General features: G+C 45.1%; 17 protein-coding genes and 1 pseudogene across 17 annotated transcripts, besides 59 other annotated features; 16 read left to right on the forward strand and 2 right to left on the reverse strand.

Annotated features, from left to right (window-relative positions):
* Nucleotides 1–55387: part of a sequence feature (sequence corresponds to BAC RPCI93-27H14) that runs on past the window's edge.
* Nucleotides 3381–7126: a mobile genetic element.
* On the reverse strand, nucleotides 9531–10355 carry Tb927.2.1560 (cyclophilin type peptidyl-prolyl cis-trans isomerase precursor, putative; the record flags this gene model as incomplete). The annotated part of the gene is made up of 1 exon (XM_946410.1): nucleotides 9531–10355. One exon carries the CDS (start codon nucleotides 10353–10355, stop codon nucleotides 9531–9533), a length of 825 nt encoding a protein of 274 aa, XP_951503.1.
* Nucleotides 11532–12464, reverse strand: Tb927.2.1600 (hypothetical protein; the record flags this gene model as incomplete). Its single annotated transcript, XM_946411.1, has 1 exon — nucleotides 11532–12464. The coding sequence occupies one exon, from the start codon at nucleotides 12462–12464 to the stop codon at nucleotides 11532–11534; it is 933 nt and encodes a 310-aa protein (XP_951504.1).
* Nucleotides 20550–21140, forward strand: Tb927.2.1680 (cyclophilin-type peptidyl-prolyl cis-trans isomerase, putative; the record flags this gene model as incomplete). Its single annotated transcript, XM_946412.1, has 1 exon — nucleotides 20550–21140. The coding sequence occupies one exon, from the start codon at nucleotides 20550–20552 to the stop codon at nucleotides 21138–21140; it is 591 nt and encodes a 196-aa protein (XP_951505.1).
* On the forward strand, nucleotides 22086–24374 carry Tb927.2.1700 (hypothetical protein, conserved; the record flags this gene model as incomplete). The annotated part of the gene is made up of 1 exon (XM_946413.1): nucleotides 22086–24374. One exon carries the CDS (start codon nucleotides 22086–22088, stop codon nucleotides 24372–24374), a length of 2289 nt encoding a protein of 762 aa, XP_951506.1.
* On the forward strand, nucleotides 26148–26516 carry Tb927.2.1720 (hypothetical protein, conserved; the record flags this gene model as incomplete). The annotated part of the gene is made up of 1 exon (XM_946414.1): nucleotides 26148–26516. One exon carries the CDS (start codon nucleotides 26148–26150, stop codon nucleotides 26514–26516), a length of 369 nt encoding a protein of 122 aa, XP_951507.1.
* Nucleotides 26688–27500, forward strand: Tb927.2.1730 (hypothetical protein, conserved; the record flags this gene model as incomplete). The annotated part of the gene is made up of 1 exon (XM_946415.1): nucleotides 26688–27500. The coding sequence occupies one exon, from the start codon at nucleotides 26688–26690 to the stop codon at nucleotides 27498–27500; it is 813 nt and encodes a 270-aa protein (XP_951508.1).
* Tb927.2.1740 (hypothetical protein, conserved) lies at nucleotides 27624–28241 on the forward strand (the record flags this gene model as incomplete). Its single annotated transcript, XM_946416.1, has 1 exon — nucleotides 27624–28241. The coding sequence occupies one exon, from the start codon at nucleotides 27624–27626 to the stop codon at nucleotides 28239–28241; it is 618 nt and encodes a 205-aa protein (XP_951509.1).
* Nucleotides 30182–30233: a sequence feature (T-rich).
* On the forward strand, nucleotides 30252–32660 carry Tb927.2.1760 (hypothetical protein, conserved; the record flags this gene model as incomplete). Its single annotated transcript, XM_946417.1, has 1 exon — nucleotides 30252–32660. One exon carries the CDS (start codon nucleotides 30252–30254, stop codon nucleotides 32658–32660), a length of 2409 nt encoding a protein of 802 aa, XP_951510.1.
* Nucleotides 33218–33269: a sequence feature (T-rich).
* Nucleotides 33288–33560, forward strand: Tb927.2.1770 (annotated as a pseudogene).
* Nucleotides 33765–33794: a sequence feature (AT_rich).
* Tb927.2.1780 (N-acetylglucosaminyl-phosphatidylinositol biosynthetic protein, putative) lies at nucleotides 33840–35207 on the forward strand (the record flags this gene model as incomplete). The annotated part of the gene is made up of 1 exon (XM_946418.1): nucleotides 33840–35207. The coding sequence occupies one exon, from the start codon at nucleotides 33840–33842 to the stop codon at nucleotides 35205–35207; it is 1368 nt and encodes a 455-aa protein (XP_951511.1).
* Nucleotides 35570–35594: a microsatellite.
* Tb927.2.1790 (hypothetical protein, conserved) lies at nucleotides 35676–36023 on the forward strand (the record flags this gene model as incomplete). The annotated part of the gene is made up of 1 exon (XM_946419.1): nucleotides 35676–36023. The coding sequence occupies one exon, from the start codon at nucleotides 35676–35678 to the stop codon at nucleotides 36021–36023; it is 348 nt and encodes a 115-aa protein (XP_951512.1).
* Nucleotides 36185–36242: a microsatellite.
* Nucleotides 36562–39642, forward strand: Tb927.2.1800 (DNA polymerase delta catalytic subunit, putative; the record flags this gene model as incomplete). Its single annotated transcript, XM_946420.1, has 1 exon — nucleotides 36562–39642. The coding sequence occupies one exon, from the start codon at nucleotides 36562–36564 to the stop codon at nucleotides 39640–39642; it is 3081 nt and encodes a 1026-aa protein (XP_951513.1).
* Nucleotides 39691–39734: a microsatellite.
* Nucleotides 40146–40218: a sequence feature (CT-rich).
* Tb927.2.1810 (transcription activator, putative) lies at nucleotides 40337–43819 on the forward strand (the record flags this gene model as incomplete). The annotated part of the gene is made up of 1 exon (XM_946421.1): nucleotides 40337–43819. One exon carries the CDS (start codon nucleotides 40337–40339, stop codon nucleotides 43817–43819), a length of 3483 nt encoding a protein of 1160 aa, XP_951514.1.
* Nucleotides 44195–44220: a microsatellite.
* Nucleotides 44446–44511: a sequence feature (AT_rich).
* Tb927.2.1820 (protein kinase, putative) lies at nucleotides 44669–46534 on the forward strand (the record flags this gene model as incomplete). The annotated part of the gene is made up of 1 exon (XM_946422.1): nucleotides 44669–46534. One exon carries the CDS (start codon nucleotides 44669–44671, stop codon nucleotides 46532–46534), a length of 1866 nt encoding a protein of 621 aa, XP_951515.1.
* Nucleotides 46628–46680: a sequence feature (GA-rich).
* Nucleotides 46697–46741: a microsatellite.
* Nucleotides 46759–46802: a sequence feature (A-rich).
* Nucleotides 47036–47074: a microsatellite.
* Nucleotides 47162–47209: a sequence feature (A-rich).
* Nucleotides 47332–47367: a microsatellite.
* Nucleotides 47408–47447: a microsatellite.
* Nucleotides 47482–47539: a sequence feature (AT_rich).
* Nucleotides 47670–47718: a sequence feature (T-rich).
* Nucleotides 48162–48192: a sequence feature (AT_rich).
* Nucleotides 48282–48306: a sequence feature (AT_rich).
* Nucleotides 48414–48474: a sequence feature (T-rich).
* Nucleotides 48624–48652: a microsatellite.
* Nucleotides 48796–48847: a microsatellite.
* Nucleotides 48857–48882: a sequence feature (AT_rich).
* Nucleotides 48954–49019: a microsatellite.
* Nucleotides 49473–49509: a microsatellite.
* Nucleotides 49567–49646: a microsatellite.
* Nucleotides 49647–49677: a microsatellite.
* Nucleotides 49787–49837: a sequence feature (GA-rich).
* Nucleotides 49867–49904: a sequence feature (A-rich).
* On the forward strand, nucleotides 49924–51336 carry Tb927.2.1850 (hypothetical protein, conserved; the record flags this gene model as incomplete). The annotated part of the gene is made up of 1 exon (XM_946423.1): nucleotides 49924–51336. One exon carries the CDS (start codon nucleotides 49924–49926, stop codon nucleotides 51334–51336), a length of 1413 nt encoding a protein of 470 aa, XP_951516.1.
* Nucleotides 51338–51366: a microsatellite.
* Nucleotides 51479–51506: a microsatellite.
* Tb927.2.1860 (hypothetical protein, conserved) lies at nucleotides 51891–54509 on the forward strand (the record flags this gene model as incomplete). Its single annotated transcript, XM_946424.1, has 1 exon — nucleotides 51891–54509. The coding sequence occupies one exon, from the start codon at nucleotides 51891–51893 to the stop codon at nucleotides 54507–54509; it is 2619 nt and encodes an 872-aa protein (XP_951517.1).
* Nucleotides 54573–54601: a microsatellite.
* Nucleotides 54712–54747: a microsatellite.
* Nucleotides 54749–54776: a microsatellite.
* Nucleotides 55339–55476: a sequence feature (T-rich).
* Nucleotides 55388–68300: part of a sequence feature (sequence corresponds to BAC RPCI93-25N14) that runs on past the window's edge.
* Nucleotides 55516–55536: a sequence feature (AT_rich).
* Nucleotides 55546–55616: a sequence feature (A-rich).
* Nucleotides 55702–55732: a microsatellite.
* Tb927.2.1890 (autophagocytosis associated protein, putative) lies at nucleotides 55748–56626 on the forward strand (the record flags this gene model as incomplete). The annotated part of the gene is made up of 1 exon (XM_946425.1): nucleotides 55748–56626. One exon carries the CDS (start codon nucleotides 55748–55750, stop codon nucleotides 56624–56626), a length of 879 nt encoding a protein of 292 aa, XP_951518.1.
* Nucleotides 56120–56213: a microsatellite.
* Nucleotides 56794–56817: a microsatellite.
* Nucleotides 56877–56914: a microsatellite.
* Nucleotides 56986–57030: a sequence feature (AT_rich).
* Nucleotides 57328–57360: a sequence feature (AT_rich).
* Nucleotides 57494–57568: a sequence feature (A-rich).
* Nucleotides 57576–57632: a microsatellite.
* Nucleotides 58058–58103: a microsatellite.
* Nucleotides 58309–58343: a microsatellite.
* Nucleotides 58450–58470: a sequence feature (AT_rich).
* Nucleotides 58616–58675: a microsatellite.
* Nucleotides 59047–59074: a microsatellite.
* Nucleotides 59290–59313: a microsatellite.
* Tb927.2.1920 (expression site-associated gene (ESAG) protein, putative) lies at nucleotides 59591–61057 on the forward strand (the record flags this gene model as incomplete). Its single annotated transcript, XM_946426.1, has 1 exon — nucleotides 59591–61057. The coding sequence occupies one exon, from the start codon at nucleotides 59591–59593 to the stop codon at nucleotides 61055–61057; it is 1467 nt and encodes a 488-aa protein (XP_951519.1).
* Nucleotides 61069–61101: a microsatellite.
* Nucleotides 62225–62245: a microsatellite.
* Nucleotides 64635–64896: a mobile genetic element.
* Nucleotides 64635–68300: part of a mobile genetic element that runs on past the window's edge.

Below are 68300 nucleotides of genomic sequence, written 5' to 3' on the forward strand. Positions count from 1 at the left end.
GTTTTATGTGCAACAGCATGTCATTACGTGTTTTATGTGCAACAGCATGTCATTATGTGTTTTATGTGCAAAAGCATGTCATTACGTGTTTTATGTGCAACAGCATGTCATTATGTGTTTTATGTACAAAAGCATGTCATTACGTGTTTTATGTGAAACAGCATGTCATTATGTGTTTTATGTACAAAAGCATGTCATTACGTGTTTTATGTACAAAAGCATGTCATTACGTGTTTTATGTGCAAAAGCATGTCATTACGTGTTTTATGTGCAACAGCATGTCATTATGTGTTTTATGTGCAAAAGCATGTCATTACGTGTTTATGTGCAAAAGCATGTCATTACGTGTTTTATGTGCAAAAGCATGTCATTACGTGTTTATGTGCAAAAGCATGTCATTACGTGTTTTATGTGCAACAGCATGTCATTATGTGTTTTATGTGCAAAAGCATGTCATTACGTGTTTATGTACAAAAGCATGTCATTACGTGTTTTATGTGCAAAAGCATGTCATTACGTGTTTTATGTGCAACAGCATGTCATTATGTGTTTTATGTGCAACAGCATGTCATTATGTGTTTTATGTGCAACAGCATGTCATTACGTGTTTTATGTGCAACAGCATGTCATTATGTGTTTTATGTGCAAAAGCATGTCATTACGTGTTTCATGTACAAAAGCATGTCATTACGTGTTTTATGTACAAAAGCATGTCATTACGTGTTTTATGTGCAACAGCATGTCATTATGTGTTTTATGTGCAAAAGCGTGTCATTATGTGTTTTATGTGCAACAGCATGTCATTACGTGTTTTATGTGCAACAGCATGTCATTATGTGTTTTATGTGCAAAAGCATGTCATTACGTGTTTCATGTACAAAAGCATGTCATTACGTGTTTTATGTACAAAAGCATGTCATTACGTGTTTTATGTACAAAAGCATGTCATTACGTGTTTTATGTGCAAAAGCATGTCATTACGTGTTTTATGTGCAACAGCATGTCATTACGTGTTTTATGTGCAACAGCATGTCATTATGTGTTTTATGTGCAAAAGCATGTCATTACGTGTTTTATGTGCAACAGCATGTCATTATGTGTTTTATGTACAAAAGCATGTCATTACGTGTTTTATGTGAAACAGCATGTCATTATGTGTTTTATGTACAAAAGCATGTCATTACGTGTTTTATGTACAAAAGCATGTCATTACGTGTTTTATGTGCAAAAGCATGTCATTACGTGTTTTATGTGCAACAGCATGTCATTATGTGTTTTATGTGCAAAAGCATGTCATTACGTGTTTATGTGCAAAAGCATGTCATTACGTGTTTTATGTGCAAAAGCATGTCATTACTTGTTTTATGTGCAACAGCATGTCATTATGTGTTTTATGTGCAAAAGCATGTCATTACGTGTTTATGTACAAAAGCATGTCATTACGTGTTTTATGTGCAAAAGCATGTCATTACGTGTTTTATGTGCAACAGCATGTCATTATGTGTTTTATGTGCAAAAGCGTGTCATTATGTGTTTTATGTGCAACAGCATGTCATTACGTGTTTTATGTGCAACAGCATGTCATTATGTGTTTTATGTGCAAAAGCATGTCATTACGTGTTTCATGTACAAAAGCATGTCATTACGTGTTTTATGTACAAAAGCATGTCATTACGTGTTTTATGTGCAACAGCATGTCATTATGTGTTTTATGTGCAAAAGCGTGTCATTATGTGTTTTATGTGCAACAGCATGTCATTACGTGTTTTATGTGCAACAGCATGTCATTATGTGTTTTATGTGCAAAAGCATGTCATTACGTGTTTCATGTACAAAAGCATGTCATTACGTGTTTTATGTACAAAAGCATGTCATTACGTGTTTTATGTGCAAAATCGTGTCATTATGTGTTTTATGTGCAAAAGCATGTCATTACGTGTTTATGTGCAAAAGCGTGTCATTATGTGTTTTATGCGCAACAGCATGTCATTATGTGTTTTATGTGCAAAAGCGTGTCATTATGTGTTTTATTTTAAAAAATCGTGTCATTATGTGTTTTATGTACAAAAGCATGTCATTACGTGTTTTATGTGCAAAAGCATGTCATTACGTGTTTTATGTGCAACAGCATGTCATTATGTGTTTTATGTGCAAAAGCATGTCATTACGTGTTTCATGTACAAAAGCATGTCATTACGTGTTTTATGTACAAAAGCATGTCATTACGTGTTTTATGTGCAAAATCGTGTCATTATGTGTTTTATGTGCAAAAGCATGTCATTACGTGTTTTATGTACAAAAGCATGTCATTACGTGTTTTATGTGCAAAAGCATGTCATTACGTGTTTTATGTACAAAAGCATGTCATTATGTGTTTTATGTACAAAAGCATGTAATTACGTGTTTTATGTACAAAAGCATGTCATTATGTGTTTTATTTTAAAAAATCGTGTCATTACGTGTTTTATGTACAAAAGCATGTCATTACGTGTTTTATGTGCAAAATCGTGTCATTACGTGTTTTATGTAAAAAAGCATGTCATTACGTGTTTTATGTACAAAAGCATGTCATTATGTGTTTTATTTTAAAAAATCGTGTCATTATGTGTTTTATTTTAAAAAATCGTGTCATTACGTGTTTTATGTAAAAAAGCATGTCATTACGTGTTTTATGTGCAAAAGCATGTCATTACGTGTTTTATGTACAAAAGCATGTCATTACGTGTTTTATGTGCAAAAGCGTGTCATTATGTGTTTTATGTACAAAAGCATGTCATTACGTGTTTTATTTTAAAAAAGCATGTCATTACGTGTTTTATGTGCAAAAGCATGTCATTACGTGTTTTATGTACAAAAGCATGTCATTATGTGTTTTATGTACAAAAGCATGTAATTACGTGTTTTATGTACAAAAGCATGTCATTATGTGTTTTATTTTAAAAAATCGTGTCATTACGTGTTTTATGTAAAAAAGCGTGTTATTACGTGTTTTATTTTGAAAAAGCGTGTTACTACGTGTTTTATTTTGAAAAAGCGTGTTATTAAGTGTTTTATGTGCAAAAGCGTGTTATTAAGTGTTTTATGTGCAAAAGCGTGTTATTAAGTGTTTTATTTTGAAAAAGCGTGTTATTAAGTGTTTTATTTTGAAAAAGCGTGTTATTAAGTGTTTTATGTAAAAAACCGTGTTATTAAGTGTTTTATGTAAAAAAGCATGTCATTACGTGTTTTATGTACAAAAGCATGTCATTATGTGTGTGCTCTGTGCGGAAGCGTTGTGAGTGGTATTGTGGCGTTTTATTTCATAATTATATGTAATAACATGTTTTTTTTTTAAAGGAAATATTTAATTGTTCACGTTTGGTGCAAAAGTACCAAACTTGCCCCGGCCGCCGGCCACCTCATCGTAGCGCCAGGGTCTGTACCGCTTCCAGAAGAAGGTCAAGTGCACGCATTATACCGTGTCCGAAAGGATTGGGGCCTGGAAACAGGCTGACGGCCACTAGAGAAGGAGCAAGCAGCAGCAACGGCACTCTAGGTTGAAGAAATATATTAGACTGCTCCTCTTCACGTACGAGCGCGTCTTGATTGGGGTACATAGGTTTCTATTACTTATTGGCGCGCATGTTGAGCGCAATCCTGTTCCATCATTCGTGGAGCTCAGTGGAATTCTGGGGATTTCTCCAGGGCAAAGTGGATCGCTTCAGCTGAGAAGCTCCACAAAGATATGGTAGTCTTCTGTTTATTTCAGGAGACTCACTTGGCAGCAGAAGAATGCTAAGCATTGAAAATCAGTGGATACCAACACGCTGGGATGGCACGCTGTCCACATGGTGGTGTGGTATAAATCATGGTCAAAAATGCCTTGGGAGTCATCCAAGGTCCGAAGGAAGAAGGTTTGCCTGAAAAAGTCTCGGCAACACTGATGTTTTCAGTTTATATAATGTTAACTATAAGATCATCTTACTTCACACCGAAGCAAAATGTCACTACCTCCACGCTTCAGATCCTTGAGAGCTCAAATAGACCACTGGTGACAGAATCTGAAACAAAGGCAGATCATGATTTATGGGACGCGCTTTGCCCAAATGATACGGGGGGAGAATGCATTGTAAACGTGTCTAAAAAATAATATCAAAATCGCAAATGATGGCACCCCAACGAGAAGAATGACTCACACAGAAACCATTTCGTCTCTCGACGTTACGATTTAGGGTGACTGCGAATTCACAAGATGGGAGGCAAGCATCAGTCCGGATAGTGACCACTACTGTGTAATGTTTGAGGTGTGCATTGGCATAGGAGTAGAAATGATCGCCATTGCCAAGCCACGAAGGCCGTTGTATGCTTGGAGTAAATAATATTGCCTGGATTCTTGAAAAAAAAAATGTGTAACGTAACAATGGTGAAAAAATTAAGGAAGTCAATAAATGTGGATGCTATGAATGAGGCAGTGAGTATAGGCATTCGCACAGCAGAAAAGAAAACAATACAGAAATGTAAGAGGAGTATTGTCACCGTTCTGGACACGATAACTGACTGAAATGGACACAAAGATAAGGAAATGTACAAATGAGAAGCATAGAAACATGCCCTTATATACAAGAGAAGGAAGGTTGTCACTGAAACGTCCCTACAACGATTGAAGGAAAATATATCGAAGATGTCAGTGACCGATACAAAAAGTTGGAATTTAGTAAAGCCCATATATGCACCGAGGCCACTGAAATCTCCGGTTATGGTGGTGAATGACCACCCTCCAGAACACGCAGACAGAAAGCAAGCTAATAAGTTAGCGTAGACGTATTGAGAGAGCGGTTGACAAGAGCACTAGATGCTCCTCCCATGAGTATACCATATCGAGTGAGCGGAGAATTCGTACTAATAAAGATGGCACAACTTGAGACAGCACTGAAGGATCCCTCTTCATGCACTGCCATTCTGTAGGGATGGTAAAAATAGTGAACAGGTGAAGCAATTAGGACACTGCAGCAAGAAATGTGTCCTCAAGCTCTTCAACTCTAACTTAAAGGGAAACCTAGTGCCTGAAAAATGTAAGCGGGGCGTTAGCGTCGCACTACTCAAACCCAACAAAACGGCCAAGTGTATGTTATCATTCCGGCTCATCACGCTCACTAACATCCTCTGTAATCTCATGGAGAGGATTGTAGCGCAATACATGCGAGACAAAGTAGAGTGTAAGCTACAAAAACAGCAAGCTGGTTTTCGTCCAGGGAGGTCTACGTTAGAGGCCCTGATGACACTCACAGAATCAGTGACACATAGAATAGCAGGAGAGAAAACTGCTGCGGTATTCATAGAATATGCGAGGTCATTTGACTATATGGATTGCATGTGCATAATAGATGCATTAAAAAGATAAAAAGTAAACATGCGCCTTATTTTGTGTGTTGCTAATTTCCTGGAGGGACGGGCTGCATTAGTACGAATAAACAACACCCTCTCAAATAAAATACAATTCACGTGTGGTGTTCCACAAGGTTCCGTGCTGGGGTCGTTGCTATTCATCATCGCAATGGACTCCCTAAGCGCGAAATTAAATGCCATTGTAGCCATTAAACACTGCTTCTTCGCAGGCGACTTCACGATAGTATGCTCTTACACTGACCGAGAAGCTATTCGGCAGACGCTCCAAACAGGATTGGATTGTATAGCGACCTGGTCAACAGGGCACTATATGGAGGTGTCTGCAGAAAAAACGGATTACACGTTTTTAAAGGTGGGAGACAAAGACTCATTGCACCTAATGCTAAAAAAGCACAGATAAAAGAAGAAGAGAAATTCCAGACTCCTTGGGATGAGAATACAGCCACACAAAGGGCTGAGTAAGCAAATAGCACATGTACCCTACAAACAAAAGCAATTATGAGATTAATAAAACTAAGGGTTGTTGCACCACGTGAATGGAAAGCGAGTAAAGAAAGCGTCCGAACATTTTACTTAGCCTTAATCCAGGGAAAGGTGTGCTATGGTATCGCGGCATGTTTGTTCAAAGCTTCTCCATCAAACAAGGAGAAGCTTGAACAAGTACAAGCACAGGAGGCACATGTTATCGCTGGTATTTCAAAGTATACAAATTCGCAAGATGCCATGGAGTCCAGCCCTCACAAGAGATAATATTGCTCACAGAAGAGCAATAGAATAATATTTAAAAAGTAGAGCGAACGGTAAGGCATCAGCTGATACAGTGGGAAAATGTTACCACCTAATTATCCGATGCACACGTGCCTGCAGAGTGTGTCACACCCGTATGAGGAAGTGGGCAGACCGGAGAATCTATACACGGCAAACGTATTGCGACTGGCGAGGAGACCATGCTTCAACACCGCAATGCCAGGTGGTCTCCATTCTAACGCTTGTGACAGAGAAAAGAAAAGGCACACAATACAAAGGGTACGTAGATTCAAAGACTACGATTATAAAGTGTGGGCGGATGGGTCAGTGATACTGGACGAATCCTCTGGTGCCGGCACGATAATATACCCTATAAAAGGTAATGCAGTAAAAGTAAAGAAAGGAGCAGGTATGCTAGCATGCAGATACAGAGCCGAGGGTGTAGCCATGGAGGCAAGACTTTTGAAACTTAAGTCAGTAATAAAGATCAACGAGAGCATAAAAACGAAAGTGGCAATATTCACAGACTCTTTATCTTTGTTAATTGCACTTAAAACGGTCCTGCGGTAGTGACAGATTGCATACTACGACGCATATAGAATTTGATCATACACTTCATGAAACTGAGAGTAGACATGTCGTTTCAGTTTGTGTTTTTTTAATTGCGGCATCCCGAGAAATGCCAAAATAGACGAGCTCCCAAACAAAGAAAAACATATGCCGTCAATTTGTAGTTCACAGATCACCAACATTGTCACAGGTATAACGCGCCAATTATGTAATTAAGCACAATGCGAGTTTGCTGAAGGCCGAGGCCCAAACATATACTGCAGTGTTTTACTAAACCATGTAAAACCGACATACAAAATCAAGGCGCTAGACATGTATGATGAGTCACTGTTGGCTCAATTTAAAACAGGGACTTCAAAACATTTTGGATGGACACATAGGGTGATCACATGAACAGGTGAATAACTGAAGTGCAGATGGTGTACAAAGTACACGGGAAACAATCTCAAAAACACCCCTTACCCCACTCAAAACACCGTAAAGATGTAATAAACTGAGGAAGGCAAGGTGGCAATAGCTGCAAGACAGAACGACCCAGTCATATGCCCAGTTTGCAACATCGTCTGTGTGACATGACAGGCGGGAGTTGTTCACACGATGAAAATACATCAGTGTGTTCGTGAAAGTACACTAGCTGCATTAAAGATTGCGCCGAGAGAAGCACAGGTGTATAATGACGTCTATAAATGTCACGTATGTGGTAAGGTATTTGACGGAATGGGATTACTGCAACAACACATGCCACAACACCCTCCGACAATTCCAGTAGTATGGACAGAGCAACAAAAGAGGAGGCGAGAAGAAAATTCGGTACAAACAGTCTACAAGTGTCGATGGTGCCCGGAGCAGTATGCCACGTATGGCTGGTTGACCCGACATATACGACTGAAACGTCTTGAAAAGAGAAACCTGCCTTACCAAACATAAGTGCAATCCGGAGCATAGTGAAGGAAAACCAAGTACACCGCTATAGGAAGTACTGCCCGAAAGAGAAGCATGTAAGATATGCGGTGAAGAGTATCACCACAGCTGGATGTTACGTCATATGAATGCGAAACACCCCTGGAATGATATCTTACTCGGACCCTAGCCGATAAAAAGAGAAAAAGTGATGAATGAGATGTCAAAGTCACAAGCGACGGGAGACACTAGTGGTTACAACAAATGATGAGGATGACAATTAACCACTACTTTATGTTTGCGACAAATATAAGAGGGGTTTCAAAAGCAATACATGGCTAACACGTCATAAGTGCGTGAGTATTTAGAAAGTGGACCAGAAAGATGAGAAGGTGAACAACACCCATGGAGCAGTTACCCGACTAGAAACCACCACCAAAAGTGGATTGAAGCCTGGCTCAATAAATAGAGCACTTCTCAACTCAGACTCGTTACACACAACAAAACTTGAGCTTTATGGCAAGAAAGAGAATAATAGACCGAGCATGATACGCCAGCAAATGAGATGGCAGTGAGCGATCAGAGATAAGAGCCCAAAAACAAACGACAAAAAGGCTCAATGGCAAACAGATAACCCACGTAGAGAGTTTGCATGTGGAAGGCGTAAGAACTCCTACATATCATTGTGTACACTAGTATGACATACCAGGACACACCGCACAAAAATGCAATCACTTTCAAGAGAATGTGTGAGAAAGGCCCTTTAAATCACGCTGCTGGCCCCTTTTTTACAGCAATGCCAACTCTGGTCGAAGGTTTGTGCACACACGAAATATCTAACAATGCTCCTCCAAGCACCACATGGGCAGTCACGTACATCTGATAGGGGAAATGAACTAAAAGAGAAATGTAAAAAAAACATCAGCTCACCTGTTAAAGTGTTCGGCTTTGAGTAAACTAAGGTCTGAGCATGAAGTAGACAGTCCGAAAGGCGAAGATATAGATATTTTAGCATTAAACTTACCAACTTCTTAAGGGCACTCTTCGTTACGACGGTAAATCCGGCTTCCACCGTAGACACGAAGAAATTGATAACCCAACTGCGAATGAAGAAAGAAAGGTTACTCACGCTAAACATCCATCGACTCCGTGCGACACACTTGGATGACAGCCAGTGAGATTTTCCTCAACTGATGGAAAACAGTATCTGAAGGGGGGTTTCCTCAACAAGGCACCGTTAGCCAGGCCCCAGCGGAGGAAGCGAGTGGCGGGCCTTGAGGATGGAGAACATATCGGTGGAGAAAGTGGCCACACCGCAAGTCTATATGGATTAGTTGAGGTGCGAGCAGATTAAATGCACATTGGAAAAAAAAAACGCAACTTTCTGACTGTTGTGCATAGATGCGTGTTTTATGTGAAAAAGCGCCGCAGATGGCGTTGTAACGCCGTCTTTACAAAATAAAGCGCAATAACATGCGTTTTACGCAAAAAATACTCCGAAGTCGCGCAGCAAATCACGGGTTTACCGCTCACGGTGACTCACGTGGTGGAGGAGCAGAACCCCCCCCCCGAAGTAGGAAGTGAGTGTTGTTTCAGTAGTGCCACAAGTGATAGGCACGACAGACCGATATTATATTCATTATTTAAACTAATGCTACTGGGTTAAAGAAAAAGGGAGGTAGGAGAAAGAGATTGAGAGGTGCATTGAAACTCCCGCAGGAAACCAGCCACTGGAAACACCAGGAGGTCAGAGGTGCGCTGCCACATGCAAGGCGAAGGAACCTGCGCAGATGGGGAAGGAAATAACGAGGCAACACACAATCGAACTTGATCACAGTCCTAAGTGAAAAAAAAACAAAAAAGCTCGCGTACTTTTTAACACAGTTACCACAACCGTAACAGCCGTTGTTAACTTCCTGAGAATGCCCTTATCCCTGTTCAATTTGGCCACAATCCATGATGGTGATGGGCTGACGTGTGGCACCTGACTGGCTGCCGTTGGTTTCAACCTTCTCAATGACTTCGTATCCCTTCGTTACTTGTCCAAAAACAACATGTTTCCCATCCAACCAGGGAGTTGCAGCTGTGCAGATGAAGAATTGCGATCCATTTGTGTTGCGGCCTGCATTTGCCATGGAGAGCGTCCCGGGACCAAAGTGCTTCCCAGCGCGGCCCGCGAAGGACTCATCGGGAAATTTCAATCCGTATATTGACTCTCCACCCGTACCGTTACCGCTCGTGAAGTCTCCTCCCTGACACATGAACTGAGGGATGACGCGATGGAACTTGCTTCCCTTGTACGACAATGCCTTGCCAGATCGTCCCAGGCCCTTTTCACCTGTACATAATGCACGGAAATTCTCCGCCGTTTTCGGTACCACATCCTTGAAGAGCTCCATTTCTACCCTTCCAGCCTTCTGGGAGCCAATGGAAATATCAAAATACACAAGTGGGTTGCTTGGATTGACAGGATAGAACGGTATCTTCCTCTGAGCTGCAAAAAAGGTGCGCGACAACATGTGTGCGGCAGGAACTAATTCTACAGCAGTGAACTTATGGGTTGTCCTTTGACCGGATGACTTGAATGAAGGAGCAACGAAAGCGCAAATATATGTACTTTTCTTTGGGGGGGGGGGGGTGGCAGTTAGTCTCGCACAACAGTTAGCACCCGATTCCAACGCAAGTATTGACATAAACACGAGAAGGTAAACCCTTCGCGTGGCAACGCCGGTGCACAAACACTGGAAATGCATTTAACAAAAGCCGAGGGCAACCACAAGGTAACGATGCTGCTACCTCGCAGTGTAAAGGAGGAAGGGAGAGTCACCGACAGTGGGACTTTTCTATTAGTATGCGCTATCCCTTGTGGATGGCAAAATAATGACGCGGTAGACCCTGTTGTTGCCTCCCCAAAATAACTGACGCATAATTCCTGACGCTGCACAAAGTTTGACTTGGGCACGCTACATCACAGCCTGGGAAGAAAGCGAGATGCCAGACAGACGTTCTTAAAGTGCATTTTCTGCGCGACTTACTTTACTTTTGCTGAAGGGAAATGGGGCATTGTCGCTTCATGTACAGAGCATGTGCCCTTGTATTTTTTTTTTTAAAGCGTGTTTCCACGAGTTTTGGTGAGAGCATGTTGCTAGAGTAGTGTTGAAAGACGGGATTGGCCTACAACTTGAAATGCATGACAGAATAACGAGCACCACCCTTCCTGGAGAACAGATCATAAAAATAGTCTTCACAACTTTGTTCGGGTGCGTGCGGAAAAAGAGTCTCGAACATTGGGCCATTTCGTTCAGCCATCTATTCCCATCATAGGGACTCCGCCAGTGGCTATTCATATTAGAGGTGTGAGCACTTTGGATTGGATTTCCCTTAGTACGGCCGTTACACCGCGGAGCCTGACCACCGCACTAGAGGCAGTTTCCGTGGAAAACTGTTTATTGCATCTTTCCTCTCTCGGTCCAACCCACTTTGAATTGAATGACCGTCGCACCATACCTCCATTTTTCTTCCAATTCCCAGCTTAATTTCAACATTGCAGCACGTTCAGTGAGTTCCTTCCACCGCAATCAGCTTATCCCAGCCGTTCAGCGTACCAGCACCAAGATTTGAAAAGCTTTGTGAGCTTAATTTGCCACGCACCGGTGCTACCAACGTGAGTTTCTACAAGTGCTTGCTACCATTCGAGAAGAATTACTTCAGTTATTCGGAGGTTTACACACAACGTACAAACCTTGATAAACGTTAGAGAAGATGATTCTCCAAAAGAAAGAGCGCAGTCATGAGTCACATTGCGAAGTCCCCGAAACAAGAACCGCACAGCGTGAATGCGCTAAACAGTGTGGTGAATCGCCGAACGGTGCCGAGTACAGCACCAGCGTAGCGCACAAGGTGTTCATATCTGCCTCACAATATTGAGACTAAATTTGCACAGCGACAAGAATCGACACCAGACGGCTCAATTCGGTAAGTGTACCACAATCATAGACGGTATGGTTATTTCCTAGAAGGAACTGCACGGTCGGACCAGCTGTCGCTTCTTCTAACCCTAACTCAAGTCCACGTGGGATGCCTTGCGGCTTGCTTTCCACTTCTTGCACGGTTTGGCCAGTTGCCTCCTCAACAACAACCTCCAGCTCACGTAGCTTCAAGGTTGCAGCAACAAAGGAAGACCGCCAGTGTTTTTCAGAAACAGTACAAGGCATCGTGGAGTAACCATCGATCTTGCACTTCGAGGCAGCAGCTTCGTAGCTCTGTTTGCTTCTGTAACTGTTACCATCTGCCCCTTTTGATGCAGTGGGCTTCACTTCGTCCCACATTCGCACGAGGTTGTTCATATCACGGGATGAGGGTCCACGTGTGCTGTTGGCGCCCGACTCGACAGTAGCATCGCAAGTAATCTCCTCCTTTAATTTGTGGTCAGGTGGTTCAATAGGAGATACGCTCCTGTCACAATTTTGGCTGAATGGAAGGTGATGGTTTTCATCAGGATTCCTGCAGTGAGTACTCAATACTGTGCTCAAACCCCTCGCACTTTTCGCTGCTTCTGACTTTACTTCCTCGGCCAATTCCATTGCTCTCCTTCCTAGTGATTTGTTGCCCTCAACCATTTTGGAGAGTTGATCGACTCTCTCCTGAACCTTTTCGATGTGCTCCTTGAGACGGCACAATGCTCTTGCAGCTGGGAGTTTAAGGTCATTGCGATACCTATATCCAGTGTCGGCTGCCGGCTGCTGGTCATCTAAAGCCATCACGGCCATTGTGAGGCACAGTTTAACAAAAGCGGGAACCACTAACGCGGCTCCGTACCCCAACGTGTTGAGTATTTCTCTGCTATCAGAAGGTGATGCCATGCATAAAGCCCCTTTCTCTTTGCAGTCGGAGGGAGAATACTATGGGTACAAAAACAGCGTGACGAGTGTGGCAGCCGAGATAAGAAGCATTGAATTTTAGCGCTTGACTGGACATTATTATTATTATTATTTCCACAGTAACCCCTTACATCATTCCATGAACGCCAAAACCCCAAGGAAGGCGTTTCTACATGGGTTGGACCTGTTATCGACATCTGCCAAGGGCCATGCACACAAAAAACAATGTAAGGATGGTGTTGACCTTAAGCCAGCTCACCAGCAGGTTGATGACCTCTGACTGGTTGCTTTCCCCCTCCTGACAAAGAAACCCGCTGATATATCTGGTGAGTAAATACTGGTACTCAAATACAGAGCCGAATCTGATCACTCATACACACGCTGCAGTGCGAGGGACAACACGCCACTTATATGTAGGTGCAACAATCATATCGATATTGGAAACGCAGACGCATAATCGTGAGCACCGTGTGGTTCACAGACTACACCACCGTCGCGGGCAAGTGGGGCGAAAAATTACTCCTGCTACGAAAACACATGGAAAACTCACAAAAAATGACGAGAATCAACTGGTACACGAGACACTAAAATCCCGTTGAGAAACCAACGTATTTTACACCGTCGTTGATCTTGCCATTTTTTCCCCTGCGTAATCAACGGACATTATGCGGCTTCCGAACAATGAAGAAACCGCTAGGTCAAGTGAGGAAAAGCGACCACTCCATGGTGTGCGAACACGAGTAATACGTTTAAAAGACATTCTAAAGATGTTCCTGTACGCTGGTGCAACCACTGAATGGCACCCCCCAGAAACGACCAACACAAGTAAGCGCAACACGCTAGGTTAAACACAATGATGTATCTAGAGGTGGACAAAACGACGTTTACTTACCAGAACCGGCGAGGCTCGTATCTCTCTTCACCACTGTGTCGAGTGACTCACAGACCACGTCTTTGAAATACAGACGGTAAGTCCCAAAATACATATAACATCTTCCGTTGACAATTCTCAGTATAACAGCTGCATCGGCGGTACATCTGAGAGTTTTTTTTTTCGTAACTCAGAAGGGAGCCACCGAAGCAACAGTATAAGCATTGTATAGAATACGGTGAACACCGAATAGACAATTCACTACAGGGGAAAAAATATATTGTGAACACACCTTCGGGTGTACAATATGTAGTGGGAATCCAACCGAAAGGACAAACATTAACATATCATCCTCCCTTGTAAGCACAATGAAGCTACCAAATAAAGTGTTGACTAACCACTGAGAAAACTAACGGGTAATTCGCAGCCGCAAACCGTTCACATTTATTTTCAGACATTTACATCTTACCGACAGTCCCTTTTCTAATTAGTAAACGGTGCACTCATAACGTCACTCACTTTCCCTCCCTGTGCTATCGAAGGATGCTCTGTTCCCCCTTTGTTTCAGCGACTGACGGCTGCAGCGATAAAGCATTACAAGCTCTTCAAAGACATGAAGAAATCGTTATCGTAGTCATTCGACTTGCACATCAATGCACATGTTGGGCGTGTTTCCTCCTTTACGCAGAGATGTTGTTTATAGTTTCGAAGTGACACTCTTTTGCTGTGCACAGCCGAAGTGACTACATCATATTTGCTGCATATAACGAACTGGATTATTCGTGCATTTGGTTCAATTGTCACTGCTATTCGACCAATAGCCAAGCAACATACAGGAGTCTATGCGTTCTATGGATTACTCAGGACGCATATGCACATATATTTGTGACCGATATGGACAAAACATCGTACTGGCATTAGCAATACGGATTGTTCTTGAGGTGCAGACCCCTTTTCGTCAGGTTTGACCTTGTGTCGCCGCCATGTACAGTTATTATCTCCTTTGGGAGACAGAAGCCTCCCTTTCATTGGCACTGAGCTTCGCATAAAAAAAAAAGGTTTAGTCGGTGCGTATTGATGCTTCAAATGTACTACAGTATATCATTAATCACCGCGAATACAGGAACCGTTCGTAACTTGCATTTCCAAATGCCCACGTTCGACAATTCGGACCATCTGAGTCATCTTGTTGACAGTCCTTTTTATTTTGCAGATACGCGAAGTATGCTAGTGTAGAAAACACCGTTGCAAAATGTAATATTTCTTAACAGACCGATTTCAGCACGCGTGACAATCCTGCATGCGTGAGTTCAAATTCCGTTGGCGCAACCACCGGATGTTTGGATCAAGCTGTGTTCAGTAGCTACCGCGAAGAGACGACAACTTTTTTCTTGTGAGATCGAAAGCTTCCAGCAGCCACCAGCCCCTGGTCGGTCACTCGTTCTCAGGGGAAGAAAATCCCAAGTATAGCAGGGACTGTCTGCTAGAGAAGAAGGAATTTCCCTCAAATAAACACACCTGAAGCATATCGTACTCCAACGGGATATGTACCATCAGGCCACAGGTTCACACTTGAGGTAGGAAACCATCAATGCCACCAATTACTTGGTGGGAGTTCAGTGTGAAGCGAAACAAAATCGACTGCATTCGTACCGCATCACCGCCTAGACAGTGAAAGTTACGACATACCTGCTTGTTATTCTTCGTATACTTCTGCTTCTTTTCCAGAGGCCGCACTATTCTAACGGGCCCACTTTCAGAAGTTCTGCACCAATGATGCACTATTACCTTCCTTCCAGTACACCGAACCCTTCAAAGTCTTTTCCATATGCATATACCACCACATGCGGTGATGAAGCGTTGTACAGCACATCCAAACCCAGCTGATCCCGACATACAACACACCACCTTGGGACCAATGCGTGCGGAAAATCCTGAGTGCTTGAGCCACTCTTTGATACAAGTCAGCTCCACCTAAGGAATCTTCGTTGGTCACTTTTACGATTGCCCGCTCGGCGCGCAGCGCCTGGCCCTCCATGAAAAATAGGAGGACACGTGGACGCATATACTTTCCACTTCGCTGTAAAGGTCCGCTGCCCAGCCATTTGTGCTACCACCAATGAATCACCTGCTGCCGCTACATGCGTACCATGCTCTTGGTTTTCAAGGGGTGCACAGCGGCAGGGAGCGTTGCTCGAATCCGTCCTGTGTGACGTTAACTCCACAAGCGCAACCGGCGAGGGCCTTGCTATTTCAGGGCAGCCTCATTTCAGTATCAATCACGCTTCACTCCCTCACGGTAGACATCCAGCGGCTGTTCGTAAACTTCGCTTCGCCCATCAGATAAAACTCCCCCCTCTTTCCCATTCAGCGCCCACTAACTCCGCGATATCGCAGCCAGCACATCTGCCCTCCTCAGCGCTGGATATTTCACAATATTGCAACCCGGGGCTGACCCCTACGGTGCCCCTTTCCCTCTTTCCAAACCCTCGGTAGCGCACCCCCCTACTGTTTTTTCCATAGCAGCAGTCAAACGCCAGAATGTTTTATACCGCATTCGCCTCAGTCATTTGCCACCGCGGACGGGGCCTGCGGAGAATATCTCCACTCCCATTGGTCAGACCACATGTCAATATCTTCACAATTTCCCAGCGTACGCCGCTGCAGCGTATGCAACAGAAAAAAAAACTTTTGCAGGGCCCCGACTAACTTTCACACAAGGGGTTGGGGCATAACATTGTGTTGGGCAGCCTCAGCTCGGACTGACAGCCCGATGCGATTAGAGCCACCAAAAGCTCGAAAATACGGATTCCGTGACTAACGTAAGGGCAACCCGGACACCTCTGGTGCTTAACCGGTCCCCTCCCGGCGACCGGAATGACAAAGGTGGCATGTCAGTCCTTTGCAGCTGAATTCAGCATTGGTTGATTCCGACGTCGGTGGCAAAACAGCGCTCTCCACATAAATAATTTATCCATCTCCCGATCTGCGTCGGAAATGTAGGGGGCTGGACAGCGTTACCACACTGAGCCGACCGTAATTACAAAGGAGCACTTCGTATGGGTTCCCACTGGCATCGATCGGCATTTCCGATTTTGTTTTGTTCTTCATGTGCTGCCAGGGGACTGGCGACGGCGTTCGCCCCCGGTGAATATGGCTGCTGCGCCGTACGGCCGGCGAGCCGGCGATATTGAAGGGGCTTCTGCGGGGCCACCATGAGGTCACTCACGTTTTTTTTTTTTAAATGGGGAAGAAACCGAATTACTCACTTCAGTTTCAGTACTTCTGTTTCCCGCTTTCTGCAAGATGGGACGCTATGCCCAAGACCTGTGGCTCCAAGGTATCGCGTAGGGGCTTTTGGCTAGGGATGCGATTAGAAGAAGTACGGGAGCCGGACTTGGTGCGAAAGGATTCTCACGGGATCGCGTTGAATACTGCCCCGTCACCGACCATCGAACCGCCGTTCACCACTTGCTTTTTTCTTTTTCCCCATGGATGTCAGGGTCCCTGCAGCGCATGAGTTTGTGACTGTGTGTGTGTCTGTGTCGCTCACGTCTAATGGTGTGGAGTCAACGGGATGACCTTCACGATTACTTCAATATCTCTGTCTGGGCTTTAATGTAAGTTTTTTCCCTGTTGAGCTGCTTACCAAAGACGGCGCATACGATTGTGGCGTCTTTGCTAACGCAAGACATTTCTGAAAGGTGGGTTCTTGGCACTTCTTGCGCGACCGCAACTTGATCCTTACGAAGTTGATTTTTTTTTTTCCAGCCGCTGCATTCAATGGCGTCTGAGCGGCTTAGTTACGGAGCGGATAAGTGATGGTGGTGAACATTTGGGCCATTGGCCGTTGCTGCACAACTTTATTTGCACACTGAGAGTTGCCCAACGCATTATGCCCGCACTGGCACGCAATGAGACCATGTGGGATTGAAGAAAACGACAACAACAAAAACGCCGAAGTTCCCCTCTCTGGTGTAACATGGTTTAACATGAGTTGATTAGTGTCCCGGAGGATTTACAGTTATAACGATATTGTGGTGCTTACCTTTCCTCCAGAGCAAACTCGACAAAAACTGTTCATGTTTGGGTCTCTGTGACGTGGATGGAGTGTTCGTAAGCATATGGAAGCTGATGAAAAGGCTGTTGACAATATCAACGGTGACGTGACACTTTGTGTGAGCAGAAAGGAATTCCAATTTAAACTAAAACCAGGCCAACCAAACGATTTCTGGGGCCCGCACGGGTGATTGTTGACACTAAAGGCGGAATCAGTCGGGCGCTAAAGGATATATATTTTCTTTTTACCGAAGGTCTGTAAGAAATGATGGGGCAGAAACGAGGTACACTGCTACCGTGCACACATTTAACCAGTTGACGCCAAGATAACTAAATGATGTCATAAAGTTTCTGCATGATAGCCTGTAATGTGTTGTGTGGAAACGACTCACTACGGATGCACAATCGTAAGCAACACTCGGTTCTTTATCGGAGGTTAAGCTGTGCTGCATATACATATGAATTGGTTACATGCTAGCTTATGCGGTTATTTTCCTATTTTTTGAGGACCAATATAAAAATGAAAAGACCACTCAGGGGATGACCGTGTCTGCGTGAGCCGTTGCGGGTTATCAGAGGCTTGGAAGCAATTTACCATGTTATCGGCGTGTGGTATCGCGTACACATGTGTATAAATGAGCTGTATGCAAGTGGAGCTATACCGAAACAGAAGTCTGAAAGATATTGTGAATCACTTTCCCCCCTTTGATATTGTGTGGTTGATCTACGTGAGTCTGAGGATACTTGGGATTTCAGTGCTGCCATTGTAAAAGTTTGGATTGTCAGCAGCTTTTAAATGAATGCTGAAAAAACAGAGGGTATGGTGGGTACGTGACATGCTGCAAACTTGTGTTTGTGACGGTAGGGAGAGTGGTGCACACTGACAGGTGACATCAACGTGTTCACATCAACTCTCCAACTCGATACGTTGCTCGCGTTGTGAAGGGATGCTTCTCACATGAAGTGACGGGGTAATTGTTAGACAAAAGGGAGGTGATGACTCCATTTCGGTATGTTTTTTCTTTTGGACGCAAACTGATCAACCAATAAGAATGACACGCGCACATTCTTCTGAAGCAGAAGCTTCAGTGGCAAGTTGGTTTCCATCCCCCAATGATAGAATGGGGCGCCCTCCGAAGACACACTGCTGTTTTTTTAAACAGTATGCCGATCTAAGCGCGCACTGCAGGTACATGATGTGCTGAATAAAGGTTCAAGTTTCATTAGAAAAAAAGATCAATACTAGCAAAAAAAGTGGCTTCAGCAACGCTGACAACTATGATGTTTTAGAAAGCAGCGGCATGGTCGGTGAAACGGACTACAGCGCACGACACGTAGATGCGTGGAAAAGGTAAGACCGGAAATTAGTCGTTTTCTGTTAAAACACCCCCCTTTTGTGTGTTAGCAGCGGACGCAAAACCATCTATTCGGGTGCGAGACGTAGTGAGCCGACAAACAGGTTTCCACTCGGTATGCCCCAAGAGCAGGATTTTTTTTTCGATTTCTTACAAGAAACTCCCACAATGAGACATGCCGCGTGCCGTTAGCTGCTGATAAGAATTGTATTAATCCCGATTAGAATTCTGGATCTGCTGTATGAGAGTCCGAATCGTGTTCTCCAGTATCTCACGTGTTAATGAGAGAGAGATTTGTATACCGGAACCCTATGAATATATGTGTGAATGTGTATGTGTGTATTAATGTGCTACAGCAGTGTACAAACCTATGGAAGTCTCATGGTGAAAATGTGAACGGACAAGAACAGACACCGGTGGTGTTGTTGCTGCTTCCTGCATCAATACATCTTTGACTTGACCTAACAGGAGACGGACACTGGAAAGTTGGAGCATGCTGTGGAATCGTAAGGGGCTTTGCACCGCAGCGGAAGAACACATGAAAGGGTCCGATGTATTATATTTCATACAAAAACCTACGGATTTTTTTTGGAGGATATGCTGTGACACCCTTTCTAAGGTGAGGAGGAGGAGGAAGTAGTAGCAACAAGCGGCACAACACCAGCACGCGCAGGAACCAGTTATCACTCATTTTTATGTATTATTACTTGCGTATGACCGCACTGACCAGCCGCTGAGGAAAGACTGTTGCAAAGTGTTCGATAACTTTGGTTTCCTTGTGAGGTGAATGAGACATTATTTGCTTTGCCTACCATTCGAAAGCAAAATAATGTTTAGGTGAGTGTATGCATGCACCGTGGCATCCCAGCTTCTGATATCGTCTCCTTGCCTATCTGTACCAAACGTCGACGCACGTGAAACCACCGCTGAAGGGGGATACGGGTGATCTACATTAAGGTGATGATGAAACGACTCTCCCCCCGTGCAGTTGCTGTTCTCGGGGAGTGGCGCTGGTAATGTATTCGATAGAATCTATTTATCAGAAACCGATGCGTTGCCAACCATAAACACTCAGCGCTCCCCCAAAAAGAGGGAGTGAAGTCGGCAAGAATCTCAGTGTTGTTGCCTTGGGGTGAAGCCATTAGAATAATCAACCCTAACCCTCATGCTCTCCAAATCTGGGGGATGAGGTGTGTGGTTGAAAAGGGATTCTAGCTGACTGGATGCACAAAGTCATGTTGTTCCACCAAATGTAACGAACACACGCGCACTCGTTCATTTATTTGCTAACAGCATCTAATAGGTCTTTTAGTACATACAAAGTCTTCAGGCAGTTCGATTTAGACATATATGTACATGTTGCGCACTTACCAGTTTGTAAAGAGTGGGCTGCCACCAATTTTGAAAGATTGTTGACTCTTAAAACCAAAGACTGGGAAGTGTTGTTCCACTACTTGACAAGTCTGACACCGCACTCGTAGGACGATAGTGTCTTTTTTAACACTGCGAGGTAGCAGCATCGTTACCTTGTGGTTGCCCTCGGCTTTTGTTAAATGCATTTCCAGTGTTTGTGCACCGGCGTTGCCACGCGAAGGGTTTACCTTCTCGTGTTTATGTCAATACTTGCGTTGGAATCGGGTGCTAACTGTTGTGCGAGACTAACTGCCACCCCCCCCAAAGAAAAGTACATATATTTGCGCTTTCGTTGCTCCTTCATTCAAGTCATCCGGTCAAAGGACAACCCATAAGTTCACTGCTGTAGAATTAGTTCCTACCGCACACATGTTGTCGCGCACCTTTTTTGCAGCTCAGAGGAAGATACCGTTCTATCCTGTCAATCCAAGCAACCCACTTGTGTATTTTGATATTTCCATTGGCTCCCAGAAGGCTGGAAGGGTAGAAATGGAGCTCTTCAAGGATGTGGTACCGAAAACGGCGGAGAATTTCCGTGCATTATGTACAGGTGAAAAGGGCCTGGGACGATCTGGCAAGGCATTGTCGTACAAGGGAAGCAAGTTCCATCGCGTCATCCCTCAGTTCATGTGTCAGGGAGGAGACTTCACGAGCGGTAACGGTACGGGTGGAGAGTCAATATACGGATTGAAATTTCCCGATGAGTCCTTCGCGGGCCGCGCTGGGAAGCACTTTGGTCCCGGGACGCTCTCCATGGCAAATGCAGGCCGCAACACAAATGGATCGCAATTCTTCATCTGCACAGCTGCAACTCCCTGGTTGGATGGGAAACATGTTGTTTTTGGACAAGTAACGAAGGGATACGAAGTCATTGAGAAGGTTGAAACCAACGGCAGCCAGTCAGGTGCCACACGTCAGCCCATCACCATCATGGATTGTGGCCAAATTGAACAGGGATAAGGGCATTCTCAGGAAGTTAACAACGGCTGTTACGGTTGTGGTAACTGTGTTAAAAAGTACGCGAGCTTTTTTGTTTTTTTTTCACTTAGGACTGTGATCAAGTTCGATTGTGTGTTGCCTCGTTATTTCCTTCCCCATCTGCGCAGGTTCCTTCGCCTTGCATGTGGCAGCGCACCTCTGACCTCCTGGTGTTTCCAGTGGCTGGTTTCCTGCGGGAGTTTCAATGCACCTCTCAATCTCTTTCTCCTACCTCCCTTTTTCTTTAACCCAGTAGCATTAGTTTAAATAATGAATATAATATCGGTCTGTCGTGCCTATCACTTGTGGCACTACTGAAACAACACTCACTTCCTACTTCGGGGGGGGGGGGGTTCTGCTCCTCCACCACGTGAGTCACCGTGAGCGGTAAACCCGTAATTTGCTGCGCGACTTCGGTGTGTGGTTTCGGTGCGTTAACATGTAACAGTAACATGCTAGTGAGTTAGAGTCGGAGGATACCCATTCCTTTGCTTACACATGGATGACACGTTGTGGGGAAAGTTAGGCATGCATTCGTGGTAGGATTACGTCAGTCACTTCTTCCTGCAGTAAAGCTGTAGTCCCCGGAGAAAAGGGGTACGTATTGTTTGGGGGTGCGTTTGTGTGTCATTCCGTGAGTTGGGGCGATGCAGTTGTGCGGTCTTGCAGTCAATACTGGTTTGTTGAGGTTTGCCCTCCTCATGAATTGTTGTTTTGTATTCTGTTTACAGTTGACGACTGCAGGCCAGCCGTTTGTTGATGGCATGCGCACTACCCAAATGGGGGTACAACTGAGAATTGCTGCTGCAGCGTCTCACTTTAACGCTGGTGTTGCCTGACCTTATCGACCGCGTTAATACCTTTGTTTTTCTTTTACAACCTACTGCACCACAAGTTTAGTTTGCGAAGTGTTTCTTTCTACGAGTTATGCTTGTCGGGGTGCTTGTTTTGTACATCCTGTGCGCACCGCTCGCTGCTGTCGGAAGCATTGCAAAGTACAGTAAGACTGTCGTGACCAAAAGGCGGCTGAGAGGCGACGATGACACGTGGACGCGATATAAACCCACACCACCAGGGGCGCAACGTCTATTTGATAGTTTAGATGAAAATACGCCCCTTCCCAAACTTCCCATTAAAACTCCGTTCTTCAGTTACGACAGTGTCGAATGGTACGTTTCTCCTTATGGGTTCCTCACCCTCACGGCGGTTCCCATGTGCAACTCGTTCTGCAGGGAGGGTTTGGATTCACCACTCACTGGCAGCTATCGGTTTGCCCGAAGGAATATTTCTGAGGGCGGTGACTGGCCGTTAATTGGGCTATTTGTTGCTGACCTTGATGTAACGAATTTGGCAGGGGATGCAGGCGTATACTATTACACACTGGATGGTGAAGAAAACCCCACGAAGGTGATCGTGGAATATAGAGACATCCCCGTCCTGAATTGCCATGCTGACGGCAACGAACTACTGACCGCACAGGTTGAAATTTCAACCGATGGAGTTATTGTAGCACGCTATGAAAAGGTTCCAAGATGCCGAGGCTCCGTGGGCATCGTGTTGTCGAAGAGCCAGCGAGATATCGTACAGTTTAGGCAACGCGAAATGGGTCTCGTCGCGGTACAGTATACTCCCGTTCCTGATACCTGTGGAGAGCGGAACGAAGGATCATGTTCTGAGACGTGTACGTGGTGTGCAGCAACAAGTAGCTGCATGTCGGCGCCACTTGCAGGTGAAATATGCCCGAGAGTGTCTTCGAATAGTTCGTTAAATCATAACCACTATTACACCGTTACCGCAAAGACGGAATCAGGGAGCACCCAAGGAGGCCAGTCAGGGGGTGAGCCACTGGATACCACCGGTAGCAGTGTGAAAGTTCCCCTTCGTTTTGAGTTTCCTTTCTTCACAAAGGGTGTGGGGAAGCACAAAATAAATAGTGTGTATATACTCTCATCTGGAGTTGTTTCGCTACTCTCCAACAAGCAAGACTGTGGTCCACTGAAGAATGTGTGCAGCAACGGAAATTACAGCTATGCCATCATGCCATTTGTTACGTCTCAAACATGGGGCAATTCAAACGCGGTGGTTTTGAGAAGAGAAAGCGAATCCATTACCATTTTCATAACGACTAGATCCTTCGGTGAGCTATACCACACGTACACGTATTGGTTGCGCCTTGAAAAGAGCGGTGCTATCACGTTTCACTATCTGGCGTCTACTGTAGCAGGGTCGAGAGAAGCTTTGAGTGGGTTTTTCGCGTTCCCCCCACCGATGATTGGAGTCGCTCGTTACGGTATGGGCGATAATGCAAGCATGATCGTTCCTTCCGCAGTGGCACGTCCAGGCACCACTGTGCGCTTCGAACCCCGGAATGAGCACGACGACTGTGGAATCAACGGGAGGTATGAAAATGGAGGGTGTGTGTGTTCAGAAGGATTCCAAGGTAACTTCTGCGATGATTGCACTTCAGGTCATTATGGACCCAGGTGTACCAAATGCCCCAACTGCCAGAATGGGGGTGTATGCGACAGTGGCCGAGGTGGATCGGGCCGTTGCAAGTGCGCATCCTCTTTTGGTGGGAAAAACTGCGAAAAGAATTGCGGGAACAAGGGTTGCGTGAACTGCAATTCTGTGGGGGGCTACTGTGACTGCGGCGTCTGCCGCTGCCATGAGGATAGTGGATGGAGTGGTCCGGACTGTACCACCTTTGAAGATCCGTGCCTGAAATTCTCCCTTCAGGGTTGCGATGCCTGCATGAGTCAAGAAGAACACGGCTGTGCGTTTTGTGCTGATGGCGCGTGCTATTCTACGAAATTGGAGGGAACCTCGCTTAGCCATGCGTGTTCTTACAAGGCTGAGACCCGTGATGCTCCAATCTGTCAAAAAGTCCTGCAGATTGCGCAGTCCGGCACTGACTTTGGCTATATAATATTTTTCGTCTTATGCTTGAGCGCTATTTCACTCGCTGTCATCATATCCCTTCTATCGCGCTACCTGATGTATGCGCGGAGAGTGGTTAATGTCCACGTTGCCGCAGCTGCGGGAGGCGCTCCCGACTACGTTCCTGTTCGACGGGAGCGAGAAGTTGTGCAGGCTGGTTTTGTACCAGTGAACTTACCCAAGGGTAAAAAGTACGTTTTGGGTGTCCCACTGAAGCAGATATCGCTTCACAAACTGTATAAGGAACAGCAGAATGAAGGGTTCCCTAACAAGGAATGACATCCACCCCTGGGTGCGCCGTTCCCAGAAGATGCTGAGGGCAGCGGTTCCCCACCAAAATCAGCTATATAAATTTCCCGCTGTGTAAGCGGCGCCCTCCCTATTGCCATATATTAAATTAATCTTGCTTTTGCGATGTGACAGCAACAGCTGATGTCGCGTGAGGCCCCAGCGTGGAAGAGAGAGTTGAACAACTTATCACTTAGAGGGGTGCCTTAGGTCTTGGAATCGGCGTATGGGATCGGCTAGCATATAAAAAGCCACTTGAATACCCTGTGTGTGTGTTTGGTGGTTATCACTTGGAGTCGTTGCTATGACCCCGGCGTTGGAAGTAGTTGCCTTCTTCCCGTTTGTATTATTGGCATAATGTTGTATATAGCGTTAAGGAAGATAGTACAGAAGCGACTGTGGTCTGAGTGGTGTCCGATGTAACTTTGGACGTCCGTGGTACCGACCCTTGCACACATCCAGTTGTCTGCGTATAACTGTGTGTCAAAGGGTTGCGGCACCCGGCTGCGCCTTGCTCCTGTGCACTTTCCGTAGTTTTATTCGGTTTGTCAGGAAAAATGATTGACGGAGGGGCTGCACCGCGGCCGGATAACCATCACATTCAATGTGAGTCTCCCACACAACTTCTCAGGACAACTCAGAAGGCCCATTCCATAAGGTGGCATTTGTCTAAGATCAGCGCGTATAACCGAATCACAGGAGGTTATGAATCGAGTGATTTTGAGTCACTTGGTTTTCTGGTCACGGTCGTGACGTCAGCTTGTTCTGCTCTGGCGGTCTTAGGAAATGAACTAGCCCTAAAGCGTCGTGCCTGCTGTGGGATGCATATCGCACCCCCGCAAGTTCCCACGCCGCAGATACGTTAAGATCTATTTTACGAGGGTATTCAGTTTGCTGAGCGGTGGTGGCTACTGCGATTGTGGCCAAGTCTGCATGACCTCCGGGGAGCTTCGATAACAGCAGGACCGTGCCTGGCGGACAGCGTCTCGAGCACCTTCTGAAGGGGCCTTGTCAAATTCCTAAAACAGGGATATGTGAGTTGGGTTGTTTCTTATTAATGTGGCGGCCGCCGTTTCTTGCCGTGACAGGGTTTTGATGGGATTCTGTTTTCCGATGGAAAGGAGCATTACCGTTGCTGGCTCATAGGTGCAGTGACTCACCAAAACGAATAGGTACGACTAAAGGAGGCGAAGCGGGAAGGCTGAATGTCGTTGACATTTTTTTGAGTTCCAGTACTTGGTGGCGTCAGAGTCTTTGAGTTTCCCCGTTTGGAGGAAAATGTGAGCACTGTGGCAGTGTGTCAAGTTAGGTGGCGAATTTTCTTAGCATTTCCGACTCCTTTGTGTGTAAATGATGCTTTAGGTGTGGAAAGGAGTGTATGCCTCTTCAACGCTCGGTGTTGTTGGCGACAACATTGGAGGTTGAACTGCAAGGGTCATACATACAGTGAAGCTTTGCCACCAATGGAGCCATCAGTGCCGCAGTGCCGCGCTGTTTGCCCGCACCCCCTTGGGTATGAGGTTTGTGCAAAAGTGCAGGTGGATGCGGCTCGCGTAAGAAAAAAACAGCCATGCACCTTTCCTATCAGACGAAAACAAAGGGTGTAACCTCAGATACCGTGGATAGAGTAATATGAAGGGGAACTCACGAGGCTGCGTTAGTACTTTTGTTGCATGGTACCTTCTACCGTAACCCCAACTTTGTCTTGCTGTGATTTCTCCGCTTCTAATCCTGACAAGGCCCGTACATTGAAATATAGGAAATATGGACAGCAACGTCACTTACGCCGCACAACTTGAGAGCGCTGCAGAGGAGGTAGCCGAGGCGAAACAGTACCTCATAAAACTTGACAGGAGGCAGCACCAACTGAAGGAGGCGAGTCGAGCCCTAAAGAAAACACCAGTGTTGGGCGACGTTTGGCTGCTGTGCAGTGGGGGCGTCTTTGTGCGTTCTGAGTTGAAATACGAAGACACTCTGCGTTACTTGTCGTGGAAAATGGGCGCTGGTGAGCGAGACATTGAGGATTGTCGTGACGCTCTTAAGAGGAAGGTGGCATACTTGGCGGAGCTGGAGGGCCCCGATAACGCAATAGCAAAGCTGTACGAGGGCTTTGAACTGACCCCAGTGAATTAGTACCAATACGTTGCCTCCTTTTGAGACTTTTAAATTCCCTTATACACAACAAAATTGAGTAAGGGTATGCCTTGCGAACGTGCGTATTCCCGTGTTGCATTCAGGATTTTTCCTTGAGAGCGTCATCCAATCTTCTTTGCTCAATTCTCCCCGTAGCAACTCAAAGGGCCCATGAACACGGAGGACTCCTCCCTGTTTACCCTAAAATTTCTTTCTGTTAGGGCGGTTATTCATAGTTTGAGGTATCTTTGTTCGCGGGACGCTAGCGTGAGGTTTGTTGTGTCCGTCGCCGGAGGTTCGCCAGAGGTACGCTTGACAAGGGTGGGAGTTCCAGACTACAGTTACACCGAAGTTGTTCTGAGAGCTGGAGACGCAGGGAAGAAGTGGAAAGAGGTTCAGCTCCACGACTCTAATGACGAAGATGTATTCTCATTTGTGATTCATGGACCGCTGCTTCTTCGCACCCTCCAGATGTTCGAACGGAGCAAACCCGTAAAGCTGGGGTTGTGCAGCGACTTGACAAGTATCTTTTTGTACTCCGATGGGTACGAACGCTGGGTGCGGCTTGGTGTTTTCCACGACCTTGGACCGATGCTCAACGTCAGGCAGCCAATATCCGCTTTACATCGCGTCGCCGACCTTCAAGCGTTCTGCCATATTGCGCGGTTTGTTAGGAATTCTCAGGATGGCACATGCGTTGTGGTTCTGGGTTTCGATAACATGAACTCCTTTATAGAGCTAAGGACAACAGAGGCTATGGTGTCCGTCCTTCTTGATGGTGAGACTCTTCGGCGCCGTTATGAGGGCAGGGCGGGGAAAGAGGAAGTGACTGCGTTTGCTGAATATGCATCCCGTGTGGCCGATGATGCCGTTCTTAGCGTTGGTTTTGGCACGGATGGATTGGCCGTGTTTCAGCTGAAATGGGGCGGCCCTCCGGCGCATTGTGAGGAATCATCTGCGTATTTGTATTTTTGTGCTATCTGAGTAACTTGCGCATGTAAATGTTCTTCCATTTGAGTTAGATGAAAATGCTTAAAGTAGTGTAAACATACTCGTATTCATGACTTTCCCCTTTCCTCTATCTTTTTGAATGACCCCTAAGTGAAAATGTCTCTAGGGAGTGCGCTTGCGCCAACCCACAATGTATTGGTATGCCATTCGCCAGAGCTACCGCCGCAGCAAGTGCGTTGTGTAGCTGAATGCTACGGTGTAGTGTTGGATATTTCCTCGTACCACCTCGTTGACAACACCGATCTTGTTAGCATCGTACAATATCGCGATCCAGAGAGCGTCGTGCTGTGCTACGAGTCTCTGAAAGCTCACATGTCGCAAAAGGGGTCTCCAGTCAAGAAGGTTGCCTGGGTCCATGCGAAGGCCACATCAGAGATATTACATAAGTCGTATATTCGGTGCCCGTATAAGGAGGAAGATACAGCTCCGACCAACCATGCACACGGGTTTTTAGTGGCCTACCTTGGCGAGTTGGAAGACACCGTTCGCTCTCAGTTTCTTTGCTCGGTGAAAGCCGACACAAATGCGGTGGACTTCTTCGTGGATACAGAATATAAAGGGAGGTGTTTTCTCCACTATCCTACTGTTGAGGCAGCTGAGGAGACACGTCGCGGCTTTTCCATGTGTCATCCCAGCTTGAGGAGGGCAATCCACCACTGTGACGAGGCTGATTATTTTAATGCGAGGAAGAAACAACTGCAAGTGGACAGATGACGTTTTTTTTTGATCATTGCCCAGAATTTGCTACTCTGGCGGTGAGTTTAGTTTGACACATTTTTATTTTAGCACTGTGGGTGGTAGTCTGGTCCTTTCTGTTGGTACTATTACTGGGAGGGGGAAGGGGGCTAGCGGTGATGAACATTGGGTTCTATATTTATCGACCCTATCAAGCAATACGCGTAATGCGGCACAAGAGCAAGTCGTTAGCCACACTGTTTGTTTTCTCCACTATTTCGCGGACGTCGCAGGTCGCCGGCAGCAGCTTTTTTTTTTTTTGGCTTCTGGTGGATATTACCGCTTGCGCGGTGTCCTTTGTGTTTTTTTCGTTGATGGTTTTCGACGCTGTTAGCTGCGGTGCTGCAGGTGCTACCTGTCTTTCCCCCACCTGAACCATTACACATCCAGTGGTTTATGAGCGCTTTACTTGGGTGCATTTGTACACGTTAGTTCGGGCTCATGTGTGAGTTAGGTGGGAATATTCTTTGCATTCAAGAACCCACACAACCCGTTTGAGACTTTGACCCCGAAATTCTTGTTTAACGTCGTTTCGTGACATGTTCTCTTTGGCAGCTCGTAGCTTGAGGATTTCATTGCGTATCGGAGGAGATGTCCCCGTGGTTCCCATAATTTCACTTTTGTCAAAGAAAAGGTGTTTCACCACCTAAAACATCATATTTGCCATTATTGGATCTGCCTCAGCGTTGGTATGGTTTCAATACCGCAACCCCACGTGAGGAGACGAGATTTCTGGGCGGTGATTTTATTGATGCCAGGGCTGGCCCGCCTCCTCGACCCGCTCCGTTTCTACCAGATTGGTAAAGGCTAGAAGTGGTTTTATTATAAGGGGGACAGTATCAGGGGTTTTTCTTTTCTTTTACAAACAGCATATAACTACACTATGACCGTTATAGATGTCACTTTAACCCGTCGAGCCGCAACATAAGTGGTCCAGTGGGAGTTTGTTAGCCTCTTTGCACGATTGCTTTTGTGGTGAGAGTAGCGAATTCGTTGCACACCTTCTGCCCCCTCAAATGTTTTTGTAAAAGTGCGTAGGAACGTATAGTAGGATCAGTCAGTTCTTGTCTTCACTAATAATTATCCATGTGAGTTATCACCTTATGTGTGTATTCTGTGTTTAGAGAGCTTGCAAAAGGTCCACGTTTTCTTGGATCAGACCATATGGCCGAGTTGAACGGCCCTTTTTATATCAGGGTTTCGTGTTTAAATACCCCTGTTTGTGCTGTAGGCATTAGTGCCGTCGCTTGACGGCATCCCCTAGTGCAATTATTGTAAATGCTGTTTACCATTTCTCAGAGAGAACGACAGAACCAAAGTCAAGATAGTCCCTTTACTTTTACTCACTCATCTGACCGTGAGTGATAAAGTTTCCCGTGTCTCTATTGTGCAATGAATCCTCGCAATGCTTCACGGCATGATTTGTGGGAGTCTCACCCGAAATGTTGCGACCTGTGAGTGGCCCCCGTAATCTGCGGTTTTCTGTTCAACGGGAGTGTAACTAATCCCAACGTTGTGTGGTTTTATTTATTTTTTACATCTCTTTTTAACCCTCCGCTGCTTTCTGCAGAAGATGCACTCGGGACTCGTTTAGTTTGGTCTAACCACCTTTCTTTCTCTTTTTTACTTTGTTCCCCTTTACTTACTTTTGTTTGATTGTATCGGCTACAGATGGTGACACCTCCTCTCAATGTATTTAGCGGGAGTGCGGTGCTACCTTCTTTTTGATGATGACTGGTACTTACACACATGGTAGCTGGCCATAGGCTTGTTGTTAGGGTGTAATTTCCATGACGAGCGGCTATTGTTAAATTCACCTTCCTGTCCATTTTTTTTCTCATCAATTCACTCAACTGTTGGCTTTCTTTCCTTTTTGCAAAATCCGTTGTGTGTACAGACTCACTCCCACACTTCTTATGTTCTTTCCCTTTTTCTTTCCTTATTTTCTCTTATTTTCCCTTGTTATCTTTTGCATTTTAAGTTATCGAAATGAGTATTCTGTGGCTTACTTGTATCGTTGTAGTTGCAACAAATGTTGCTTCTGGTCGTGCTGCTATAGTGGGATATGAGACTGAGATTGTGCGTGCAGGTGATTTTAGCAAAGGTTCGTACCATTGGGCAAAATACATCGAAGGAACCGGACCGAATACCCGTCGCATATCTTCCTTTCGTGATGGAATTGTACACCATGAGGAACTCGGCTTCATGTCACCATTTTTTAGCAGTGATAACATAAGTTGGCATGTTTCACCATTTGGATTCCTAACGTCTCTATCGTTTCCCCCATGTTCATCATCTTGTGTGAGAACCACACTTCGCTCACTGCGTAAACAAAGTGAGCAACCCAAGAGCAGTGACCGTTTCTTGCCAATGATCGGAGTGTACGTTGCAGATTTTAGTCCTTTCACTAAAGTGTTTACTTTTAAAACGCGGTACCCAAACGATGAACGCGCAGAGAGTGGGGGATGCCACATAGTGGAATATAGAAGTATGCTGATGCATGGTTGCAGCTCCAGCGAAAAGAGTAGACTGAAAGCACAGGTGGAGGTTTGCTCTGACGGATTGATAGTGATGCGTTACAGAGAGGTGCCGAAGTGTGGTCCTGTTTCTGTGGGCATTGCATTGTCTGCAAGAGAGCAAAACTTTACATTTATCGACTCAGACCTTGAGGATATTGTTGCCATACGTTACAGCCCCGTCCACGACAACTGCAGTAAGTTCAGTACTAACCGAAGTTGCAATGATATGCACGGAAGGTGTAAGTGGCATGAGACTACGGACGAATGCGTGGATGAATCAGTCGCAAAAAGTAGATCTCCCCGCCGGACGCGCAGTGAATCAATACCAGCATCTAATGAATACTACGATCTAAAAGTCTCGCGCAGTTCCCGCAATGTAGACTACGACGACCTCCAGAAGCACTTCAAATTGCTTACAGTGGGAAAAGTTGTTGGACTTGACCTAGGGTTTAGTTTCCCATTCTTTGCTAGGGATCAGCCGAATCTCCGCACGAATAGGGTGTACATACACTCATCTGGTGTAATTTCACTTTTTTCTGAGAAGCAAAACTGCAAGCCAGTCCGAAACATGTGCCCTAATGGAGATTACAGCTTTGCCATTATGCCGTTTGTCACACCGCAGACTTGGGCGAGTAGAACGTCGGTTGAATACAGTCCACTTGGAAAACGGGTAAAGGGGGATCCATTCTGTAATGATTCCCACTGTCTGGAGGGAATTGCCATTCGTGTATCAAGCCGGACGTACGACTTGTCCCTTCACAAATATCAACATATTGTATACCTTGACCAAAGTGGCGCCATCGAGTTTCGATACAGTGAAGGTATTGAAACCTTTTTAGTGTTGACTGGTAAGGAGTTTTCTGCTGTTCCGCCACCATACATTGGAATATCTCGGTCCGGTATAAATGATAAAAACACCATTATTGTTCCTCCATCCCTTATAGGTGAGGACAAGCAGGTTCGTTTTGACACCTCACAGAGCTGCAGCCACTGTGGAGCCAATGGACGATGCGTCTCTCCAACAGGGAAATGTGAATGTTTTGAAGGGCATATTGGGAAGTTCTGTGAGGAGTGCTCTCCAGGCCATTACGGTCCGAGTTGTATTAAATGCCGGAAGTGCGAGAACGGAGGGACTTGTGACGACGGTAGAAAAGGATCTGGGGGGTGCAAATGCATGGGAATGTTCAGTGGAGAGAATTGCACCACGAAGTGCGCCAATTCGTTTGACTGCAGTAATTGCAACCTCCATGGGGGGTACTGCGAATGCGGCACTTGCCATTGCTATGGAACGAATGGCTGGAGTGGAGAAAACTGCAGCGTTTTTCAAGACCCCTGCCAGCGACTGTCGTTTGGGGGTTGTAAGGTGTGCCTAAACGACACGGCCAACGAATGTGCCTTCTGCAGCGATTGGATGTGTTATTCGAAGCGCTTGAAAGGGACAATGAATGAATACCATTGCCCCGGTAATATATTCGATGAGGACCCGTCACTTTGCTTACCCCTGCCGCAGCCGGATGCGCCAATGAAGGAAAACGGCATTGCTATACCTCTTGGTCTTTCATTGTGCGCTCTTTTTTTGGCCTGCGTTACGTTGATTCTACTCCGATTTGTCCTTTTGACGAGGGGAATCGTTAACTTTCTTGATGTGGGTGCTGCGGGAGGTGCCCCAAGTCATGTTCCCGCACGCCGCGAGAGAGAAGTGGTACAATTTACGTTCATACCGCGTGCAGCAGCGGAAGGAAAGAAGTATGTACTTGGGATTCCGCTGAAGCAGATACCATTGCAAAAACTATACAATTATCAGGAGGCTCAGAGAGAACGACAGAACCAAAGTCAAGATAGTCCCTTTACTTTTACTCACTCATCTGACCGTGAGTGATAAAGTTTCCCGTGTCTCTTTTATTGTGCAATGAATCCTCGCAATGCTTCACGGCATGATTTGTGGGAGTCTCAGCCGAAATGTTGCGACCTGTGAGTGGCCCCCGTAATCTGCGGTTTTCTGTTCAACGGGAGTGTAACTAATCCCAACGTTGTGTGGTTTTATTTATTTTTTACATCTCTTTTTAACCCTCCGCTGCTTTCTGCAGAAGATGCACTCGGGACTCGTTTAGTTTGGTCTAACCACCTTTCTTTCTCTTTTTTACTTTGTTCCCCTTTACTTACTTTTGTTTGATTGTATCGGCTACAGATGGTGACACCTCCTCTCAATGTATTTAGCGGGAGTGCGGTGCTACCTTCTTTTTGATGATGACTGGTACTTACACACATGGTAGCTGGCCATAGGCTTGTTGTTAGGGTGTAATTTCCATGACGAGCGGCTATTGTTAAATTCACCTTCCTGTCCATTTTTTTTCTCATCAATTCACTCAACTGTTGGCTTTCTTTCCTTTTTGCAAAATCCGTTGTGTGTACAGACTCACTCCCACACTTCTTATGTTCTTTCCCTTTTTCTTTCCTTATTTTCTCTTATTTTCCCTTGTTATCTTTTGCATTTTAAGTTATCGAAATGAATATTCTGTGGCTTACTTGTATCGTTGTAGTTGCAACAAATGTTGCTTCTGGTCGTGCTGCTATAGTGGGATATGAGACTGAGATTGTGCGTGCAGGTGATGTTAGCAAAGGTTCGTACCATTGGGCAAAATACATCGAAGGAACCGGACCGAATACCCGTCGCATATCTTCCTTTCGTGATGGAATTGTACACCATGAGGAACTCGGCTTCATGTCACCATTTTTTAGCAGTGATAACATAAGTTGGCATGTGACTACTCCCTTCAGTGAATGACATTGACGGCACGGGCTGATAAAGGTAATTTGACGTAATCTATGTAATATGAGGAGGGCATCTATACATATGTGGTTCCGTTTCAGGAAGGAGGGAAGATGAGGGGAGGGGGCGCTATGTTTGCTGATATATAATTGTTTTGTTGATAACTTTCCTTATGTCATTGTTTTTTTTTTCTCATGTTGAGAGTAGTATTTGTTTTTTTTTTGTTTTTAAATATATTTATTACTTTTGTAACCTTGTCAAGTGTAGTTGGGCCGACCCATTGGTGCGATGCGTCGTCACCGCGTGGCGGTGGTTTCGGACTTTTTCTACCCGGGGTTTGGTGGTGTGGAGGTGCACATTTATAGTTTGGGGCAGTGTCTTATGCGTAGGGGCCACAAGGTTATTGTCATTACTAGGGCTTACGGTGACACATGTGGTGTGCGGTATTTGACGAATGGAATGAAGGTGTATTATTTACCTCTGATGGCTGTTAAGCTTCCTGCGGGATCTGTTACGCTTCCAACCATGTATTTGACTTTCGCAACAATGCGGTCTATATTCATCCGAGAGCGCATTACAGTTGTTCACGGGCACCAAAACACGTCGAACCTCTGCCATGAGGCACTATTTCATGCCGGTACGCTGGGTCTTAAAACGTGTTTTACCGACCACTCGCTGTTTGGTTTTGCGGACGTGTCATCGATTCACATCAACAAAGTGTGCGAGTGGAGTTTGCGCAACGTTGACCAGGTTATTTGTGTGAGTAACACCTCGAGAGAAAACACGGTGCTACGGGCGAAAATCGATCCGCAACGTGTCAGCGTTATACCAAACGCGACTGATTGTTCCTTTTTTACACCGCCGGATGATATGAAGTACAAATCATGGGCGTCGAAGGTTGAGAATGAGGGGCTAACGATTGTTGTGATTGGTCGCTTAGTTTACCGTAAGGGTTCTGACCTTTTTGTGGATGTGATTCCTGAAATATGCAAACGGCATCCGAACATAAGGTGGATTGTTGGGGGTGATGGTCCCCGTAGGTCGCAGTTTCAACAGATGATTGAACGGCATGACTTGATGGATCGTGTGAAGATGTTAGGTTCGCTACCTCACTCTGGGGTGCGTAATGTGCTGATACAGGGGCAAATATTTCTGAATTGCAGCTTAACTGAAGCTTTTTGTATCGCACTGATTGAGGCCGCATCATGTGGTTTGTTATGTGTTTCCACTCGTGTTGGTGGTGTGCCTGAAGTCCTGCCTCCCAACATGCTCTTGCTTGCGGAACCCGATCCATCTTCCATCATTACAACACTGGAGGAAGCTATTGCCAGTGTTCCATATATTTCTCCGTGGGAGCTGCACGACAATGTGAGGAGGTTCTATAGGTGGGATTGGGTTGCAGAGCGTACAGAGAGAGTGTATGATAAGATTATGTGCACCAAATCACCGTCTCTGTATGAAAGACTAATGAACTATGCATCGGTGGGCTGCGTGTACGGTGTCATTTGTTGGTTGTTGTGTATTGGTGACTGGTTGATGCTAACTTTTCTGGAGTTTTGGTTTCCGTCGGAGTTGATTGATATTGCACCAGATTTTCCACTGGAGTTGTACTCTCGTAACCGGGAGAAGCTTCAAGTTGTGGGAAGCCCATCCTGAGGGTATGGGCGGGGTCCTCTCTACCGCGATCCTTTTTGTTTTCGCCCTTCTCTCTCTCTCTCTGTCATTGTTTCGCGTTGAACCTTAAAGGGTGGGGGAAATAAAAAAAAAAGAAAATATTACCGCAACTCTTTTTTTTTTTTTGGGTAGTTTTTCTTTCCCTCTCATCCATCCCCATTTTGTTCTGTTTTGGCGTGTCCTTTGCAATAACTCCAATGCCCTTGCGCGCCGTTACGTCTGATATTATAATAATGATAATGATTAACCCTCCTCCTTTCTACCTTTTTTTTTATTTTTCACTGTTGCTCATTCCTACGGGGCCGTCTCGGAGACTCTAGCATTATCCGTCCCCTCCTTTTGAGTCTCTCTTTCTTTCTTTCTCTCTTTGTCTGTGTCTGTCTTTGTGTGTTTGTATCTGCTCGCTTTCATTCTTTCTCGCCCTGAAGCGGCGCTGAACCAAATGCAACCATGAAGCACATGCCATTCAGAGAGATTGCGCAATTGTGCTGTCGTCTGCAGTCGAGTCAAGGCAACGACACCCGCATTCAAAGTGCCGTAATTGATTCAATTCGCTCACAGGTGCTGGACGGTAGCACGCTTCCGCTAGTTATGCAGCGGCTGGTGAAGGACGGAAACTGGAAACTTGCGTTATGTGTTATTAAAAGCCATCACTTAGACAAGGCTGGAATTAGGCGAGATCATAATATTTGGCCCATTATGGAGCGTGCAGCACCCTGCGATGAGAGCCGCAGTGCAATGCGGAAGGCACTCATAACTTTGTTTGCCTCGACATGTTGTTTTCACAGGCGGAGCTAATGTGGTGGGTTGCACCGTTTGGAGTTAACGGGACTACGTGTGATAGATGCTGCACATGCATCACAATTTCCCTGTTGACGTTTGTCTCATCACTCTTTTTTTTTCCTACTAAAGCTGCTGCTATGTTTACGGTCGTATAGTGTTGTTTTCCTACTTGTACGACATACGCATACAGATACACACATATGTTTATATATATATATATATTTGTTTATTTATTGAATATCAGTTACAAAATTCTGATTCTTCTCCCCCCATTTTATTTTTTTAGGTTTGTGCCACTGGGAGGAGACGGTGCTGACTTCGTTCGTCTGTGCGAGGTGCTGGTGTCATATATACTTGAGTTTATTTTGTCTTTTGGCAAACACCGTTGTTTACCTTGCAGTACCCTGAGCATTACTGCGTCAAGTAAAGGCCCGGCTCGCACTTAAACACAGCTCGTGTGTGCGTGTGTGCGTGAGAGGAAAGAGTGAGGGGAGGAACAGAAAGGCGAAAAGGGTTGTATAGTGCAGCAAGCCACAACATAAGAATCCAGCGAATGACTGATTCACCTGATCTCTCTCGCCCACCTGTGCCACCCGATTACCTTCAGAGCGACTTACTCTTTCAACTGCTCGACTGCTGTCAAACTCAAGGCAGTCCCCATGGCATAGTTTCAACTGTTAAACACGAGGATGTCCCAATCGTGCGTATTTACGGCGTGACCAAGGAGGGTCACAGTGTTCTTGTACACTGCTACAACTTTGAACCCCATCTGTGGATTCGTGCCCCCAATCGGTGGCTTGACGTATACTCGAAAACGTTCGTGCAAGAGTTAAACGCTAGTTTGGACCCGCTAACTCACGTGTCCAACACAGTGGTGCGCATCGAGAGGCACAAGCGCAGGAGCCTCATGTATTACAATCCGGATGGTGAATGTGATTACCTTAAGGTTATTGTTCAGCTCCCACAGCACATTCCAAGGTTGCGCACGCTTCTTTCCTCTGGCGTGATGTGTGTCGGTGCGTGGGAAGGGCTACGTGCGTTTCCGACATTTGAAAGCAACGTCATTTTCCCGTTGCGCTTTATGGTAGATGGCAATATTGGAGGTTGCAACTGGATTACTGTCCCAGCGGGCCAGTTTCACCTGTTCAGCCCACGTACTTCGACTTGTCAGATTGAGGTCTGTTGTTCTCATGAAGTGCTGCAGAGTCACGAAGCGGTTGGAGATTACCTTTTAATTGCTCCCTTCAGGATCCTTTCTATTGATATTGAATGTGAGGGGAGAAAAGGCCTCTTTCCTGAGGCTGAGAGGGACCCTGTTATTCAAATCGCTAATCACTGCGTCAATTACGGCAAGGAGGAGGATGCTCTTACGCGAACTATCTTCACGCTCAAGAGTTGTGGAGCTATTGCCGGTGCTAATGTGTGCTCGTTTGAGACTGAAGAAGAGATGCTCGTGCAATGGGCTCGCTTCGTCAAGAGAATTGACCCCGATTTTCTCACTGGCTATAACATATGCAATTTCGATTTCCCGTATCTTCTTTCCCGTGGAATCACGCTGAAGGTGAATGACAGCTTTTTCTACTGGGGGAGGCAACTCAACGAGCGGACAGTGCATCGTGAAAAGAAGTTCCTCTCACGACAACTGGGGAATCGTGAATATACGGAATTGACGATGGAGGGCCGTGTTGTCATGGACGTGATGGCTGTCATACAGCGTGACTATAAGCTGCGCGCCTACTCTCTCAATGCTGTCTCGCAACACTTCCTGGGGGAGCAGAAGGAGGACGTTCACCACTCCATCATTTCGGATCTTCAGCAGGGAAATGATGAGACACGGCGGCGCCTGGCAGTGTATTGCCTAAAAGATGCCTATTTACCGGTTAAGCTTTTAGAACGACTGATGGTTGTGGTAAATAATGTGGAGATGGCCCGTGTGACGGGTGTACCGATTGGTTGGCTACTGGAACGCGGTCAACAAATTAAGGTTTTCTCCATGTTGTTGCGTAAGGCGCGGGCAAGAAATTTTGTGGTCCCCACGGTGGAAACTACAGGAGCTGAACAGCGTCGTTACGAAGGCGCTACCGTCATCGAGCCTAAGAAGGGGCACTACATTGAGCCAATTGTTACATTGGACTTTGCCTCACTCTACCCTTCCATCATCATTGCTCACAACTTGTGTTACTCAACGCTGCTTCCTGGGCATGAGGTGAACAATTACGAGTCAGGGATGAAGGAAGACACCCCCACGGAACACAAGTTTATCCGGAAGGAGGTTTTCCCCGGTGTGTTGCCCGAAGTCCTGCGGGATCTGCTTGCCGCTCGAAGGCAGGCCCGAGCGCTAATGAAGGATGTTTCGCAGGACTCTCTTGAATACAAGGTTCTTAACGGCCGTCAGCTGGCGCTGAAGGTGAGCGCTAATTCTGTCTACGGATTCACTGGCGCCCAGGTGGGTAGGTTGCCGTGTTTAGAGTTGAGTGCGACTGTGACGAGCTACGGGCGAAGGATGATTGAGGAGACAAAGCAGTTCGTAGAGAAGAAATACGTGGGAGCGGAGGTGATTTATGGTGATACTGACTCTGTTATGATTCGATGCGTTATAAATGCCGATGAAAGTGACACCAATAAATTGCAACAGGCGATGGATTTTGGAAAGGAAGCTGCGGAGGCTGTGTCCAGCACCTTTCCGGACCCCATCAGGTTGGAATTCGAAAAAGTGTACTACCCTTTCTTACTAATGAATAAGAAGCGCTACGCTGGGTTGCTATGGACCAACACCGTGCGGTACGACAAGTTGGATGCAAAGGGAATAGAGACCGTTCGTCGGGACAGTTGCCCGCTTGTCGCCAGCGTCATCTCCGGAGTGCTTAACCGAATGCTGATTCAGCGCTCCGTAGAGAGTGCGGTGGAGTTTGTGAAGGGAACGATTCGCGATCTCCTACATAACCGACTCGACATCTCGCAGCTGGTCATCACGAAGTCTTTCTCCAAGTCTGAGTCCGAGTACGCTGGAGCACAGGCCCATATTGCCCTGGTGGAGCGCATGCGAAGGCGAGACCCCGCTTCTGCCCCGAACGTTGGTGACCGCGTGGCGTATGTGATTGTCCGCGCCGCCAAGGGGGCCAAGGCGTATGAGCGCAGTGAGGATCCCATATACGTGCTGGAAAACAACATTCCTATCGATACGCAGCATTACCTTGAGCACCAACTCGGGCCTCCGCTCCTTCGTGTTTTTGAGGGTGTTCTTCAGGACCCGAGCGTGTTGACGAAGGGAGATCACACGCGGTACGTTTCTGTTTCGGCTCCGAACAGGAACGCAGGGGGGCTGATGAAGTTTGTGAAGTTTCAACTCCAGTGCATTTCTTGTCGTTCTGTAATACAGGAAGGGGCCCTGTGCGATGCGTGCAGCGTTATGGGTCCCGACATTTATGGGAAGATTGTAGCGAAGCGCAATCACTACGAGGCTGTTTATTCACAGGTATGGACACAGTGCCAACAATGTCAGGGATCACTGAATCAAGAGGTAATTTGCACGAGTAGAGATTGCCCCGTGTTTTACCTGAGGAAGAAAGTTCAGAAAGATGTGCATGAGCAGCAAACACTCCTGGATCGCTTCGGTGTAGTGGACGATTGGTGACAATTTCATTCGAGTGCTTTTCCATTTATACCCCTTCACCGCATATGAATATATATATATATATATATATATATATATATATATATATATATGCGTGTATGCGCGTGTATGTGTGTGGGCTCGTCACCTTCAGGTCCGCTCAGTTTTACCACTTTGTCTCTGTTTGGTCTGTTGATGTTGGACCACGATAGAAAAGTACCAGTGCTGTTGGGCCACCTTCCATTTATTTATTTTTTTCCTTTCTCCTTCGACACTTTACAACATCCTCTTAATCGGGGAGCTTGCATGCTTGTGTGTGCGCGCGCGCCGAGCATCAAAGTATGCGTTTACTGACATAAATGAGGGCGCAGGTGAGAGAGGGGCGGTGTGCAATCGTGTGCTGCGTCCATCCGCTGGTGGAATATATATTCATATATATAAGGTTGCATGCCGGTACAACAGCAAGGGGAAATGGCGGGCCTATGACTGCTCTAATTTTTTTCCCGGTAGTTGCTGTGAAGTAACCCTCTCTCCCTCCCTCTCTTTTTCTTTCTCTCTTCCCGCGTTTTCCTTCATTTCTACATTCGTCCTTCCTTCACCATTATGTAGGGTTGCCTTACTCCCACTTCGAGTGGTTTGACTCTACCTTGCCTGTTAGTATTTCTTTTTTCCCCTCTACTCTTTACGCAGTTTCATAGAACCAGATAAGGTACCGATGGAGGCACCAGCAGGACGCAGCATACGGCAACGGCAGGACTTACAGACGACGAGCAGCGTGGACCGCCACGTCAAGGATCTCTCAGCCATCGAGTTATACGAGCAAATATTACTCGGTTGCATCCGGGCTGGGGATGACCCCAACGCTGCCGTTAAAATAGAGCACTTTGAGGGTTATGTGGAACCAACGTTTGATCTGCTGCACGGTGCACATGTAGTGGCACACCAGCGCCAGCGGTTAAGCGACATTTACCACGAGCGGGAGCACATAATCGGTACCCTCCGCGCCTCCCCGGAGCATCAACAGCGGAATGCCTTTGATCGACTGCTGTTGGAAACGGAGTACTGGACGGGCCTTCGCGAATGGAACGAAACCACGCGAAGTGGCAGCGGAGACACAACTCGGGGACGACTGCGACGGCGGCTTGAGGCGACTGTTGGAGGGAAGGGGGGGAGTGAGGGAATGGAATCTGAGATGTTACACCTGACCGAGTCGCCGTCATATATCCGCGGTAAACTACGGCCGTACCAAATTGAGGGTGTAAATTGGTTGCTGGGTCTGTATTCCCGTTGCATCAATGGCATCCTGGCGGATGAGATGGGCTTAGGAAAAACTCTGCAAACCATCTCCACGCTAGCGTATCTTAAGTTCAGCCATGGTCTCCCGGGACCCCATCTGGTGGTATGCCCCAAATCTGTTATGGGCAATTGGTATCGTGAGGTTCGGCAGTGGTGCCCAGCCCTCTCCGTGTTGAAGTTCCACTGCTCATCCAACATACGTCCTCAGCTCGTCCGCGCACATTTGATGCCGTGTGGAAATATCAAATATGACATTATTGTAACTACCTTTGAGATGGTCTTGGAGGAGCACGGAGCTTTCAGGAAGATACCTTGGCAGTACCTTATCGTCGATGAGGCTCACAAACTGAAAAATGAAGAAGGCAGAGCCCACGTTACGTTGGGATCGATTAATGCTAATTATCGACTCATCATCACGGGTACACCTCTGCAGAATAACCTGAAGGAACTGTGGGCCCTTCTACACTTTCTTACTCCCCGTCTTTTTGATGATTCGAAGTCCTTTGACAGCTGGTTTGACACGGCAAGTGGCCAGGAGGACAGTGAGGCGCTAAGTAACATGCACCAGATACTCGCCCCACTCATGATCCGCCGACTGAAGTCAGAGGTGAGCACTGGCATTCCACCAAAGAAGGAGATCTACGTGTCGTGCAGATTATCCAAAGTTCAGAGGCGGTGGTATATGCAAGTTTTAGCCAAGGATGCGGAGGTGCTCAACAAAGGCAGCGGAGGAAGCTCTGCTTTTCTGACGAATACACTGATGAGTTTGCGTAAAGTTATCAATCACCCGTATATGATGGATGGGGGGGAGGAAGGCCCTCCCTTCATCACAGACGAGCGAATTGTGAAGTACAGTGGTAAAATGCTGTTGCTGGACAAACTGCTACACCGACTACGGCGCGACGAAAAGGAGGGGCACAAAGTTCTGATTTTTTCTCAATTTACTTCCATGCTGGACATACTGGAGGATTATTGCTCGATGCGTGGCTTTAAGGTCTGCCGTATCGATGGTAGTACAAGTGGTTATGACCGCGATTCTCAGATGGCTGCTTTTAACGCACCCAAAAGCGATTACTTTATATTTTTGCTCTCTACCCGCGCGGGAGGTCTCGGTATCAACCTGCAGGCTGCGAATAATGTCATAATATACGATTCAGATTGGAATCCGCAGATGGATTTGCAAGCACAGGATCGAGCACATCGCATTGGCCAGAAGCGCGTTGTGCGCGTGTACCGTTTTGTCACAGATGGTACCGTGGAGGAGAGGATATACCACCGGGCACTGAAGAAACTCTATCTTGATGCAATGGTAGTGCAACAGGGTCGGGCTAGCGGGGGCGGAAATGGAAACAATTTGTCACGGGAGGAATTGCTCTCCATGATTAAGTTTGGTGCTGAGGAGATATTCAAGGCAAAGGATGAGGACATCACGGAGGCTGACATTGATTGCCTCTTCGACGATGATAGAAAGTCACGGGAACTCAACGATGCGGTCCGTCAGCAGGTTCAAATGTCTCTTGCGAGCTTTAAGTTGGGTGCTGACGAGACCAATATCTACGATTTCGAGGGTGTAAGCTTCCGCGAGGGCGTAGAGTCGCGTCTGCTTCATATTACCCTTTCCGATCCCGTTTCACAAGACGAACTCCACAAACAGTGTTCGCAGTTTGGTGATGTGATTAAGGTTGTTCTCCACACGAATCTCAAAGAGGCACTTGCATCCTTCCGCACTACAGCTGGGGCCATGGATGCGAAGGATGGCTTACCGTACAAGTGCGAGTTCGCTTCAAAGGAAGCGCGGAGGGTGGTACCCAAAGAGATAATTACGGAATACTACAACACTGAGGAAAAACTTGGCCGTGGTCACCGACAACGGGAACCGGTGCAGTTTTATACGGAAGAGGAGGTGGAGACAATTCAAAAGCAGAAGAAGGGACCACCACTAAAACTTCCGCGCGCCCCCCAGTTCAAGTCTCATCAGCTGTTTAACATGAAGCGTTTACTGGAGCTTCATGCTACTGAAGTTTCCCTAATGGTACGAAACTGGGAGCGCGGGATTAACGGCACCGGAAATGGTACGAGCGGAACTGGCAATGGCGGTGCGGATGAGAACACAGATCACGTGAAGGACGCTGGTAATGAGGTGGTGGGAGCTGAAGAAAAGCGGAACAAAGATGAAGGTAATAACGAAACAACGAAGGTGGAGGAACGTGATGATGTGAAGGAGACTTCAAAACAAGAGGGAAATGGTGAGGTAGAGACTGGAGTGGAGGAAGAAACTTTAACTGCTGTGGAGCGTGAGGAGAGGGAACGGTTAATGAAGGAGGGTTTCCCCGACTGGACTATCAACGAGTACCGTACACTTGTCGGCGTCATCACTAGTGGCAGCGTCGACATTAGCGACTACCCAGCCATCACAGCAGCGGTTAATGCTCGCCGTTGTAACAAAACTGTGGAGGAAGTACGAAAGTATCTTACTGCGTTACTTGAAAGGGGCAGCCAATACATTAAGAACTTTGCGCGTGTAGAGGAGAGGATACAGCGTATGCAGGAAAGGCGGAAGGCGCAGGAGGATGAGTTGCGAGCCGCAAAATGGAAAGTGGAAAGTTATGAAGATCCCGAGACTCAACTCACATTTAAGGGCCGCTGCAACGACGACTTCGACCGCAAGTTATTTCTTATGGCGTACGACGTCGGATTCGCTCGGCAAAACTGGGAAACATTTATACGACGAATGCCTGAGAGCCGCTTTGATGTTTGGTTGCAATCGAGGGATAGCGGCTATTGTGAACGCCGGTTGAGAGGATTAAAGGCTGCCGTAAAGAGGGAATGGCAACCTCCAAATGATGAAGACACTGAGGTGGTGGGGCGTCGCAGGAGGCTGGAGCGGAAGTTTCCGGAATAATCATATTGAAGGGGGATCCTTTTTTCTTTTTTGTGAAGGATTCAAAGGGGACGTGTGTGAGCAAAGGGTATTGGTTATGGTGCGAGCGATATAGGCTATCAACGAGTACCCATGACCATATCTTTCTTTAATTTTTCAATGCGTTGACATTTTTCCTTCTTTTTCTTTTCAGATTTTCTTTCGTTTCTTCTTCTTCAGGAAGGAAAAACGAAACAAAACAAAAATCACGTGGTACCGTGAAGTCTGCACTTATACCGTGCCTCTCAATCGAGTGAGGGAGGGGTTCTGATGCGCTAAATAGACGCGGACTAATTTTTTAAATTTTATGCGAGCATCCATCTGGTTCCTTTAACCTTCCTTTCGTATAAATAAGCAATATATATATATATATATATATATATGAATAAATTATGAATGAACGCATGTGTGCTTTCTCACCCTTTCTGTGTCTATCATGTTTGTGGCTGTAACATTGTTGTTATTGTTATTGTTACTTTTCCCTTCCTTTTGTGAGTTGCCTTTCTGGTGGTTAGTGGTACCACATTCTTGTATTGCCATTACACGCATAGGAACATCAAGGTGCAATTGTGTTTCTTTCCCTTCACCGTAGTGGTGCTTTTACAAGGTTTATATTTGTATTATTGAAAATAAAATTAAAGAAAAAAAGAAAAAAAAATCCATTTTTATTATTACCATCATCATCATCATTAATATTAAAATATCTCCCCCCCTTTTGAAAATTTCGTTGTTGTCTCTTTTTTTTTTCTTTTTTTCGTTGTGCTTGCGCTCAATTTTTGTTGAGAGTGGCGCAACGTCCTTCCCCACCTCCACACGTACCAACGCCGCCCAATGGAGTTTAGTACGGAACCTCAGGTAATTGGTGGCACGGTGGAGTTGGGCCACTTATTAGGTTCCGGTGGCTTTGGGAAGGTGTATTACGGTTATGACAAGAAACGAAAGATGGATGTGGCGGTGAAGGTTATTGAGAAGGAACTCGTTGAGATGTTTGAGATCCGTGCGTATGTTGATCGGGAGATTGAAGTGATGCGTAAGCTCCGAAATCGTTTTGTTGTGCGATTGTTGGATTCGGTGGAGTCACCCACCGCCTACAACCTCATCATGGAGTTAGCTCCCAATGGAGAGCTTTTTGATAAAATTGTGAATGCCGACCGTTTCGATGAAGCCACGGCTCGGCTATACTTTCAGCAGCTTATTTGTGCGGTGCACTATTGCCACGGACTCAATATTGTGCACCGTGATCTGAAAGCAGAAAACCTTTTATTGGGAAAAGACAATGAGCTAAAAATATGTGACTGGGGTCTCTCACGGTACACACGCGAGGCGCCAATGAGAGGTGACCGTCGAATTCGGTTTCATTCTCTTGCGGGGAGTATTGACTACCAAGCGCCTGAAGTGCTTAGTGGGCGAGGTTACGAGGGAAGTGCATGTGACATTTGGAGTTGCGGGGCCATTCTGTTCTTTATGCTCTGTGGTTATCTTCCCTTCACTGACACAAGTGATGCATTGACGAAACGGCGTATTCTCAATTGTGAGTACAATCGCACGAACCGGTATCTTTCCTCCGGTGCCAGTGATCTCATATCCCATCTGTTGGAGGTGGATCCGGTGACACGATATAACACCACAGATGTTATAAATCACCCGTGGTTTCAAACGGATCTTGACCCAACCCTCTTTCCCGATGTGCCGCGTTCCCCCCATTCCGCAACAACTGCTGCGGAAGCTTCCATTACTAGTTTTGCAAAGCAGGATGTATCGCTTTCTGTGAGTCGTGATGATGTCACAACTGCGGCGTCTAGTGTCGACTTACAGGCGATCCGTCGCGCTTTTGCCACATGTAATGTAAATGGGACGGGGTTTTTAGATGCAGAGGAGGTACGTGATGCACTGATTAAGTTGAATGGTAACAACCATATTTCTGCTGAGGAGGTGACTGCCTTCATGTCGAACTTCACTTTAGATGCCGCTGGCCGCATATCCGAGGAGGAGTTTGTTGCAGGTTGGACGAGGAATGAAGAGTTGGGGAAGAAATATGACGTTAATCACATGGCTGGTCTTTTCCACTATGATTTAGAAGCGGAATACTTGGCGGAGGTGCGCCGGGCCTTCGACTCCATTGATGTGAATCATACCGGTTTAATAACGACGGAAAGCCTTAAAAAACTTTCGCTCAACTGCACAGATGAAGAGATAAAAGACTTCTTTAATGTTGTCGATCCGGAGAAGGTGGGAAATGGGATGCTGAGCTTTGAGCAATTTGTTCATCTTTGCTCAAGACACGACCTTTTCAAGAACCACCCCATCGTGCAGCGACTGCGGCGTTTGGAGAAAATATTTGTTATTACAGATATTCGCTGGATGCAAAGTTACACCGGTACGGGATTTACTGTGGCTGGGACTCGGGAGAATGTTGCATTACACATTAAGTCCCACAAGGCCCTTTCCACAAAGTTTGAAGGAAAGGATCAGGGCTTCATGTACGGAACATATACGGTGAATGACAATGTTGTGTTGCGAGTTGGCCTCCACTTAATTTCTACATTACCGGGTTACACTCGTGTGTCGCCGTATCGCATTGTTGGAAAGACAAAAGACTTTCACGCATGGATTTTGCAATTACGGAAGGTACTGCGCCATGAAATATTACGGTGTGAGGAGGATACATTGATAAAGGGGAAACCGGAACTGATGTAGTGCCATTAGCAAAGTCTGATTTGGTATATAATTATACACATTTATATAACTATATGTTTCATGTCCGTGAGAAACGGCCAGAGGCAGATAAAAAGAGGGAGAGAGAGAGAGAGAAAAAAAAAAAGGGAAAGAGAAGGGAAGAGGGATGTTGGAAGAAGGGTGAAAAATAAAAATAAAAATAAAGATGAAATAATAATAATAATAAAATACAACACAATACAATAAAATGAAAAGGAGAGAAGAAAAGAAAGGGAAAAGAAAGGGAAAGGGAGCAATCAAAAGGCATTATTGATGGAAAGAGTGCGGTGGTTGAGTAAATGTTGTAGATGAGTAAAGTTGTGTTACGCAAATGGAAGCAGAGCGTAGCTCTAAATGAAGGTAATTACAATAATAACGAAAGAGCACAGGCGATGTTTATGTTGTTTACGGTCCTTTTTTTTCTTTTTTTTTTGTTTTGGTGCTTTAATAGTTTAGTGGTGTTTCCCACCCATGTTGGTGGTGTTTTTTTTTCTTTTTTTTCTTTTGTGTGTTTTTTTTTTTGGAGCAGGAGAGATCGGGTTGCAGCGGGGTCCCGGCAGAAGAAAAGGATAAAAAAGTAATCTTTTTTGTGCTTTTTTTTGTTTCCTTAAAACAAAAAAAAAAAGAAAGAGGAGAGAAAAAATTGAGAAAAAAAAATGAATGCGTTGCAAATGTATTTGTGGACAATATGTATACCTTGAAGGAACATAGATATATTTGTTCTTATATGTATGCATGTATATGTTTGTGGTGTATCTCTGTATTTCTGTATTTCTGTATTTGTTTGTTTGTTCGTCTGTTTGTGCTGTTTATTTAAGTGCGCAAAGTGCCGGTGATGAAGTGAAGATTATATTTTGTGTGTGTGTGTGTGTGTGTGTGTGTGTGTGTGTGTGTGAAAATCAAAATGTGAGTACGTGCAATTTGTAAGCAAAAATATATAAATTTCAATAAATTAATGAATTAAATAATATATATATATATATATTTCCTTTTTCCAATGTCTACATGCACTGTGGGGAGAAGGACGGAAGTGAAGGCAACGTGAGAAACCGCTTAGGCTTAAGGCCTGACTCTGTTCCCACCTTTTTTTTTCTGTTTCCAATTGCATGGTAACCTCTTTTATTTTTATTTATTTTTATAGATATTTCTTTTTCTTACCTTTATTTCCTATATAGAGCGCACTTTCATCATTGATGGCACGATTTCTGGCCCATTTGATTAAAGTGAACAGAGAGAATAATAAGTAGTTTTTTTTCTCAATTTTTTTCTTCGTCTAATCTTTCTTTTTTTTTTTTGAAAAAGAAATTATTTCGTGTACGTATGTTATTAAGTCAGTACGAAAAGTGATGACAGTGATATAATATCTCCCAACATCTCTGCATTTTAGTCTTTTTTTTTTCCTTTTGAGTTCATATCTTTACGAATTTATTTATTTATTATTGGATGACATGGTGTCGCAATTTTTTTCTTTTTTTTTTTCTTAAAGAAAAGGAGGTCGTGGCGAAATGTGCCAACTGAAAAAACAAAAAAAAAAAAGGGGAAAAAAACTGCGATGCTGAAGGAAGTTATGTGGAGGGGCTCGGCACTTGGGGGAGAGGAGTGATTTTTCTTTTTTTTTCTTTATTATTATTATTAATTTTGGATGATGTGTGAGGCAGGGGAAAAAGTGACGTGCGTACATTTTTGTCTTTTGTTTTCTTTTTTTTTTAAAAAAAAAACACAGCTCTGGTTATTATTAATATTATTAAAATAATGAAATAAGTTAGGTGGGATGAGTTAGGAGGGGGGGGAAAAAAAAGATAAAACTGAAGGATTTATTTGCTGCGTGTTTTCAGTTGTTTTGGTGGTGACCGGTCATCACTTTTGATTTTTTGATTTTCTTTTTGTTATTTAATTTAATTTATTTTGTTTCGTTTTGTTTTTGGTTGAATATTTGTGGAAAACTATGAGGTGATGAGAAAAAGAAGAATATGTAGTCTTATTGCGGAAGGTAGTTTTTTTTTTTCATTGTGTTTGTATGGATTTAAAAGAATATCAGGTAACAAAAGTTCACGTTAGGAAGAGATTAAAATTTTTTTTCTTTTTTTCTTTTTTCTTTTTCTAACTTATACCTTCACTGGTTTATTTGGTGAGTGAAGCATTTAGGCGGAGGAATAACTCCCTCGGGATGATTTTCCTCGATTTTTTTTTTTTGTAAGTTGTCCACACAAACACAAACACAAACACAAATACGTAAATGTACATATTTATATATTTATATATTTATATAATTATATATTTATATATTTGTATATTATTGGTGCGTATAATTTTTATTATTTATTATTTTTGACCTCTCCGACGTGTTCAATGCGGATGTACTCAATTTTCTTCCCCCAATCGTTCACCCCAAAGCACAACAATAATGATAATAATTATCTTTATCACCATCATCATTATAATAATAATATTATTATTATTATCATTAAAATGTTTTGTTGTTAATTATATTCACCTTATCTCATCTCACCTGATACGCTCTTTAACATTATTATGACATAGAAAAGTGTAGCCACCTTTTTTTTTTTTTTTGAACCACTTGCTGTAGGTTTCATTGTCTCATTCTGTTGAGTGCAATATGTCCTTCTCATAAAGACACTTCATCAACTCTTCGAACTCTACTTCCTTTTTTTTCCCCTTTTTTCTTGTTATTCACTCACAGTTGTGGTTGTGCATTTACTTCCTTTTTTTTTTCCTTTAGGGCTCTCTTCTCCCCATTCCCTTCTTTTTTTTTTTCGGTTCCTCTTGTTTTAACCACAAATGTTACTTATTTTCTCTTCTTTTGTGGTGCGAAACCTTATGGGAGGGAACTCTCTGAAGGGTATCTTAAAGAGAGCTGCTCTGCATATTTATATATCTTCAATAAATGAATAAATATAGTTATATAATTATATAATTATATATATATATATATATATTTGTTTATTTATTGATGGATATTTTATATTGTGGCGGCATTCCTGCCATCGTGTAGGTTTTTTTTTGTTTTCCCCCCTTTCCCCTTCTTTTCCCTCTCATGTTCTTCCCTTCACATCTTGTTCTCTCTCTCTCTCTCTATATATATATATATATATATATTTTTATATTTTTTCTTTGTTCTATGCACCACTTCTAATGTTTTTGACATTTAAATTCCTTACATTGCAGCTCTTCTCATTGATTATAATTTTGGTTATAGAGGCGTAGAATAGGAATAAAAAAAAAGAGAGAGAGAGATAGAGAGGAAAGGAAAGAGGGAGGGAAGAGCCACAATCAGAGGCACATTCTGCAAATTGAGAGAAAGACAAAAAAAAAAAAAGGAAAAAAAAAGGAACCTCATAACTTAGGCAGTCATGGCAGAGGGGGGTTTTAATATGCCCTCAGAGCAGAGACAATTGGCGTGTGCACGTGTGAGAATGGTGGATGGAATTGTGAATAATAACTCTAACCTCAACATTGAGAGCCACAGCGCTTATAGCGGTACTTATACCAATGGTAGCATACCTGTAGAAAATAATAGTCGTCCTTTATGTGATGCGGAAGGTGGTAAAACTATTGTCTCCAATACCCGGCGTCGTTACACCGTCCTTCCTTCAGCTTCACAAAACTTATTGAAGATTACGGACTTGCGGTCTATTGAACGCTACATTGAACTCAACAAAAACCATCGTTTCATGGATCGTGACCCACCACCTGCTGAAGTTATACCTGATGTTCCATTTGTACGAGTGTGTGGAGGAGATGAGGTGTTACAAATGGCTGTGAAGCCAATTCATCGCCGTGAGAGCGCCCTCGATGTTCCGCTTCGATTTGTTGCACCCGAATGTTTTCACATCCCTCCATTGGAGGACGCTCCAAGTTATTTTCCTCTCGCCCGCCGTATTGCTGCTTTACTAAAAGGTGCCGAATCCGTGCAGCCGCGCTGGTTGGAACGTCGGCCCGATTTGGCAGCGAGTGAAGCCACGAGGGGCGTGGTGGAAGTTCGAGTGCTGAAGGAAGCGGAGGTACGCCGACGTGCAGCCGTCCGTGCGGGTAACGTTTTGGCTGCTGGAATTCAATTTTGCACAACCGCCTCGCTGCATTACAACAGCGGCAACATGGAACTGGCGAGGGCTTCCTTTACGAAAGCGTTGGTTGCTTTTGAAGCTGCAGGGGATGTGCGTGGTGTTGCCCTTTGCCACAACCTATTAGGTATTTGTCACTACCGACTACAGGAATACAAAGTTTCTCTTTTGCATCATAAACAACAGGAGTCTGTGGGCGGGTGCTATGCACGTGCGGTTGCTCAAATTAATATGGGGGTTTGTTATGCTGCTCTGGGTGAGTTGGATTTTGCAGAGGCGGCGCTTGAGGATGCGCTCGCAAATGCTCGCGCTTGTGAAAATAGTATGCTTGAGACGGTGGCGTTGGGAAATCAGGGACTGACATACCTTCGTATGGGTAATATGCGAGCGGCGCAAGCAAGTTTGGAACAATGTCTAGAACGGTGCAGTCTTGCTGGTGATAAAAGCGGGGCATCAATTTGTTTGCTTCTCCTTGGTGAGTTGTACTCTCTCATACAGGATCATAGTCATGCACTGTTTTATTTTGAGCATGCCTATCGCGTAGGGGGTGAGGCTGGTTGTGCTGATGTGGTAGATCTTGCTCGAGTTAACATCGGTATTTCCCGTGGCACGGGAGCATTGAGAGATGCGATGATTCTACAGGCTAAACGTATGGGGGTGAAAGTTGGAGTGAAGGATGTTGTGAGTCTCCTCCCATCATGAAAACAACAACAACAAGAACAACAACAACAAGGAAGATAAGCGGCTTGCAAGCAGTGAATTCAAGAAGGGCCGTATATCACATGAAAGAGTAGAAAAACAGAGAAAAAAATATATACAAATGAACACACACACACACACGCACATATATATATATATATATATATATATATGACAAGGAATATGTAGAATTTTGGTCCCCCTTTTCACTCAAATACTCTTTTTTCTTTTTTTCTTTTTTCTTCGCTTGAGCTAGCGTCCCCGCTACTTCTCGTTGTGGTATGTAGCATGTGTATTTGTTTCCCTTCCAGTTTCCATCCGGTGGTTGTTTGTGCAGTCCGACAATTTCCCTGTGTGGTTATGTTCTTTTCTTCCAGTTGAAGTTTTCCCTTTTTTTTTTTGCTTTGACGCTTTACTCAAGTATTTGATACACTTCTCCCACTTTTTGGTATTTTACTTTACTTTATTGCTATTACTTTTTCACCTCTGCATGATTGTTGACGTTCATGCACGTGCTGACACGCGTTTAGATTTCGTGTAGTTTCTCTTACTCGGTTATGCTGCTGCCCACTCTCGAGCGGTTGTTGGAGCGGTGTGGACGCCCCATTTTTAGTAATGTTGAGGACGTGCGAATGGTAATGGCATCATTGCTCGACATTTCCGCCTACGTGGACCGAGCGAGTACAAAAGTGATTGCGAAACCGCTTCGGCGTTTCTGCCACAAGGATCCCGACACGGTTGCATCCGTCATGGAGGCGGTTCCTATTGACGCTGCGGAGCCCACTCATGGTCGCCGGGCCGCGATGTTACTCCGCTGTTTACCAAAGCACAGTTGTGATGAGGTTATTTGGGAGCGAGCAGTTGCCGCTACACTGGCGGGTCTGAAAAGCCGGAAATGGGATTTACATGATTATCGTGTTGCCATGGCTCATGCAGGTAGAGGGGGCCGTCACGCACCAGCGTTGGCTGCGGCTGCGGAGGAATTCGTGAGTTCTTCAGCGCGCACGGCCTCGCAAAGTGAGCTTCCAGCCCTTCTAGTCATTTTAACATCGCTTCCGGAGTTAAAGCGCTCTCCATGTTTGCAAGTGGCAGCTGACCGCATTGTGCAGCTTTCGGAGATTCTTTCGCCAGCAGCGATTGGCCAAATATGCGCAAGTGTAAATAAGGTATCTTTTAGACATACAGCTATGGCAATTGCTCTTCAGGAGGAGGCTATTCGGTTTGCAGAAGAGAGTGATCTTTTTAGTGCTGTTCAACTCTTTAGTTTTATCTGCCAACAGGAGAAGGAAGCCATCAGTCCGGATGCTGTTAAATGTTTGGCGGAACGAGTAATTGAAGGGAAGGATTTGGACCAGGAGACCGTTTCGGTACTCTGTCGGGCTTTGCGCTCGATACCGCGGCCACATCGGCCCGAGCTGCTGCGTGAAATTGGGGAGATGATGGAGTTTTTAGGTGGGGAAGTGAAGGAATTGTTGGAGTTGCCAGTAGCCAAAGGTGGGCTTAAAGGTGATGTGTCAGCGGGGGACATTCAGTCATTCATTTCCAAGTTCCTTTCACTGGATGGCTTGTTACCTGCGGATCATGATCGTCCTGGCACCTACATGGCCGCTATTGTGGCTTGCGTGGATTACATCACCGAGAGGTTGGAGGACATTGTGTCTGATGAAAATCCACCCTTTTCCATAATTCCCCACCTTCTTAATATTAATATGGAGGAGACGCGACGGTGTGGACAAGCGATTATTAGGGAGGCAGCTGAGCAGGGAATTCACTTTCCCACTTTACAGGTTTTTCGTTTCCTTCTTGCCTTAGGGGACCATAACATGCGGGACCAGCGTGTGTACAGACACCTCCGCAACGAGTTCGCCAAGACAGCCTCTGATATTCCGATGATTCAACTCTGTGCCGCCCTAAAATGTTTTGTGCGAGGCCTCATGCAGAATGTTGAGACACAGTCGTTAGATGAGCAGGTGGAGCATGAGCTAGAGAAAGAGGATATGGATGCCTTCCTGCGATTTTGTGTAGAGAACCTTCGGCGTGGATTTGCCGACGGGATGGAGGTGAAGTGCGTGATGGCCGCCACGGAGAGTTTATATCAACTTGGTTACACATCCACAGAATTTTATGAGCAGGTGGCGCGTTACCTCGGTTCCAAGTGCTCCTCCGCGTCGGCTTCTGTGAACAGCAGCGAAACGGCCACTGCGGTGTGTTTAGCCCTCGGTGAAGATATTCTTGACCGCCATCCGGATGTTCATACCTTTCTTTTAGAGGTGGAGAAAAGCGGGTTGAAAGGTGAGGCGTCTCTTTCACCCACAGAATGGATGAACAAAAACGACCCGGCGAACTTTATAACGCCCCTCACTGAAATTCAGCAGGAGGGATGGAATATTATTAACCGCATGGTTGAGACGCGTGCGGCGGACACTGAGAAGTTGACGGCTCTCGCCAATGAGTACGTGGCAATATTGAAATCCACACGTGTGGACGATCTCAAGTACTTTTTTGGGGTCTTTGAGGAAAAGGTGTTTAAGCAGGATAGGATATTGAAACAGTGCTTAGATTACCTTGTGGAAAGCAACGCAGCTGTTAAACTTTCCGCGACGAGCATTGGAGCCATGCTCAACAGTCTTGCTGCCATCCGTTTCACATATCACAGGAGCGTGAAACAATTTATGATCGCCATTAGTACAGAGCAATGGAGTGAGATGGATGCATCACCCCTCGTAAAGATTGTGTCTGCGATGGCAAAACTTTCTTTGCGGCTCCCGCAAGTGTTGGTACATGTGGGCGATCGGCTGCTGGATGTTTACACGTTTCTTTCTCCATTGGACACGGCTCTTGTTATTAATTCTCTGCAGTCCATCGGGTACGGCAATGACGAAGTGTTGATGATGTTGATGCGGCATGCAGCAAGTAGTGCACGACGATGGGATGAAGTTTCATTAACATTGTTATTTGGTGCATCTGGTGTGCATCGGTTACTGAGGAATGTTGAGGTAGCAGCGCCACTTCTCGAGCAGGCTGCGGGTAAAACTTCCTCACCGCATCTCCGCCAGCGTATTGCTGCATCATTACGCCGTTCAGCGCTTCCCCGTGCATTAGTGCAGTCATCCACCAGTTTATTAACAGGAGGGGCACATGAGGTGGTGAATAATCCGCCTTTACAGCTGGTGTGAAGTGTGTTGGAGTTTATTTAAGAAATGGGGCGGGAAGGGGGAGGGAGGGAGAAATAAATAATGGTGTGTGCGTGTGTGTGTGTGTGTGTGTGGTGGGGGGAAAAGAAGGAGGGAAAAAGGGAAGATCAGAACAAATGGTGCACATGATGACGCGGAATTTGGGGATAGGCGTGGAAAATGGACGGATAATGGGAAGTGTATCGTTTTCGTTTTTTCGTTTTGTTTTTGTTTTTGTTTTGTCTCTCTTTCTTTCTCTCTCTCTCTCTCCGCTCGTGTAAAGGAGTGAGAGGAGAGTCAGTGAGGTGATTATATGACCACGTGCGGTCGCGCGCTCATTCACTCAGAGTTTTGGATACCTTTTACCCATCCGTAACATTAAATGACACACGCCCCCTTTTCTTTTTTTCTTTTTTCCTCCCTTTGGTTCAGTTATTAAATGTTTGTGCATCCGTGTGTTTGTGCTTGTGTGTCTGTTTCTTTCCCCCCTTTCCCCCCTTGTGGTGACTTTATCGTAATCTTCAGCCGCTAATTATATTCTCTACGTTGCATGTGTGCATTTGTTTTCGGTCCTCTTTCTGAGGAATTTATGACCGTACATTTCCTTTTTCATTCACAGTTTGTCCATAAGAGACATGTGATGACATGTAATTCCTGCTGCATTTCCATCAGTTCCATCATTTCCATCTCTATCATCTTTCTTTTTTTTTTTTTCTTTTTCTGCCTTTTCTCCACTCACTTCAAATCCCCCCTGTCCCTTCACTTCCACAACATTCATTTACTCACCTCAGGATTGGTTTCTTAAAGCACATTACCTTTGGTTATAAATCACTATTAGTATTATTATCAGTATTTTTTTCCTTTTTGTTTTTTTACTTCAGTTTCAAGTTTTGTTTTTTTTAATTTTTATAAATATTATTATTATTCCTTTTTGCCCCGTTACTCCTGTTTTCTTTTTTCTTTTCCTTTTGAGAGTGCCATTTTGAGGGGTACTGTTTCGGGCAAGAGCATATATATATATATATATTTTGTTCTTACAAAAAGAAAAATAAAATAAAACAAAAGGAAAGGAAAGGAAAGGAAAGAACACGAAAGAGAAGAAAACAAAAGCAACTTGTGTTGCGTTGCGTTGGCAAAATTAACAACGGCACCAACACTTGAAGAGGTGAGGAAAAAAAAAAGAAGCAAAAAAAACATATATATATATATTTATATATATATATATAATAAAAGCGTTGAGGATGAACAAACAAAGTTTGTATGAAGGTTTCAAGAAAGTTTACAACAGTGTTGTTGGTGTTAAAACGACTTCAAGCTTCCATGAAACGGGAACTTTAACCCCGATGGAATTTATTCAAGCTGGAGATGAACTGCTGCACAAAATGCCCGTGTGGTCATGGGCTGAAGGACCTGAAAACATCCAACCATTTCTTCCACCGAACAAAAAGTACCTCGTTTATCGTGGCGCTCCCTGTTATGAGCGGGCAGCGGTGGCGGGAAATGATGATGCAGATGAAATTGTAGAAGATGATGATGATGAGTGGATAACAACGCATGCAAATCGCGTATTAAAAGCAACCACAGAAATAGCTGCCGAAAAGACCATAAACTGGGACGATGATGATGATGATGATGATGCTAATAATAATAATAATGTTGTTGTTGTTGACAGTAGCCGTAAAGATGAAGGTGACGACGACGAGGATGCGGACAGGGACCAAACGGAGCGGCGACGGTGTCGACTGTATGATGTTTATATGGTATACGATCAATATTATCAAACTCCACGTATATTTCTTATTGGTTACGCTGAAGATCACGTCACACCTCTCACAACATCCGAAATGATGGAAGATGTTTATCCGGTGAATCGTGAGAGAACTGTTTCAATTGATCCTCATCCATTCCTGCAAGCCGCTTGCATCAGCATTCATCCGTGTCGCCATGCTGAAACAATGCGGCGGATGATTCAACACATGAAGCAACGATTTGAGGAAAGTTCACCAGAAACGGCAAAGTTTGTCTTCCCAACACATATGGCATTATTTCTTTTCCTCAAATTCATTTCCTCTGCAGTGCCGAGCATCGAATATGATTTGTCGACAGGTATCGACATTTAAAAATGGACCACGTGCGTTTGTTTGTGTTTGTGTTCATTATCTATCGCCGTGCTTATGGGCGAGGTCTAACTCCTTGCATTTCTTTTCTCTTTCTTTTTTCGTTTTTGCCAATTTTGCAATCCGCCGGTTAGTTCCGTCTCATATTTGTATAATGTAATGTAATGTATTTATTATTATTATTACTATTATTAAGTGTTGCCGATCCTCTTTTGCTACCGTGTTTTCCCTCCCATATACTTGAATCATCACCATTTCATTTTATTTTGTTTGATTATATTTTGTTTTATTCGCTGATAGTTTAACCTTCAAAAACAATAAGTTCACACAATGCAAAGCTGAAGGGAACGAGCACAAGCGAGTTTTTATTTTTATTTATTTTATTTTAATTTTTTAAAGAAAATAAAGATGTTGCGCGCGTTATTTGATGTATGTGCTCAGTACTGTCGCTTCGTGTCGCTGCAGCATTCATGTAATTAATTATTAGTTTATGTGGAACAAACGGAAACTGTCAGCAGCGGAGAGAAGATTCATTAAAAAGTCAGGAGTTATCACATCTCACGAGTACGATTTCAAAAAAAAAAAAGAGGGAAAGCGCTGAAATTCGTCTGCATGGAATTGTGAAGTGGAAAAGATACCGTAATTTAATCCTTACTTGTAAGTGAGAGTAAAATGACTTTGGTAGGTTTCTGAATTGGTCACACTATATATATAATATATAATATATATAAATAAATCTGTTCATGTGTGTTGTCGGTTAGTGGCATTCATGCCGCCTCGTGTGTTCCTGCACTTCTTTTTTTTTTTTTGTCCCCTTTCGCTGATGTAACATTTCCTCATTTCTTCACGACATCCAAATCAGTTTGCTTCAAGAGATAAAAAAACGAAATACGAAAAGACAAAAAAGAAGAGGGGTAAAAAAAAAAAAGAACAAAAAGGAGAAAAGGGAGAAAAACAAACAAATAAGCAAATAAACAAATAAATAGAAAAAGTAAAAAAGTGAAAAAATTAAGGATGTTCAACCCCAAGAAGATGTTGGAGGCGAAGGTTCAGGAAAAGGCTGAGGAACAGACAAAAAAAGCTGTGGATAATCAACTGCAGAAAACATTGGGTGATAAGTTTTCCGGTTTGGTGCCTGACAAACTGAAAAATATGGTGGCAAAAAAGGCAACTTCATCCCTCACAGATCAATTGACAAAATCGGCTGCCGGTGGAGCGAAGTAATTTGCCGCATTTAAACACAAACACAAACGTATAAATGAATATATAAGGAAGTGTGTAAATATATAAGTGCGTATGTACTTATATGAGGGAGGAACCGCTGCAGTTATTTATTATTATGAGTGAGACGAGGGGAGCAGCGGTAATAGTGCGAAAAGAAAAAAAAGGATAAACAACAGAATGATTGGGGGTCATGAAGAAAGTGAAATAAACTATATAATATATGTATTTATGTGTGTGTGTGTATATATATATATGTGAGGGGATATAGCAATAAAGTAACAACAAAATAAAATCAAAATAATAAATAGATAAAAAGGAAAGAGAGAGAGTAAATCGGTCTTTGCAAACGGGGGCACAACCTGATGTATGGAAAACTATATTTGACGAATTTGGTTAAACTTGATGAAGCACATGCAATATGGAGGATTTAGGAGACGAAACTAAACCCACAAGCGAAATTAAAAAAAAAAGAAAAGAAAAGAAAAGGAGAGGAGAGGGATGTTGGAAGAGGGGAAAAAATATAGGCTCCCAAGTGAAGGATAAGGCCAACGAAACTGCGACAAAAACGATCGTTTTTCAGGATACCTATGCTCTTGGCTTTGAATTTATTATTATTAAATATTCGATTCATTAAACGCTTCATCCAAATGCTCTTCTTTCTCTTACCTATGTGTCTCTCCCCCTTCATACATACGTTTTCTTGTTAATGTCTTCGGGTATGCTTGTGTTTGTTTGAATTATTTTGAAATTGTGTATCGGTCTGGTTTGCATCATCATCATCATCATCATCATCATCATCATCATCATCATTATTATTATTATTATTATTGTTTTTTTTGTTTGTGAAAAAGAGACGAACACTCGCTTTTTATCTCCCTTTTGTCTTTTGCTTTTATAAAAAAAAATGATCGTACATCTGTTCCCATTCTCATTCTCCTTATTATTCTTCCTTTCCAATCCTTAGCACAAGAGCTTCTGTATGTAACCAAATTACGACTGAGGAAAATATCAGGATGCAAAGGCGATAAAATAAACCCTTTAGATAGGCACAACCCCACGAATATGTGTTGTATTTTTGTGGCAGTGTGTTGCGACTGACATGTTGAGGCGTAAATGATGTTCATGGAAGGTTTGATGCATTTCTTTTGTCTCCTGTTCTTCAGATTCACGTGATGAGCTGCAAAAAATAAATAAATAACATATATATATATATATATTTATGTATATGTTATGAGAGGATGAGTTGCTGCGAGGGACTGTTGTTAAAGTAATATTGCTGTAAAGAACATTTTCAAGCTACGTTAAATCCCCCTTCGTTTTTTTGCTTTTTTCTTCCTTTTAATTGCAATTCTAGTGCATACTTCAATAGGGCTCAAATGGGTTTGTGCTCAAGTGCGTATTGTTGAATTTCTCGCCATCTTTTTTTTCCCCCGTTCTAAACGCAAAAACAAAAACGAAAACAAAAAGGAAACAACATATCTCACTGATGGATTTCCTTATTTTTCTTTCTTTGCATACGTGCGCAATTTTTTTCCTTCCTGACCCCCCCTCCCCGCCCGCTGTCGGTTGTCTCTTCTTTCCTCGCTGAGTTTTCTTTTTCCCAGTTCTTTTTGTTGCTTTGTGTGATTGCGGTTACCGCGGGTTTACTGCTAGTGAGTGAAGGGAACAACAGAAATCGAAATTAGGTGGGTAAAGTTTCTCATTATTTTCCTCCTTCCGATTCCATTTTATTTCATCGGAGTGATGCCACGCGTGATTATTGTGGCATACGTGTTGCTGCTCAGCGTTTCATTATCATCTCTGTGCCGCGCGACTTCAGAGCAGTTCATTAGGGCCATCGGGAATTCACACGAGTCATTAGTTCCTGGAAGCGCTAAAGTTTCTATTGATGATGCGGCGTTTCTACCGATTATACCGGTGGTTCTTAAGAGTTTGAAGAACCTCACTGGGAATATTAAAGTCCCTCGGCAGAAAATAGGGGGTTTGGAACTTGGAGAGGCAGAAGTGCATAATATTACGGCTGGGGGCATGTCTATTAATATGGAAGAGTCAAAGCGGGTCGTTGTTGCGGTTTGGGACATGAGTGCAGTTGTGCCAGAGTTAAACTTCACATACACCTACTGGCTTTTCCAGTGGCAGACGTGTAATGGAACAGCGCGGACCGAGGTCAGCGGCACGAACTCAACTCTATATTTCAATCTGACCATTGGATCTGACGGATTGGTCAACGAGACAATTAAGGGCGTGAACATCAGCATTGGAGACTTGGAAGTGACCACCTCCATGAGCGATTGTCCGAGTATGGATGCCATTATTCAGCTAATCATTGCCATTTTTAAGGGTAGCATAAAAGAGCAGCTGGAGCGAATAGTTCCAGAGAGGATGAATCTCATATTGCGCAACAAGACAGAAGATGCTCTCACCAGCCTTCCGATTGCCTTCATGGACGATCCGAATATAACTGAAGGCCGGATGGAACTCTCACTAGCCATCCTTCCCAATGCATCCTCGAGTCGTGTTGTACCACCTGATGATGTCGTGCCTCTTAAACAGCCCTTTCCGGATCGAGACCTTGCAGTCATTTCTTCATTTGATGGCGCAAACAATATCCTCAGGATATTAAGAAACTGGAGTCTTTTGAACATGACGTTCCCCATCCCACCCGCGTACAATGCTTCTCTAATTGAACCTATATACCCCGATTTGTATAAGCGCTGCTCCAACTGCTTCTTCCGCGTTGTGTGCCAGCTGGCAAACGACGTGTGGGTGGAGGATGACGGCAACGGGGCATTTACGTTTCAAATGCGCAATGGCACCATCTCCATGGGCCTTTATTCGGGGAACGGCACGAGTGTGGACGCACTCAGTTTATCAGTGAATACGACGGCTAACGTCAAAAAGTTTTCTGTCTTCGACAGCGCTGTCACACTGAACTTGTCCGCCATGAGTGTGTCTTTGGATGTTGAGGCTTCGCTTATTGGTGATTTCAATTCGACAGTTCTTAACAGCGACATCCAGTGGGTGCTCGATGTGGTGGTGGTTCCATTGGTTAACGCACAACCGCGAGGGTTTGTCCTTCCTTTCAACCTAACGGGGCTTCTTTTTAATGTTTCCACCGGTGCTTTCACTATGGGAATGAATTCAGCAGTGATTTCTTCACTGCTCAACATCTTCGTCGGTCAGCGTTGGCGACCTGTGAGTGGCGAATGACCTCAAAGTATTTTCCTTTCCTTTCCTTTCCTTTTCTTTTTTTTTTCTTTTTACGATTTTGCTCTTGATGGTACCAATGACCCACCAGAGATCTGGTAAATTTTTCCTTTACCCGTGTCCCCGAAAGCCTCCCTTTTCGATGGTGTCGCGTTATTTTGCCGTATTATCACTTCGGTTAGTTGTTGTGTTGATGGTGTTAACCCCACTGTACCCAAAATCTCACAGCATGGCGGCGCAAACCGGTCTAGGAAGATTTTAACGTAGCAAAAAAAAAAAAATGTCCCTCCACCGGAATCGTGTCTCGGCTCTCCTCTTTTTTTTCTTTTTAGAACTTCCATATTGTGAATGCCTGTGTGCGTGTGTAACGCTCGCTCGGGTGGCGGATCCTCGTCATTAGGTCCGAAGGTGAATTGCATGATGTTATGGACAATGTGGCGTACGGAAAGAATGAAAGGAGTAGCGGTATGAAATCTGCGGGAGAAAGTGATTACCGCGGGAACGGTGTTCTGAAGGCATCCCATGCGCCTCCGCTCTGTGCGCTGAGGTAAATGTTTTGTGCCATGTTGCTGCGTAGTTTTTCTTATTGTTTTCCCCTCCTTTTCCTACATTCAGTGTGCTGTAGATAACTGCAAATCAGACAGAACTGCGATGTACCCCTAAAAAATATTGTGGCACCGCTGCCTCTTCACATATGTTTTGTTGTTCCTTCGCGTTTCGTGACGTTGTGGCCCTTCCCCTCCCTTTATATCGATAGAAAGGCTGTACGTGAGTTATCGGTTTCAAAGCCGAACCGCATTTGACACAAGTGGTTGGCCGGCTGCTTTGGTGTCTTTTTGTTTTAAAGGTTTTCTGCAGTTGCCAGACCATAGGAAAATTTATCACATTCCATTTCTGTAGTTCAAGGGGACAAGTAAGTTCTTTTATTAGTTTTATTCTTTTTTTTTTTTTGCCTCGGCCGCGTTGATGGGCACAGTTTAGTTACTGTTGATGGTGTGGCTGATGCTTTCCCCTCGGCACGTTGAACTGTCGTAGTTAATTATGTGTGGTGCTGCTAATATCCGTGCGGTTTGAATAAATCTTTAGTGCCCATCTGTAGTTGCGGTTCTTGACGCATGGCTCCAAGTTTAGTGATAAACACGCTCGCAAGCTCATATAAATATATGTAAATGTGTGTGTGTGTGTGTGTGTTTGGGATGATGAATATATGGAGGGGGGCGTATAACAGGAGTTTTCGACACCCCGCAGGCAAGAGGAATGAATGCCGTGCGAAGGGAAGAGACCGGGCGGTTGTTTAAGTATTGTGTCGGTGATTCCGAAAAGAGGGAGTTTACCGTAATGAGGAGTGAATGGGGCGAGGAAAATCATGTTTGAATAACTGAGTATGGCCGCTTGTGTGGCACAGAAGGTCTCTCTATATCGGTTAACGGGATTAGGGTAGTGGGATGGTTGTTTGCCTGAGGGTTGCCCGCAGCGGAAGCTACGTTGGAGGAATGTGCTCTCGGGATGGTGTTAAAGGGGTGTTTGTATTTGTTGAGCGTAGTGTCCCGGTGAATGCTTTGACGCTGTGGGAAAGTGTGGCGCTAATAATAGCGTTGGTAGTTTCTTTGAGGCATCGGCTTCCACTGAAGATGTGGTTCCAACAACACAACTTCCACTCCTCTGATCACGGTTCTCATCTTTCTCATGCTGTGTCTCGTTTGTTGTTGCAGTGCGAGTCGCATCGTCTGCAGTATCATCTGCTGAAACTCTCCGAGCGCCGCATCTGCATGTATTTCTGCGGCCTTTTCAGTTATCGGCACTTGGATGGCCTCTTCCCTTTCCTATGCCGTTTGCCGATATTTGCCGGCAGCGTGCAGGTCCTATTGCGGATAACGTAGGCGTCCTTTTCATCAATTTAATCCCCAGCACCACCGCAGCGTCGAGTGCCCTGTCGTTTGCACCTACGAACTCCATTGGTTCATATGCCTTATCCCAAGTAGCAAATGTTACTTCCCAATTCACAACTTCGGGGTTGTCAAGTTTGTCGCAAACACTTCTCATCGCGTTCGATGCTGTTCTTGTCGCCTGCTCTTTGTCTTTAGCGGGTTGGGCTTGCGGCGCCTGAGAAACTTTCCGTATCACTCCATACCTGCCGGATGCCCTTTCTTTTGGTTCGCGAAACTGCATCGTGTCACTGGCCGCAGTATTTCTAGACGTGCTACCCCCTGTTGTTGGGGTATTCGGTCCATACGTTTACTCCCCGGCCTTCAATAATTCTTCCTCAAGTATTGTTCCCGTGTGTTCAAACACCGCCTCTGTTATCCCTATTTTTGTTTGCTTTGTTTCGTCACGGCGGCTGTTGGTCGTTTTTCATTACGGGATTTAAGTCTCCCGCGGGAGCCCGTGAAAGGAATGTTCCGACCATACCGAAAGTTTTATACATCTTTTTTCCCGAACATCTCTATATGGGTGAAGGAAGGTGTTGGAGGTCGGTTTTGGAAGTAGACTTAAATTTTTCTTGCGAATGTAAGCTTCACAGATATGTCAACGGCAACTCCACAGACCATTTTGGATGCAGAACGGACAAAGGCCTTGACATAAAAGCTTTTGTATAAAAGAGGGACAAACGCCATTTTCAATCGGAAATGGTTCGCCGCTCAGAAACTTCACGTCGCATGCAGACGGTATGTTAAAATTGTAAAATGGGGAGTTTAGAGTATTCGAAAATAAGAAAGTGAACTTCATTTACCTACGGAATTCATTGGTGTATTTCAATATGCCCCAAAGCGCTGCATTTTTTACGGTCTTTTGAAGAAGCCCGAGTGTTGTTTTGAAATAAATGAATGGTGCTTGAGGAAAATAAATCAGTTCTATTCCAGAAGTATGAAATGATACGGCACGAATGGGTGACAGGCGCTGGCGCATTCAAACTCAGTTGATAGGAATTAATGTTGAGAATTGTAGAATAAGGCAGGGGAATATTCAATTGAGAGAAGAGTTGGATCAGATGCATTCGCATATAGGTAGATTAGAAGAGATAAACGAATCATCAATACCTGAGATGAATCATTGGAAAACAATTGCCCATTTACAAACGTTTTCCAATAATACAGTTGGCTTCACAGAAGGAAGTATGTAAATGGGAGGAAGGATGTACAACCCGATGCTTTTTACCAACCGTATTTGAGAGAAAAAAAAAATCCATTCTCCTGGTTAGTAGAGTTTGACGCTATAGCTGTGGAAAGTAAAATTATTATGGTTCTACATTTTATGCCAAGGAAAGGAAAATACTTCAGCAGCCGAAGTTGGGATTTGGCCACGGAAACAGTGAAACATGAGTGCCGAGAGAGTATTGGAATCCATACCGATGAATATAAAAATCCGAAACCCTCAAGTTTGTGGGTTACGGAATAGAAAGAGGGCAATTGGATGTGGTTTTAGATCCCATGAAAACAATAAATAAAGGAACGTACTCTAAATCTCTCCAGCCAGCAAAGACACGTAAACGTCATGATCATTATAATAAAACCTCTGAGTCATGATCCGGTTACTGTGGCGTGGGCTTCAGAGACAAATCACATCGCAAAATGCATTTGGAATTTTTTTTTTTTGGAATTTTCTTCGTGCCTTCGTGAGAGTTTCCCCCCACTGGCGCGGCCATCAGCCATCACCGTAGAGCCCTGAGATGCTATCGGTCTGGCGACTGTGGCAGAGTCTCCCCTTTTTTTATTCATCCTAACACACCCTCTATAATTTTTTGTTGTAGCTCCGCAGTTGAACGGAATACAGCAGATGGGGCGAGAAGCCCCCCACCCTGGACTCTCCCAAAGATGTCAATTGGCAATCCTTTTGTTTTGATTTTTGTTATTCGTTTATTATTCTCTCCCTCCCTCTTTCTGTTTTTGTTGCTTGTTAACTGCATACCCCCTCTGTCTCTGAGGGTGTCTGAACTATTCCTGCGTCCGGTGCTTTTCCTGCTAGCTCCACACTCGGCAATAAGGGGGGAAGTTGCAGAAGGGAGAGTGGGTTGTATGACTGTTACCTTAGGTGAGGGCTTCACCTGCGGCCGGCTCCGTTCAACCGCAATGAGAAATTACGCCAGCCTTTTAGAGAAACATACATCTTGCACACACTCACCTTCTACCGCAAACCTGACACGTAACTCCTTCAAACCGGGACAGCTCATCAAGTGCAGCGACGTTTCTTCGCAAGTCGCCGCGTTGGTTGGTAACAGCGCGCTCTACTTTCATACCGTGCATCTTCTTTCGATGTAGGGTGAGGCCAGTTTTGCTAGCACACTGCCTTCCGCATGTCGGGCACACCAACATGGATGTGTTTGTATGCGGGGAATCAGTGGCACACAATTTTGTGCTTTTGCTGCATTTAAGCTCGACTCCCTCACCTTTGTGGAAAGCCTTACAGTGTCGGATGAGGGAGTCCCTGCAACTGAGCACTTTTTGGCACACAGCACACTGCACACTGCACCTCGCCTTTCCCCGGGACGTCAACGTTTCCCTCACGGGCACGCTTAAAAGGGAATTGCACCAACACCACGGTACCGTCCTCCGTCACTATGCTCCTATGTTTGAATTCCTTGTGTAGTGACAGGGAAGGGCGTGTACCGAAGCTCGCCTCGCACAGGTCGCATTGAAACGGCAGCTTCCGTGTATCCTGAGAGGCTGGCGCTGCTGGGGCTCTACCATCTCCTCGCACTGAGTCCTCGTTCTCTCGCCCCCTTTTCACGCGGCAACTACCGCTGCCTATGCCATGTATTGTTCTAAGGTGGTGTAATAGTCGGCCTGGCACTGCGAATTTGGAGGCACAGAGGGTACAATGAAGCACCTGCGGTCTCATCGGGACTCGTGTGCTCGATGGTAGAGGAACGATCGCCAGCACTGGAGGGGGCTCCGGGGGGATGTCCACTGCAGGTGTTGCATCGCCGTACTTGATCCTCCGGAGGGCATCAGCTCGCATAAAGCCATGTTTGTTTACCATGTGCGTTACAGCACTCGAGCGGCATTGGTATGTGGCATCACATTCCATACATTTGGTCGGTTCGGAGGTTCTCTGAAGAGTGCGTGTCGCAACAGTTGGGGCTGTTTGTATTGTTGGTCCTATCGCTGCATGTTGCGGGTTACACCATCGGCACTGTGGAGGCACACTCGGGTTGATCTTTCGCAACATCCATCCATAGTGCCTTGAAGACCCAACCCGAAAGCGTGCCAGTGCCGTTTCTTCTTCCCTCATTGGTTCTTCCTTATGTTTTGTTGGAAAGTGGTTGCCCGTGATACCAAACCTATGAGTGTTCTCATGGACTTCTTCTGACCTAAGCACTCGCTTCGCATAAGCAATGATGTCAGGGATCCATGCGTCTCGCAACTGTGGTAAATCAGCGGCCTTTTTGGCCATTTCATCACAAACCTCATTCCGTTTCACGTCACAATTGCCAAACACAAATTGCAGTCGGATACGCACCTTCCTTCTCTGAACTTGAAGCAGAACCCTCCATAGTCGTCTCAGAATTGGGTCCGTTACGGCTAGGGGGCCTGTCTGCAGTGCTGTTAACATTGACAGCGAGTCAGAGAAGATGGACAACCTGCTCGGTGTGCTTCTGTATGCCGGAAGCCATTTCAGCAGCCGTTGCAGTCCTATCTCTAATGCTACGCATTCCGCTCTGTAACTGCATGAGAGTTCCCCTGCTCCGGTCTTGGGTGCACATATCAGCGTGTTGTTTCTATAGAGCAGGGCAGCTGCTCCGGACTTCTCACCGAGGGACACGGATCCATCAGTCCACAATTCGTAGTGCACTCGTCGCGGTGGCTCCTTCCCCCTCCGTGCAAAATGCCGTGCAATCCACTTTTCGGAAGCCTCCCTTTTGACATCGTCAGGGTCATCAGCGCACACAGGCTTTATCTGCGTGTGAAATAGCGGTCGGCAGCTGTGGCGGAGCGTCGATGTCTCTAGTGGGTGCTCGCGTGGCTCAATGCGGAGGTGGGGATAGGACCGCATGATGCGGGAATGTAGGGCTCTGACTGGGTGTTTGCTGTGGTATACTTCCTCAGCACTGCGCCGCAAACATCCGCCTCGTGACTCACACATCAGCATGAATTTCATGCTGCGCACAAGAGTGGCCGTCTTGAGTGGCAGGAGGCTTGCTTCCAGCAGAGAGTCCTCTTTGCGCGTCCCATGCGGTATGCCGGCTATGATGCGACTGGCTTTGTGTTGTGCTGATGCAAGGAGGTCGCGACTTCGTTCCAAAGCGTCCCGGTACCATACCTCAATGCCATACATGGTGTGTGCCTGTACGAGTGCTAGATAAAAAGCTCTCAGTACTTGTCGTCTTGGCCCCCATGTAGAAGCTGAGATGGCTGCTATCTGCAGTAGTCTGAAGTCCATCTTGCGTCTCGTTTCGGCCGCATGTGTTGCCATCCCTTGCAGACACTGGAATGTTACTCCTAGAAGCTTCGGTGTTCTGTCAGCTCCTATTCTTTCGCCGTCCAGTTGTAATGTAAGGGGGTGGCGCTCTATACACCCGAAGAGTGTGCACTTTGTTTTCGCTACGTTGACAGACATGAAGTACTCTTTTGACCACTGTAACACCACGTTTAGACCGCATTGTAGTGTGTGGTTGATGACATCCCTCTCTGTGTGCCTCGCAAGTAGCGTTAGGTCGTCTGCAAAGAATCCGTGCTGCAGTAACGGCACTTCTGCAAGGCGTTGGCTCAACGAGTTCATGACAATAATGAACATGATTGGGCCAAGGACAGTTCCTTGTGGCACTCCTCGCTCAAATGTTCTGCTTCTGGAAAGCTTCTCCTTGAATCTCACTCTACCAGTTCGGTTACTCAGAAATGATACGCACCACTTCACAATGTGGAGTGATACCTTCATTCTGTGCATTTCCCTCGCAATTTTGTCGTGGTCTACTGTATCAAATGCCTTCTCGTAGTCAACGAATACAGCACCCGTACGATATTGGTGCGTGCGACGGCAGAGGGCAGCGCGGACGTGCAGGAGTTGTTCGAGCGTTGAGCATCCGGGGCGAAAGCCTGATTGCTGCGGCGTCAACTGAGACTCAACAGTGTCTCTAAGCCTCGCGGCAATTATGCGCTCCATGACTTTGCAGAGACAGCTCGTGAGCGTCACTGGCCTGTAAGAATCGAGGTCCTCCGCCTTTTTTCCGGCCTTCAGGATGGGGATGATAACACCAGTCTTCCATGCAGACGGCACGACTCCCGTTCGTAGGCTCTCATTGAATAGCCTC

Source organism: Trypanosoma brucei, chromosome 2 (assembly GCF_000002445.2).
Source record: "Trypanosoma brucei brucei TREU927 chromosome 2, complete sequence".
Taxonomy (NCBI): domain Eukaryota; phylum Euglenozoa; class Kinetoplastea; order Trypanosomatida; family Trypanosomatidae; genus Trypanosoma; species Trypanosoma brucei.